Below are 70,423 nucleotides of genomic sequence, written 5' to 3' on the forward strand. Positions count from 1 at the left end.
GGCGGAACACGATTAGCCCCCCGGCCTCCAAACCTGAAGGCCAGCATGTTCCCTTCCTGCTTCTGTCTCTCTTCAGGAAACGGGGGGCCTCAAGGGGCTCATCTGCCACCCCCAGCCTCGGGCCGGACTGCCCCCCCTTTCTGCTTCTGCCCCCCCACACCCCCCCCGCCCCTCTGCTTTCTCTTTCCTGGGTGCAGGGGTGCACAGCAGGGGTGTGGTGAGGACCAGCCCCCCAGGAGGGGAGACAGGCTGGCTTGCAGGGCAGGGGGCGGGGAGGGGGGTGCCCTGCCCTCAGGACTGTGGCCACCGAGTCCGGGAAGCGTTGAGTGTCCCCGGGTCCCCAAAGTACACGCCAGCCCTTCCTCAGCCCCGCTGCTAAGCAGCTGCACACACAGGGGCCCTCAGACACGGTGCCCCTTGCTGGACGCGCGCGCACACACACACACATACACATACACACACGCGCGCGCACACGCAGCCCTCCACGCTGGCAGCCTGTTGCCAGGGGTCCCCTCCCCCCCGCCTGCGTCAGCAGCCTCTGGTCAGACCCTCTGCGTCAAGTCCTCTGCGGCAGCAGCCCCCGCGTCCCTGCCACACCCCGCCCCCCTGCCACACCCCGCCCCCAGCCGGGAGCCCGCGGGGTCCCTCCGCAGCCACAGCCCCCCAGGCCCGGCCCCGTACCTGCCTCCCAGGGCCTCGGCCAGTTCTCGCCTCAGGGGTGTCGCGTCAGACCCCTACGCCTCCGGGTGCTGCGGGGCGTCGAGGTTCCGGTCCAGTCCCTGCAGAGAACAGGGGGGCAAGGATGCAGTGGTCCCCCCTTCCGCAAGGCTGCCCCCCCACCCCCCACAGCGCACCTCCTCTGTACGTGACACCTGGCAGAACCTCAGGCCATCTCGGCTGCGACAAGCAGGGGCTGCTGCTGGCAGCTAGAGGGTCGGCGGAGACGGGGGGGGGAGGGGGGGAAGGGGGGGAGGGTGCGGCCTGCACCCCCCAGGGCGAAAAGATCCCGGTGGCGCTAGAACTAGGCTGAGACCCCAGTTTGGGTTGGACCCGGTGACAATGCTAATTCCTGCGGGCGCCGCCCCCCCACCCCGCACCACGAGCCGCCCCCCGTCCCCGTGGGGGTCTGTCTGACGCAGATTTCTATCCCCATGGAGTGTGGGTATCACTTGGAATTCGGGGTCCCTCCGTTTCTAGTCTTTGGTCCCCTCCACCACGAGGCTGTAAAAATCTCGGCCGCGGGCCTGGCCCACCTTCCCCACCGCGGGGCTCTCTGCGGCCCCAGCTCCCTCCGCACTGAGGGCGCCCCTCCCCCTCCCCGGGGCCGGGACCCCTGCCCCCACCCAGGCCCCGGCTTCCTGTCCCCTGGCGTCGGCGCGGGCCTCTGCGGTTGTGCGCGCCCCCACTGTCCCCAGGCGGGCGCCAGCCCTCGCCTGCAGGAACTGCAAGCAAACAACGTCTGGTCCTTCTCGGACCGGGAGGCCCCGGCCCTGCCCTGTCCGCCGACCCCCAGGGCGCGGGGAGGGGGCTTGTCCCCCTGCCCGTGCCCCGCGAGGCCTGCAGGGCCACGTGTCCGCGCCACGGCCACCCTGGGCCCGGCGTGGACGGGAAACGGGCCTCGGCCGCGCGGGCTGAGCTCACGGTGGGGGCGCGCGGGCCGCCCTGGGGGTCCGCACCCCTCCGGCCACTGACCTTCCACCCGGAGCGCTCCCTGCGACCCCGGCCACGCCACGGGGCGACGGGCCGGGCGCCCTCGGGCGCCGGAAATCCTCTTCCTCGTCGCGCGGGCCCCAGGCCTCGGCCTCGGCCTCGTGGGCAGCCGGGCCTGGCGGCCACGCGGCCACGCGGCCACGCACCCCGCCCGGGCACAATCCCTTCGCCGGTTCCAACGCGGCGCCCCCTGTCGGACCTCCCACCCGCATCCGGTTTCCGGCCGGACGCCCCCCGCTCATTCGCCCGGCGGCCTTGATTGGCGTGACCCCGACCCAATGGCTGACCCAGCGCCGGGGTCGGAGGGGACCGAGTGGTGTGGGGACCCCCGTTGGGGGTCCCCGCGTGGCAGCCCCCCGTGGCCGGGCCGTGCGCCGCGCCGGGAGGTGGGCAGTTGGAGTGCGCATGGCGCGGTGGCCTCTGGAAACGTGTGGCCCGACCCCCAGGGCCGAGATGAGAGTCTGGGGAAGGCCCAGGCGGGACCCCGAGTGTGACCTTGCCCGCCGGCCTGGGCGCGCGCGGCCCGTGGACGGTGCATGCGGGACGGGGACGCGCCGTGGCCGGCTCCGTGTCCCGGGAGGGCATTGTTCGACCTGGCCGGCCCCGACCCTGCTGTGCGCAGGGCTCCCCCGCACAGAACCGGGCGGCGCGCCCCGCTTCAGCGGCCCACCCGGGCCACGCGCGCGCCTCTCCCCTCGCCCGCGCCCTCTGCCCACAAATAAAGGGGGCTGGCAGGCCCGTGTCGCCCGCACGGGAGACCGGCCCGGCGCCCCGTGCGGGGACCCATGTGGCCCGCAAAGCAGCTCCCAGCCCTCCCTGGGTCTCCCACCCCGCTCCCGACCCCCGCTCCGAGCCGTGCGCGTGCCTGCGCCGAGCCCACCCGGCGCTGCAGGTGGATTTCGCCGCCAGCTCCGAGCCCACCGCGCGCCACAGCCACCGGAGCGCAGCCGGGCGACCGCCGGGGCCGGGGCGCCGCCTCCGCGGCTCGGAGACGGGGAAAGTGAGCGGCCGCCCCGGGAGACCCGCGCCGAGGGGCAGCGGCGCGGCGGCCAGGGGGCTGCGGCGCGGCGGGAGGGGCCGGCCGAGCCGCCCCGCTGCAGGCGGCCGCGGCAAAGAGCTCGCCGCCGCCGCGGCCACCGCCGCGCTGCCCGCTCGGCGCGGCAGGTCCGGGTTCAGCGTGCACAGGGCTGCCGAGTCGCCGAGACCACCCCGAAATGGTCACACGTCCCCACCGAAATGCCCCGTCCCCCTCTCCCCAGGAGCGAAGGAGCCCCGTAACTGCGGGGTCTGCACGCCCGGCCGCCCGCGCGCAACCCGCACCCGGCGTTCCGCGCCGCGGCGGCGAGCGCCGCGAGCACCGGTGTGATCCAGCCCCAGAGACCCTGCTGTTCCCTGCATCGCCGGCCGCGGACGTGCGCGAGCGCCGCGCCCGCGCCGCCCCCTACCGCCGCGGAGACCCCCGGAGGGCGGTGGGCACAGGGGCTGAGGGAGTGCTTTCTGCAAACCGGCCGCGGTCGAGCGGGCAAATCCAAGCCGCCGAAGCCGCGGGAAGTACCCCGAGGCGTTTTCAGAATCGAGGGGCTGCGCCGTGCCGGGGGTGGGGGCGGGGGGCTCACGACCACCTGTCGCATGCCCCGCGCGCGCGCCCGCACCCCCGACCCCGCCGCTCGAAGCCTCGTGCCCCGGATTCGTGGCGCAAAACGGGAGGCCGTGGGGTTCAGGGGTGTCCTGGGGTGATGAAACCCTCCTGCAGTCCCCCCGCCCCCGCGAAGAGCGTCAGTTGGGGCTGGGAGGGAGGGTGCCGGCTCCGGGCCCACGTCTTGCGTCACGTGTCCCACCGCGCAGAAGCGCTCTCGCTCTGGCCGGGGGAGAGGAGAGGAGAAAGACGCCAAATCAGTCGGGGAGAGGAGAGGACGGAGCCGAGCCGTCCCTGCGAGGCCTGCGCGCACCAGCCCCCTTACCCAAAGTCCGGGGCGGCGGGCACCCGCAGCCGCCTCCCGGAGCCGCCTCGGCCCCGGGGCCGGCGTCCCCTGGTGGCCGCGAGGACGCACTGCGAGCGACTTTCGGACCGAATCGGCACGCTCCGCAGGTCCCGGCAGGCGGGGCAGGCCTGGAGCACTGAGATAGGAGGGGGAGAGGGAGGGAGGGGGGAGGGGAGTGTGAAAGAGGAGGGACGAGGGCGGGGGGGGGGGTGGCCAAGGGGGCAGCGTGAGGGGATAAAAGTGGCCGCCCGGAGCCCAGGCTTCACTCGCAGCGACAGCCTTGCTTCTGCCACCAACAGGGCTTGGCCTTGAACTACCAGCTCTCGTCAGACCTGAGAACTTTGTTGCTGGGACTTAGAAAATTTTTTGCGGGTTTTCTTTTTCTGACCCTAGTTCGGTTGGGTGCCTCCGCCTAACGAGGCCCCCAGTTTATTTTTTAAGGCCGCCACCGTGTTATGGGCGTGCGCAACTGCCTCCACGGCAATAATATGTCAGGACAACGCGATCTCCCCCCTGAGCAGGGGCAGCAGCCCCAGGAGCCAGCCCTGGAGGCCCCGGGGGCAGCTGCCGCCGGTGCTGGGGCTGGCGCAGCCGAAGAAGTGGCGGCCCCACCGCTTCCCGGGGAGCCCGTCCCCGGCGAGGGCGCAGACGAGGCCCAGGGGGCTGCAGGAGTCTCCGGCCCCGAGCCGCAGGGCCAGCCGCAGCAGGCCTTCGAGGAAGCAGGAGCCGGGGGAGACGCGGCAGTCCCGCCCGTGGAGGTCCAGCAGCCCGGCGGGCCTGTCCCTGGGGTCCCGGCGCCCGAGGAGCCCGGAGCTGATGACACCCTTCCCGGCCTGGGAGGCCCCGGCCCGCAGCCCGAAGACGCTGTGCCCGGGCAGCCGGAGCAGCAGCCTGCCCCGGGGGACGGTGACCGACCTCCTCTGCGGGCCTCTGACCTCGCTCCAGGCAGCCCCGGGGCGGGGGTCTTCCGAGCCGTTCCCCCGGAGCCCGCAGATGCAGCCGAGGTGCCTGAGGGGGACGACAGCCCACCCCCCGGGCTCCCCCGCACTCTGCCGGGCTGCGGCGGCGAGTCCGTGGCTGCCGCGGTCGAGCAGCCCCCCCGCCGGAGCCCCCGCGCCCGGGGCCGCCCACCCAGACGGGCTGACAGCCCCCCTTTCCGATTCGCGGGCGCCGGCCCCCCTGTGGAGATCTCCGGACCCTCGCTCGAGATTGGCAGCGCCCCCGCTGGGGTCGACGACGCTCCCGTCAACATGGACAGCCCCCCAATCGCTGCCGACGACCCGCCCACCGTGGGCTCCCGAGCTGCAGTTAAGAGCGAGCGAGCAGAGGGAGAGAGACCCCCAGTCGAGGGAGAAGCCGCGGAGATGGAAGGAGGCACTCCCGCTGCCTCTGACGGCGGGGGAGACCAAGTCCCCCCAGCCCCTGACAGAGCCGCTGCCGCCGCCGCAGTCCTTGACGCCCCCGATGCCGGCGCCCCCGATGCCGGCGCCCCCGATGCCGGCGCCCCCGATGCCGGAACTCCCGATGCCAGAGCCCCCGGAACCCAACCGGCCGCCGCCACTGGGGCAGAGCCCCCAGTCCTCACCAAGCCGGACACCGGCGCCGCCAGTGCCAAGCCCGGTGCCCGCGAAGACCCCCAGAGCCGAGCTGAGCCCGATGCCGGGGCAGATCCCTCTAGTGCAGTCAAGCCTGATGCCGGAGAAGAGCGCGGAAGCACAGGTGAGCCTGGCGCTGGAGAAGACCCCCCCAAGCCCACTCATGCCGATGCCGGGGCAGCCCGAGCCGATCCTGACACAGGAGAAGATACCAAAATCTCAGACGCTCCAGACCGCGGGGCCGACCCTAAGACCCCAGCCAAGTCAAAAGATGCTGCTGGGAGAGACCCTAAGACCCCAGCCAAGCCAAAAGATGCTGCCGGGAGAGATCCCAAAAGCACAGGCAAGCCAAGAGATGGTGCTGGGAAAGACCCTAAAAGCACAGCCAAGCCAAAAGATGTTAGCGGGGCAGACCCCAAGAGCGCAGTCAAGCCAAAAGATGTTAGCGGGGCAGACCCCAAAAGTGCAGCCAAGCCAAAAGATGGGGCCAAGAGAGACCACAAAAGCACAGGGAAGCCAAAAGATGGTGCTGGGAGAGACGCCAAAGTCTCAGGCAAGTCAAAAGATAGTGCCGGTGCAGACACCAAAAGTGCAGGCAAGCCAAAAGATGCAGGTGCAGACTCCAAAAACGGAGGGAAGCCAAAAGATGGTGCCGGGGCAGACCCCCAAAATGGCAGTAAGCCAAAAGATGGTGCCGGGGCAGACCCCAAAAACGGAGGCAAGCCAAAAGATGCAGGTGCAGACTCCAAAAACGGAGGCAAGCCAAAAGATGGTGCCGGGGCAGACCCCAAAAACGGCGGTAAGCCAAAAGATGGTGCCGGGGCAGACCCCAAAAACGGAGGCAAGCCAAAAGATGGTGCTGGGGCAGACCCCAAAAACGGAGGCAAGCCAAAAGATGCAGGTGCAGACTCCAAAAACGGAGGCAAGCCAAAAGATGCAGGTGCAGACTCCAAAAATGGAGGCAAGCCAAAAGATGGTGCCGGGGCAGACCCCAAAAACGGCGGCAAGCCAAAAGATGGTGCTGGGGCAGAACCCAAAAATGGAGGCAAGTCAAAAGATGGAAGAGACCCCCAAAACGGAGGCAAGCCAAAAGATGGTGCCGGGAGAGACCCCCAAAGTGCAGCCAAGTCAAAAGATGTCGCGGGGGCATCTCCCAAAGTCGCAGTCAAGTCAAAAAATGGAAGAGGCCATAAAGGCGCAGGCAAGCCAAAAGACGGCTCCGGAGCAAAGCCCAAGAGCGCAGCCGAGTCAAAAGATGCCGCTGGGGCAGACCCCCAAAGCGCAGCCAAGCCAGAAGATGCCGCGGGAGCAGCCCGAGCCGATTCCGCCAGCGGCGAAGACCCCCAAGACGCAGGCGCTCCTGACGCCGGGGAAAACCCCCCAGTCGGAGCAGATCTCGGCGCCGCCGCCGCCGCCCCGGCCACTCCTGCCGCGGGGGCCGCCCCCAAAGGCGCAGCCGGCGGCGCTGGGGCCGCCCCCAAAGGCGCAGCCGCTCGCGCCGGGGCCGCCCCCCGAGGTGCCGCCGCCGCCGCCCCTGCTGCCCGGCCAGCCCCTGCCGCCGCCGCCTCCGCCGCCACCCGCGGAGGCCGGCCCCGGAGCCGCTTCCTGCGCCCCCCCCAGCCCCGAGATCCAGGTTGCCGACCCGCCTACTCCGCAGCCTGCTCGGGCGCACGCCTGGCGGGACAGGCCCGAGCGCGGGCGCAGCGGCCGCCGCCGGGACGACGACGAGGCCTCGCTCAGCAGCGACAGCAGCGGCGACTCCGAGTCGGCCACCGAGGGCAGCGGCGGCGGGTGCCGACGCTGGCTCGTGCGCCGAACCCGCCGGCGCCGCAAGCAGCCCCGACGCAACTTGCTCCGCAACTTCCTCATGCAGGCCTTCGGGGGCTGCCTCGGCCTGCGGGGCCGCAGCGACAGCCCCCAGCCCGCGGGCGCGGCTGCGGGCGGCGGCCGAGGCGCTGGCGGCGGCCGCGCCAAGGCCAAGAAGGTGCCCCTGGCGGAGAAGCGGCGGCAGCAGCGCCAGGAGGCCCTGGAGCAGCGGGCCAAGAAGCGCGCGGAGAAGAAGCGCAGCCGGCGCATCGACCGGCAGCTGCAGAGCGAGAAGATGGGCTACATGTGCACGCACCGTCTGCTGCTTCTAGGTAACGGGCGCGGGCCGTGGGCGGGGGTCCCGGGCGCGGGGGCGGGGGGGCGCGGGCGGGGGCGGCGGGCGCAACTTGGGCGCGCGGGGGGCGAGGTGTGTGCCCTCTAGGGACCGAAGTGGCAGCGGCCAGCGGAGGCCGGACGCCCCCGAGTCGCGGGGGTGGGGCTCGGCCAGCCAGGCGGGGGCTTCAGGTGAGCCCCCCTGACCGCGGCGGAGGGCCCCCCGGGGTCGGGGCCCGGCGGCGTGCCCCCCGTGCTCGCTCTGTGTGTGTCGGTGTCGTGGTGTGTCGCCTGCGCATGATCCGCTCCGCGCGCCCCTCTCCCAGCCCCCCCGGGCCCGGCTCGACCCGCCGATCGTGTTCTGGTTGTGTGTGGGGGGGTGGGCGTGGGCGTGGGCGTGGGGGGGCCGGGGCTGTCTCGTGTTTCGTGCCAACTTCGGGGGTCCGCGGCGCGTGCGGCGTGGGGGGAGGGGGCGCTCCGCCGCCCGTAACCTGTTTTCTGTCTGTCTTTCTCTCCCCCCCCCCCCCCCCCCCCCCGTGCGCTAAGCGTTTCCTCACTTCTCATTCGCTCGCCAAACCCTCCCGCCTTTTCGGTTGAAAAAAACCAGACACTCAGGTATCGGGGTGCGCGGCGGGGGGGGGGGGGCTCGCTCGCTCGGCGCTCGAGCTCAGCCCGGCTGGTGGGGGCCGGGGCGGGGGCGCACCTGCGGGCCGCTCTGAGCAGGGGGTGGGCGTGGCCTTGTTGGAAAAAAGATGACGTGATGTTCCCCCCCACTCTTGCCCCCCACCCCCGCGGAGCGTCCAGGTAAGCCGATCACTTCCACCTTTCAAAAGATTGCACAGTAGGAGGGGCTGGATGATAAAAAAAAAAAAAGGGAGGGTGCCGTCTTCGCGTTGCAATGCAATGAAAATAAAAACTAATTTTTCAAAGTGTTTCCAGTGTATTTTAAGCGTGTGGACAAGATGTGGTAACACTGAACATGATCTGTGAAATGTGTAAATGTTTGTGTATGAATTTTTTTCCAACAGCTGGGGGCAAGGAAGCTCAAAGGTAAGACCTTCTGCAAAATAAAAAAACAAAAAACATAAAAGCAAAATTCAAACAGCAAATCAATGAAAGCCCTGTGCTGATAATCCTGTGGAAAGGGTCGTTTGGAGCCGCCAGAACCCCCCACTCCCCACCCCCCAGACTCCTGTGTCCTGTCTGTGCAGATCTGCTGTTCCCCCACTCCTGGGCCACTGCTAATCAGGGCAGCAATTAGTGGACATCTGAACTGAAGAGGGGCTCTGTGCGGGCCTCCCGGGCGCCTGCCCTCTCCTTCTCTCTCCTCCCCCTCCCCCCTCTGCCCGCGGAGACCTGCAGGGATCTAAGGTACCTGCATGTGTGTCGTGACTGTCACGCCGTAGCCTTGTGCACTGGCTCTGTGGCCATCACTGTCTGCCATTGTGATGTGTGCCTGTCGCAGAACATGCGTGTGCATTTGACGGTCATTTTCTTTATGCCTCCCCCCCTCGTGATGACGTCATCCTTCCCCCAAGTGCTCTCAGAGGGGAGCAGCGGCCATTTCAGACTCCTGCTGCCCCCAGCCCCAGAGCCCCGGGGCCTGCCTGTGCCCTGCTGCTGGCCTTGGCCTTCACTGACTTGTGGGCTGTGAGAGGCCCTTGGGGCAGCACTGGGCGGACAGACAGGGAAGTGTCCTCCATGCCCTGGCCTGCTAGGGCCTTGATGACTCTTGCTGGCGGGGCCCCGTGGCTCTGTGTGTGGCCTCTGTGCAGGGCAGTGTTGGGGCACAGGCCACTCGAGGCAGGGCCGAGGCAGGGCCAGGGCTGACCCCAGGGGAGTCTCCAGGAAATCTGACTTTTTTTTTTTTGACGTGGTGGGCCTGGTGAGGCTTTGGGGTCCCCGGGTGGTGGCCCTGGCCCTCCCTCAGCCGCTGAGTGGCCTCCATTTTGCCAAAGTGACGAGAGAGCACCCCCCGGCCCCGTCCGGGCCTGATTTATGGGAGCAGAGGACAAGAATGTCCCCTCGCTGCGACAAAATGGCCGTGCCTTGCTGCCCTGCAGTGCGGGCCTTCATCTGCTGCTTGAACGCGTTTGCGTGTTTTTGTGTGCGCCTCCTGTTCCCGTGGCCCGTGTCGCTTAGCCATATTGCAGAGTTCTGAGGAAAAAAAAAAAAAGGAGGAAGAAAGGAAGAATCAAGAGCCAGACTAGAAATTCTAGATATTCTAAAGAATTGAAACTTCTTAGTCACATGGCCGCTCCCAAGGCTGCCTGCCCCCTGAGCCTTCCGAATAAATCTGCCAAATTATACTTGTATTTCAAAACCTGATTTGGGTTCAAGCCCCCTTTTAAAAAAAAAATTGAAGGAACTTGTAGATTAGAATTTCTTCATATCTGCCACATTTACTGAGCTAGCACATAAATGCTGTATAAGATGGCCGTACTGTTCTCACACAGTATTTACCCACACGGTCACAGTTAATAGGATGCTAATTTATTAAAGGCACCTGTGCACTGCACCCCTTCTTTAGGGGCGCCTCCCCCACCCCAATCAGCTAGTTTTTCATTTTCAAATTCTGCATGCAATGCCCCACTCAGCCGTTTGGTGCAGTGGGAAGGGCCTGGAGTATCCCAACTCAGGATTTTCAGAATTAAGAAACATTTTTATTATTTTTCCTCCTGCCTCCCAATAGTATTTCAAGATTCTCAAAGGCCTCTATTCTCCCCTTGCTTTTAAAAAAAAATCTAATTTCCTATGGATTTCCCTCCAAAGATTTTTTTTTCCCTTCTGTGCAGGTTGGCACATTTTTACAATGTGCCAGTCTTCAGAGAGGGGAGTGGGGTCCTCCCTGCGTGGGGCCTTCTGCCAGCAGGTCTGTCCTCGGTAACAGTCATAGCATGAGGACGCCCGTTTGGGATGGATTTTCAAAATCCATCTAGTCACTTTTGTCCTTTCAAGTAGCCTTGGGCAGTGAAAACACGCAAGGGCCTCAGCTTAGCCGCGACCCGGCAGGGCTTTCTTTGATCCAGAGCTTGCAAGGTAAGTGAAGGGCCCGACGTTTCACTCGGCCCCTGCTTCCTCCACGCCGGGGAGCCGAGCACAAGTGTGTGTCAAGTGGACTCTGCGCTTTAAATCCCTTGCAGAGGACAGGTGCCTCGTGGCCCTTTGCGGAAGGATGGAGTCACCGGTGTCTGGGTGTGGCGAGCAGAGAGCATCTCTCAGGAGAGATCTCTCGCCTCCAGGCCGGCTTTGTCTGTCCAGCTTAAGGTTTTTTTTTTTTTTGCCAGATCTAAAGGTTTCCTCCTATGTCTTAGGCCCAACAAAGAACTTGAACTGGGACGTGCACTTGCTTCTCTGTGCAGTGCCCTTGCTTTTTTTTTCCTTTTAGGATAGTGTCCTAGACTGCTGGGAATTCCGGCCCAGATCCAGGGCACATTAGAATAACTCTTGCCCAATATTTTTCGTAGTGATTGTTTTTAAGGAGTCTTCCTCACTCTGTGCACCAGTCTGTGCACCAGCGTAGAAGCTGCTGTCGGCTCTGTGAAAAGATTGGTATTAGGCCAGAAATAGACACAAGTGCTAATTCCTGGTAGCCAGGGGTGTCTAGAGACCAGGTGGAGCCGGCTGCAAGGCCTTGCCTTCTCAGTCAGCTTCTCTCGAAAGGCCCCCAGCGCCCGGCCGCCTTGAGGGAGGGGGGAGACGGGTCTCCCTGACTCTGGCACCTCGTCCTGCCCACAGGCTGGTCCCAGGGCCTGGGGGCACTGACCTGCTACCTGCCATTTAAAAATCCGATTTCTCGGCAAGAGCAGCAGACCTCAGTGCCGGGAGGCCCCAGTGGTGCGGGGCTGGGGGCCGTCAGGGCCCGGTCTCCTGTCAGGAGACGGGACAGCAAGGGTCGTGGTCACCTTATCAGACTCTGAGCCTGGCCTGTGGTCACCTTGGGCCCCAGATCAGACTCTGGCCTGGGCACTGGGCCCAACTCTGGCCTTGGCAAAAGTGAGGGGCAGGGGAGGCCCTTCCGGGAAACTCTGAAGGCCAGACAGGCTTTGATTCCTCGGGAAGGAGGGCACACAGGACGGGTCATCTCCGAAAATGTGAGGCCCCCCCCTCGGCGCTCCTCCCTCCACCCCCCTGCTGTCGCTGGCCACCTTCCTCCTGTGGCCGTGCTGGCCTGGCTCTGCTGCTCTTCTCTTTACCCAGTTCAGGCGCTCCTGACCCCTGAGACGGCACTTTAGGGGTGCGTGAGGCGCATTTAGGGCGCTGGGTCTTGGCATCCCCTGCCCCCCCACCCCCCCATCCTGCTCCTCCGTCTGAGTCCCAGGGCCTGTGAGTGCGGCTTTGGGCGATCACAAGCACCAAGCACAAATCCTGTCCAGTTTCCCTCCCGACAGCCAGATGGCGACACCAGCGGCCGGACAGTGGGGACAGAAGATGAGAAGGCGTCCGCGGACCAGGTAGGGACCACACAGACACCCCTCGATGGCCTTTGAATCCGGGTCGGTCACTCACGCTTGGGCAAGAGGGCTGCTCCCCCCAGGGTAGGGAGATGGGGGGCCCGGGGCCTCTGTGGATGTGTGGGGCGGGGGGTCGCTCATGTGCACCCACCCAGCAGAGACCCAAAGCGCACGGCCAGACACTTGGCAAAGCCCCGGGTGGAGGAGGTGCCCGCCCAAGCGTGAGCCCGATCTGGCTGTGTCCTGCTGTGATGCAGGGGCGAGGACAGGGGTGCAATGGTGTCTCAGCCCCAGTTTCGGGGGCTGCGCCCACCGGGGTGTGGGGGTTGGGGAAAGCCGTGCGGCCACGCCAGCTTCTGCTCGGGCACGAGGCCTGCCCTCTCTCCTCGCCCCGGGGCTGTGTTTACTGTTGTTTATTTCACAGGGAACCTGCCAGGTAGGTCTGTGGGGAGCAGGGGTGCAGGGGTGTGTCTGGACAGGACAAGAAGGGTTCTGGTGCCCGAGGGGGGGTGCGGTGGGACCCCCGGGCCCCTGCCCACCCCCTCTGCTGGGGGCTGAGTGGCATTGGGGAAGCAGATAGGTAAATAGGTGCCCCCCCCCATGGGTAGCACCAGGCTGCCTGGTGCCCACGGCCCGTGTGGTAGAGGCCCCTCAATGACTTGTGGCTGTGTGGTCACTCCCGAGTGCCCAGACGCCTCCCTGGGAGCCCGGGTGCCCCCTCCATGGAACCCGGCCCGGTTCCTCGCCAGCCTCTGGGGGCTGCAGGGCCAGGGCAGTGCCCGTCTCAGGCCCGAGGGCGTCTCAGTGGGTCTGGTACACCCAGCGCAGCTAACTCGCTGGGGGGCGCCTTCCCCCCCCCCCCCGCCCCCGGCCCCCTGAGTGTGCTTCTCTCCATGCGGGACCGAGGCCCAGTCGGGAAGGTGAGCTGATATTCCAGGTGGCCACTAGATGGTGGGGTGGCACAAGCAGAGACAGCAGCCAGCAGCCGGCCCGCCCACAGGCTCCCGGGAGCTTCACTGACACTCAGGCCCACCGTAGGCCAGGACACACACGCGACACACATGCACGCACACACAGGTGTACAGACACACACAGATTACACACATGGACACAAACATAAAGACAGGAATTCACACAGGAACACAAACCACATACACACTAACAGATACACATGCAGCAGCAGACACACACACCAGTGCATTAACACAGCATGGGCCAGCATACACTTACACCAACATAAAAACACACTAACACAGCATGGGCCAGCATACACTACACACACACACACATACACACACACACCAGTACACTAATACAGCATGGGCCAGCATACACTTAAACTAACATAGAAGCACACTATCATAGCATGGGCAGACACTTACACACACACACACACACACACACACACCAGTACACTAACACAGCATGGGCCAGCATACACTTACACACACCAACATAAAAACACACTAACACAGCATGGGCCAGCATACATTCCACACACACACACATACACACACACCAGTACACTAACACAGCATGGGCCTGCATACACTTACACACACACACACACACACCAGTACACTAACACAGCATGGGCCAGCATACACTTACACACACCAACATAAAAACACACTAACACAGCATGGGCCAGCATACACTCCACACACACACATACATACACACACACACCAGTACACTAACACAGCATGGGCCAGCATACACTTACACACATCAACATAAAAACACACTAACACAGCATGGGCCAGCATACACTACACACACACACATACACACACACACCAGTACACTAACACAGCATGGGCCAGCATACACTTACACACACCAACATAAAAACACACTAACACAGCATGGGCCTGCATACACTTACACACACACACACACACACACCAGTATACTAACACAGCATGGGCCAGCATACACTTACACACACCAACATAAAAATACACTAACACAGCATGGGCCAGCATACACTCCACACACACACATACATACACACACACCAGTACACTAACACAGCATGGGCCAGCATACACTTACACACACCAACATAAAAACACACTAACACAGCATGGGCCAGCATACACTTACACACACCAACATAAAAACACACTAACACAGCATGGGCCAGCATACACTTACACACACACACACACACACACACACCAGTACACTAACACAGCATGGGCCAGCGTACACTTACACACACCAACATAAAAACACACTAACACAGCATGGGCCAGCATACACTTCCATACACACATACACATACACACACACACCAGTACACTTAACACAGTATGGGCCAGCATACACTTACACACACCAACATAAAAACACACTAACACAGCATGGGCCAGCATACACATCCACACACACACACACACTAGTACACTAACACAGCATGGGCCAGCATACACTTCCACACACCAACATAGAAACACTAACACAGCATGGGCCTGCATACACTTACACACACTAACACAGAAACACACTAACATGGCAAGGGCCAGCAAACACTTACACACACCAACATAAAAACACACTAACACAGCATGGGGCATCATACACTTCCATACACACATACACATACACACACACACCAGTACACTAATACAGTGTGGGCCAGCATACACTTACACACACCAACATAAAAACACACTAACACAGCATGGGCCAGCATACACATCCACACACACACACACACACACCAGTACACTAACACAGCATGGGCCAGCATACACTTATACACACCAACATAAAAATACACTAACACAGCATGGGCCAGCATACACATCCACACACACACACACACCAGTACACTAACACAGCATGGGCCAGCATACACTTACACACACCAACATAAAAACACACTAACACAGCATGGGCCAGCATACACTTACACACACACACACATACACACACACGCCAGTACACTAACACAGTATGGGCCAGCATACACTTACACACACCAACATAGAAACACACTAACACAGCATGAGCTAGCATACACTTCCACACACCAACATAGAACACTAACACAGCATGGGCCTGCATACACTTACACACACTAACACAGAAACACACTAACATGACAAGGGCCAGCAAACACTTACACACACCAACATAGAAACTTGGCAGTGTACACTTACACACACTAACACAGAAATAAACTAACATGGCAAGGGCCAGCAAACACTTACACACACCAACATAGAAACACACTAACACAGCAAAGGCCAGCACATACTTATACACACCAACATAGAAACACACTAACACGGCAAGGGCCAGCATACATTACAAACACTAACATAGAAACACACTAACACATCATGGGCCCGCACACACTTACACACACCAGCATAGAAATACACTAGCACAGCATGGGCCAGCATTCACTTAAACACACTAACATAGTAGCACACTAACTCAGCATGGGTCAGCATACACTTATATACACAAACATAGAAACTCAATAATACTTCATGGCCAACATACACTTATACACCCTTACATAGTAACACACTAGCATGGCATGTGCCAGCATACACTTAAACACACTAGCATAGAAACACTAGCACAGCATGTGCCAACATTCACTTACACTAACATAGAAACACACTAACACGGCATGGGCCAGCATATACTTACATACACCAACATAGAAACTCAATAACACTTCATAACCAGCATACACTTATACACACTTACATAGAAACACACTAAGCATGGGCCAGCATATATTTACACGCACTAACATAGAAACTCACTAACTTGGCATGACCCAGTATACACTTACACACACCAACATAGAAACACACTAACACAGCATGGGCCAGCATACATTTATACATAGCTACCTGAAAACACACTAACTCACCATGGGCCAGCATACATGTACACACACTAACATGGAAACACACTCACTCAGCATGAGCCAACATACACTTACATACACTATCATAGAAACACTTTAACATAGCTTGGGCCCTCATACACCTACACACACTAACACAGAAGCATAATAACTCATAACGGGCCAGCATATAGTTATACACACCAACATAGAGATACACTAACATGGCATAGGCCAGCATACACTTACACACACCAACACAGAAACACACTAACATGGCATGGGCCAGCATACACTTACACACACCAACATAGAAACACACTAACACCACATGGGCCCTCATACACTTATACACACCACCATAGAAACACACTAACATGGCTTGGGCCCACATACACTTCCACACACTTACATAGAATCACACTAATTCAGCATGACCCAGTATACACTCACACACAGCAACATAGAAACATACTAACACGGCTTAGGCCCTCATACACTTCCACACACTTACATAGAATCACACTAACTCAGCATGGCCCAGTATACACTCACACACAGCAACATAGAAACACACTAACACAGCATGGGCCCGCATACACTTACACACACTAACATAGAATCACACTAACTCGGCATGGCCCAGTATACACTTACACACAGCTACATAGAAACACACTAAAATGGTATGGGCCTGCATATACTTACACATACCAACACAGAAACATACTAACACGGCATGGGCCAACATTCATGTACACTCACTAACTAGAAACAGTAACTCAGCATGGGCCAGCATACATTTACACGCACTAACATAGAAACATGCACACACCAACAAACACACTAACACGGGATAGGCCCGCATACACTTACACACACTTACACACACCAACATAGAAACATGCTAATATGGCATGGCCTAGTATACACTCACACACACCAACATAGAAACACACTATCACAGCATGGGCCCGCATAAATTTATACACAGCTACATAGAAACACACTAGCTCAGCATGGGCCAAATTACACTTACACACACTAAAATAGAAACACACTAACACAGCATGGGCCAACATACACTTACACACACTAAGATAGAAACACACTAACACAGCATGGGCCAGTATACATTTACACACACACCAATATATACACTAACACAGTATATACACTAACATACGTTCACGCACATTGATTTATAAATATACTAACACAGATACACATGTAAGCACACAAGTATACAGATCAACAGATTATGAAAAAAATGAAATTGACACAAAATATACATAAACTAACACAAATACACACACAAAGACATACTACCATGCAGGTATATACATATTAACATACATGTACAAATAAATTTATACACTAACTCAAATATGAAACTAACATGCAAATTTATATTCAAACACAGATATACAGACAGTAACATAATCATATACACATGGTGACACAAGTATATGTGTATGAACAAATACATAAACACATAAGTATATACACACTAACAAGAAGTATATACTAATCCACAAGGAAGTGTATAGTAACAAATCTACACATGCAAACACAAGTGCATTACACACCAGTATACACACACTAGTGTTACAGACACACAAGCATATGTGCACTGACACAGAGATGTACAAGCAAGATACTCACCTACAAGTATATACACACTCACATAGTCCACACTTGCACATGCATTTGTGCGATAACAGAAATACACAAATCTACACATACTAACACAAGTCCATTTGCTCTGACACACATCAACACAGAAATACTGAGTTTCTAACATAGGCTTGTACACACCAGCACATGGAAACAAACACACTAGTACAGGAATAGCCACTCCTGCATAGCACACATACAAGTACACGGTCAGAAACACACACGTCTACACGTACTGACACAAACACTACTATAAGAATAGTCACACAATACACACATGAAAATTCATATATACATAGTAACACAAGTACATGTACACTAATACAACAACACACACAGACGGGGAGTATAGAGGTATTCACACAGGTATATGCACATTATCACATATTTATACACACACACTAATACAAGGACGTACACACTCACAATACACACAAGTATATTATACTATCAGAAACGTATCTAACACATACTAACACAAGTATATTTACACTAAGACCTCAATACACACAAACACATAGATGGTAACAAGCAAATGTATGCTATCACAGTTATATGTAAACACAATAACTACACAAATATATATACGCTTTCACACAGTATACACCAGTATATGTGTACTAATAAAATACAATTATACACACATTAACACAGACATACTAGTATAAGAATATATACACTCACAATACATGCATAATTGTATGTATCTTAACAGAAACACACAAATCTATACATAGTAACAGAAGTATATTTACACTAACACACACAGTGCACAGAGACACAGTGGCACTGACACAGCCATATGTGCATTAACATAGACACACAAACATGTACATCGATGCAGGGGTAAACACACACGAGTATACGTGTGCTCACAGAAGTACACACAAATCTATATATACAGACACACTAGTATAAGAATACACACACAATATACAGGCACAAATGTATCCTAATAGAAACATACAAATCCACGCAGACTAAGTACATTTAAACTAACATGCAGAGACACAGAAATACAGAGGTACTCATACAAGTACATGTAATCATCACACATACATACACAAACATACTGAAACAATGGTATACACACTCGCACAATAAAGACACATTAACCCACACGTACGAATTTATGTACCCTAAGACACCAATACACCGGAACACATAGAGATACTAACAAACATATGTACACTAACACAGTTACAGGTAATTACACAACCACACAGTTAAATATATAAACTTGCACATAGTACACACAAGTATAAGTGTACTAACAGAAATGTACAAATTTTCACATACTAGCACAAGTATATGTGCACTAACCTAGCAAAACAGACACATACATCTACAGACAAACATGCATGTTAACATACAGATACACACATATTTCTGTGGTAACATACAAGCACATGTAGAAACACAGGCAAAGACAAAGCGTATATATGCTAACATACAAACAGACATTCATACATACACACACTAGCGTAAGTGTACACAGACACAAATGTACACATGCCAATACGTATGTGTGACCTTTGAATTAAAGTCACCATCTAAGGCCCTTTTTTCTGCATGCAGCTCTAGCTCTGGCACCACATGTGATCCCCCAAACAAGGGTGGGGTCAGCTGGGTCGCACTCCTGAACCACTGGGTGTGACCCCTCCAGCCGCCCCAAATTTAAAAACTGAAATAAAGCTGCACTCTAAGAGAGAAGACAAAAATGAAAACACTAGAAAACAAAGTCAAAACTGAGCCAAACTCTGCACAGCCAGAAACCTATGACAAATAGATGCTGGGACGATGGCTTTGGGATGCGGGTGACATGGCCAGCTGGCAGGGTGGACATGTCCGTGAGACCCCCAACTCAGCTCAGCACAGTGGCCCCCAGACCCTTTCCTGGGCGCCGACTTGAGCATCTGCCCAAGGAAATGTCTCCCGGGCTCCAGACCACCACACGGCGGGGAAGAGGTAGTGGCCGGAAGCTGTCCTCAGAGCTGCCCCCGGGCGTGTCCAGGGCAGGGGGTGGCTCTGGGGGGTGGCGGGGGTGGTTGGCAGGGGCGATCTCTGGGGTTGGTGCCTGGTTCTGATGGGGGAGAGACCGAGGCGTGGAGAGAGCACTGTGGGGGGGGTGGTGAGGGTCCCTTCCTGGAGGCTCAGCAGCCCCCACCCCCAGATTCCGTGCCTTTGCCAAGTGACCCTGACGACAGGCCACCCCTGTTTGGTGGCCAGCCATGTGGACAAGGCTCCATTTTGTGGTGACTCTGAGTAGCCTGAGGGGGCCGGGGGCGAGGCCCTTAGGTGTGGGGGTGCCGAGGGGCGGCGGAGGGCTGGGGAGGGCAGACCCCTGCAGCCAGGCCAGCTCTGATCCCCAGAACCCGCCTTCTTCTGGTCTGCTCCCGAGTCTGCCTGCCGGGAGGTGACTCCATGTGTTCAGACCCTGGGTGGGGGGGGCAGCAGGGGCCCCCCGGCCTGACCCTCGGGCACAGCCCCGAGCAGGGGGGCAGAAGCGGGCTTCCTGGGGTCCCCCTTCTGCTTCCTTTCCCTCTGTCTCTCTCTCGAGGCCCCACCGCAGCGAGGCGGCCTTTGGTGGCAATTTGGGAGCTGGTGGGAGCCCGGCTGCTGAAGGCAGGAGGGACCCCCGGCCAGCGCTGGGCAGTGGCTGGGCTGCTCCCAGCTGGCGGGCAGGTGGCGCTCGGCCCTCACAGTTGAGAGCTGGCATGCTGGCCCCGCCCACCAGGGTCCGCCTCCCCCAGGCCCACAGGGACAGGGAGGCCCAGTCCTGACCCTTTGAACTCTGCAGGCTGAGGGGGGTGGGGCCCTGCCTCTCCCGCCAGCTAGAGACCTTGGGTACCTTATCTCGGGGGGGGGGGGGGGTGCAGGGGGCTTGTCCTCGGGGCCTTCCCCTGGAGACACCCTGGCCAGGCGGGCTGCCCCCCCCCCCAGCTCAGGACAGAGGCCCCTTGTCCTTCTGTCTGTCCCTTTAAGCCGAAGACGATTCCCAGCTGAAGGGGTCCCTGAGGTCCCGGGACGGGACGGGGACGGCCTGGTCTGTGCTCACTTGCCCTTCCTGGGGTCCTGAGCCCCCCAGACCAGCCCCTCCCTCCGCACGCACCCCAAAGGTAGTGTGCCCGGTGGGGAGGGTCCCGGGCTCCGTCCCCTGCCCGGCACGGGACTTGGGGTCACTTTCTTTGGCTTCTGGCTGAAGGGGAGCTGGAGCTTAGGGGGCCTCATGGACCCCCAAAGAACAGGTCCTGAGGCCTCGTGCTGACGGAGGGCCCCTTACCCCCATACTGCAACCCCCCCACCCCCCCGCTTTAAACTTGCCCAGACAGGCCACCAGGTAAACACCATCATCGAAGGGCCGCTGGCCCTGTGGCTCTACCCCCTCGCAGGGCCCAAGGTCCAACTCGCTTCCCTGGCCGTGTGTCCCCCCCTCAGCTCCCAACCGTCCCCCTCAGCCTTGGTCCAGGCCCGGCAGCTAGGTGGGGGCTTTGGCGGGGCCACTAGGGCTTCTGGCCACCAGGGGTCAGCAGAGAGACCGGCCCAGCTGCACTGTCTGCAGGGGCTCAGGTGGGCCTCGCACCCTGTGCTTTCAGCCCTGCCCTGCCTTTCTGGGTCTCGGGTGCAGGGACTATGGTCTGCTCATGAATAGGACTCAGGCACACACGCGTGCACACACGCAGACACATAGACGCAGACACGCACAGACACAGACACACACACAGAAACAGACACACAGACACACACAGAAACAGACACAGACAGAGATACATGCAGACACAGACAGACACAGATACACACAGACAAACACAGACACACACAGACACAGACAGACACAGACAGACACAGACACACACAGACAGACACAGATATACAGACACACAGACAGACAGACATACACAGACAGGCACAGACAGAGATACATGCAGACACACACAGACACAGACACACAAACACACACAGACAGACAGAGATACATGCAGACACACACATATACACACAAACACACAGATACACACAGACAGACACAGTTATACACAGACACAGACAGACACAGATGCACACAGACATACACACAGACACACAGAGACACAGACAGACACAGATGCACACAGACAACACAGACACATACACAGACACACATACTGATGCACACAGACACACAGATGCAGATACACACACAGACACACAGACACACACGCCATGTCTTGTCCTTCTAGGGACCACACAACTGAGGGCTGTGTCCCCTCCATGGGGCCACACTGCCCCTTTCTGTGCCCAGGGGCTGAGACTCACACCCCAATCTGGCCGCGTCTGTTCCAGAGACGCAGTGTTCAGACGACACCGGGACATCACGAGACCCCCCCCCCCGGCGTCATCCTGCTGTAGTTTCCTTCTTGCCTCCTGCTCTCCCAGGTGGAGCATATAAACCAGTGTGCAGACCGCACAAGGACAAACCAAACACTCACACACACACACACACACACACACACACACACACACATGCACGCACACACGCACACACACGCAGACACGTGGGCGCACACAGGCATCCTTCAGTGCGTTTCTGCTGTCTCTCCCTGGAAAGAGGACTCCACGTTCCTCCCCTCTCTTTTGCTCTCTTTCGGGGTCCCTGGGAAGGGCCCCGAGTTTCAGACCCGCCCCAGCCTCCGTCTCCGCACTCTGAACGGGCGGGAGAGCAGGAGCCAGGCCGGGCCCCTGAGAGAACGAGGGGGGACGAGTCCCCCGAGAGCTGGGCCCCGGGCTCGGGGTCTGCAGAGGGCTCAGGGGTCCCCAGCCCAGCAGCCGGACGGCTGAGGCCCGGCTGGCCTCGAGGGAGTCGAGAAGGGTCTGAGCAGAAGGCCAGGCCTGGGTGGCTGCTCTGCCACCAGACAGGGGCCCCGGCCCGCACCCCTGCCCACCACGGCCACACCAGCCAGAGCCTCCCCCTGTCTCCCCCTTCGTCTCTGTCTCTGTCTCTCTGACTCTCTCCCCCCCACCCCCAGGGCCTTTGCACACACACCCCCCCACCGGCGGGCAGCATGTTCTGTGGGGAGGAATCTGGCACGCTGGCCCTCTCCGTCCTGAAAAATGTCCCATCTCCTGCGCCCTTTGATTCAGTAATTACTCAACACAAAGCCGCCCCGACCTGCAGCTCCGGGCCGGCCCCTGGCCGTCTGGGCTCAGCCGAGGGGGCCTTGGCGCTTTGCCGCGCGTCCTGGGCCCGCCCAGTATGCCCATTGTTCCCTCGTGTTTTCCTTCCTTCCTCCCTTCCTTCCTTTCTTCCTTCCCCCACTTCTGAAAAACAAGTTTTATTCTCCTGGGTATGTTCATTAGCGAGGGGAGACCGTTCTCTCTGCTAGGAAGGGCAGGGGCGCGGGGAGGGGGGCAGGCCAGGCGGTGGGACAGGGCTGACGGCCTGGCGCTGGGGGGGGGGCGCGAGGGGCCACCCGGGCAGAGACGCTCAGGGCTGCAAACTTCAACCACGCGGCCGCGGGCTGCAGGCTCGGGCCTTCCCGCCGCCCCCTGAAGGCCCCTGCAGCCGCCCGACCTGGGCTCAGTTCTTGAGCTCAGGTGGAAACTGAGTCCCAGGCAGGCCAGGGCCGTGAGGGGTGGGACCCTGTGCCCCCACATTAGTGCTCCCGGGACACAGGGTCCAGACTGTGAGCTGGGACTCCTCTCCCCGTCACAAACTTGCCCCTCATTGATTCGAGCTACATCTGTGTCACTTGGAGATTTGGCAAAATGGCTGCTAGGGGCCAGGGCCAGGGGGCCAGCGTCAGGGGCCCAGGCTGTCCCTCACGCCCCAGGAATGGGCGCGCCATTAGCACGAGGACAGGATGAGCCTCTGGGCTGTGAGGGTGGTCGGGGCTGTTGGGAAGGAGAGAAGATGCTACGAGGGCTCTCACCACAAAGTGTTGTGCCTGTCGCAGAAAACGTCACACTCGGGTGAAAACCGTGGTTGCGAGTCAATGTCCCGGTGGTTTGACTGCTGGCAGGCCTGGGGTTCACCCCGGGCGTCGAGGGCGTCCAGCTTGGCAAAGAGCACGGGACAGGGCCCCTTCCCGCGCGTGCACCCCCCCACGGCCCCCTTGCCGAGGGAACCGTGCGGGGACGAACCGTTTCCTTTTGCCTCCGTTAGCGTCTCTGGGCGCAGTGGCTGCCGTCTCGGGCCTCGGGAGGAGGAGACTTGAGGGTCCCGGTCGGTGAGTTTGTCCCATGTGGGCCTTTTCGTTTACAAATTCATTCATTCATTCATTCATTCATTCATTCAGTATTTGTGTCCTGAGCACTGGGTCTGGGCCCAGGCCCTGGGGACACCGAGGTCGCGGTGCCCGGGGACACTGCTGAGGGGGACAGGCCACGCGGCTGGCCTGGCTGGAGCGACGGCAGGGAAATGGCTGCGTCTGACGGTCAGGCAGGGGACGCAGGACGGTCTGACAGGGCCTCGCACGGCCTGCCCCGCTGCCCAGGGGGACCCTTTCCCTCCCAGGGTCGTGCCTCACTTGTACCTGTGGGGAGGAGCGTGTGTGGCACGTGCCGAGACCGGACTTCAGACCCGGGCCGGGTGGCAGCGAGTCCCTCGGGGAGTGGGTCCTGTGGGTGTCTCTCCTCTTCCCGCCACACCCCGTCCCCCGTGGCTCGCCCAGGGCCTTCCTGCCAGGGAACGTGCCTCCTCGCCCCCCTTCCAGGGGCCCCAAGGCAGGGCCCTCCAGCCCCTCGGAGGGACGCGGGTGCCCCTCAAGCTGCAGGTGGTGTTCAGTGCAGTTAATCCCCGGGGCTGCCCGCGGGGACATTTGCAGTTTAATTAAGGCTCTGTGAGGTGGGGAGGCTGCTCTTGGAACAGGGGGTCCTTGGTCGGCGTCCCAGGTGCAGCCCCCCCAGCTGGGGTGTCGGGAGGTGCCCAGTGCCCCGTGGTGGCCCTAGGGGAGCAGCTTCTCGTTCCCTTCTAGAGCCCCCCAGCTTGTGGCGCAGGGTCCGGAGGGCCTTTGTGTGTTTGCTCGAGCTGTTGCCCCGGCATCGCCCCTCCTCCCCCCTGCAGGGGCCCTGCAGTGCGGACAATGGGTGATGTTCCGGGGTCCTTATCCCCCACCCGACACACACACACTAATTGTCCGCTGCTGCAGCCCCTCTAATGCTGCTCTGACAGCAGGCAGCGGGTAATGGAAGGCGGGCCGCGTGCTCGGTGAATTATGGACATTTACCAGGAAAAACGCTGCTCTCTCCTTTTTTTTTTTTTTTTTTGCCTTTGCCCTTAACAAGAGGATTAACAAGCAAAATGCAGCATCTGCAGAATGTTCTGGGAGGGGAGCGTGAGGCTTGTGCGGGAAGCAGGGAAGGGGCCCAGCTAGCCTCTGTGACCCCCATTAGGGGGGCACCAGGAAAACGCCCCAGCCGCCCCCCCGCCCTGCGCCACTGAGAAAACAAGACAGCAGCTGGCCGCCGCCAGCCGGGAAGGGGGCCTTGGCCCCGGGCCGAGCGAGGGCTGAGTGGGAGGGGGCAGCAGGCTGCAGCTAATTCCCCCCTCCCCCCGGGGTCGTGCCTTCTACAGGGCAGGGTAAGCCAGGGTGGGGGGTCTCCCGCTTAGAGTTAAGGTCGCCCTTTGGAGAAGGGGGATATTGGTGCCCGGCCCCCGAGGCCAGGGTCCTCCCTGCGGGAGTCAGGCGGGAGCAGGCGCCCCTCCCCCACCCCAGAGCCCAGGACAGAGCCAGGCCCGTGCCACAGCTGGGACTCGGGTTCCATTGCTCGTGGTGGCCAAGCCCCTCTCCTCGGGCGGGCTCGTCCTTCTGACACAACAGGGGCCCTCCTGAGGGGGCTGCGGGCGCCCCGCGCCTGACAGACAGTGCCGGCTGCCCTGATACACGATCCAGGTGCGAGCCCAGGGCTTAGAGGACCCCCAGCCACCTGTCCGCAGCTGTCTCCCGGCGCCAGGGACCCCAGGGTGGGGGACAGGACACGGCCCTGACCCTGATCACCGTCTCTCGGCTGCCGCCCGCCCCTGCTTGTCCTCTCAGCTCAGAGACACGAGTCCCCCGGCATCAGCCGTCTCTCCCAGCCCCTCTGGCCAGGCTGGGCCTGAGGCCCAGTGCCTGTGAGGGCCCCGACCCCACCCATAAGCACCTCAAAGAATGTCTCTCAGAGGGGCAGGCCAGGGTGTTGGGACCGAGTGTCCCGAGCGTCGCCCAGTCAGAGGAGCCATTTCCGCCTGTGCTCCTGGGGTGTTGTTCGCTTGTTTGGTTTTTGCTTCCCACACTTTAGAAAGTTGTCTATTTTTCTCTCAAAATCTCTCCTGCCTTTGACACTCGTTTTCAGGAATTCAGCTGTGCTGCCTCTGTTTCTCCTTCCCTGCTTTACAGCTTCCCCTCTTTGTGTGTGCATCCTCAATAAATCCAGCGGCAGTGCACTTAGGCCAGGCTGAGGAAGTCGCGTTTGGGACTGTGTGAGGTAAAGGAAGTGGAGGGTATTTCACAGTGGGGACGAGGCAGCCCTCGGTCCATGGTGTCCCCCTCCCTGGCCTGTGAGTAGCTCACGGCCGCTGCAGGAAGGTGCGTCCAGAGAGGTTGCAGTGTACGGGGAAACTGGTGAGGCAGCGTGCTGTGCAGGCCGAGGGCCTGTTTGGCTTCCTGTCATGGGGCAGCCCCGGGGGCGTGAGCTGCTCCTGTGGCATGAGTCTGTGGTCAGTTGAGTTTCCCAGTCTGGTCAGCTCGGGGCCAGGAGCCCAGGGCGGCAGTCTCACCCGCAGACTCGCATCTGGGATCTGAACTCAGTCCCAGAGGAACTGCTTGTCCAAGGTTCTTTCCCACCTGGGCCTTTGGGAGCCACTGAAGGGTCCTCGGAGCCCAGGTGTCGGGGAGGGAGAGACGCCCCTGTGGTGAGAGGTGGCACCTCCTGACAGGGATGCTGCTCCAACCCCGAGATGCTCTTCTCTCTGTCAGTTTGTTGGTGCCATCTTGCAGGAAGATAGGGACCCTGTGGGCGGGGCCACATGGGGACCACACGGCCCAGCCTTCCCCCAGGGGCAGCCAGGAGACCTTCTGCTAGTCTGGGATACCCCCACCCCCTCAGCTCACCGCAGGGTCCCGAGTCGTGGCAGTCACTGGCTGTCAGTCCAGGCTGAACCCAGGGCCCCCCACAGTTTAGGCTCTGTGTCCCCACCACTGCCATCAAGGAGACGGGCTTGTTTTCCAGGGTGTTTGTTTCTTGGTGTTAGGCCACTACAACCCTGGACTGAAAATGGGTATAATCAGTATGTTACAGATTAGCTCCGTGCCACTTCCTCTGAGAGTGCTGATGGTGGGGACACGTTTCCTCGAACCCCATCTGGCTTGGCCCGTTGACTCCTCCCAAGAGCCCCTCCAGGGGCTGCCCTGCTTGCTCCCGCCTAAGAGGGGCTTGGTCCCACCTGCATTTGGCTCCTCTCCGGCCCTGCCGTGGCCGCCCCCGTTCCCTTGTGCATGTCCAGAGACCAGGACTTCATCCTCCCTGGGCAGCGGCTTGGTGTGGGGCTGAGCACAGGTGGCCCTCCTGGGTCTGGCCAAAGGGCCCCTGTCCCCTGAGCCGGCGTCCAGAACTCAGCCTGGGGGTCACCGCCGTCGCAGTGTGTCCTCCAGAGCTGTTGGGACTTACTGTCCCTTAGGTAAGAGAACCAGCCCAAGCTGTGACTCCTCACCTCCTGGCCCTGGGGTCCCGAGAGGTGGGGGCAGGGCGCATTAAGGTATCCCAAGTGCGTAGGCTGGCACCCGCCCCCCCCAGAGTCTGGCTTGGAGCAAGGGCCCCGGGAGGCATGGGCAGAGGCCGGACAGACCCGAACCCCTCGGCCCCCCGCCTCCAGCCCGTGCTGGGGGGCCTCCCTGTATACTCCAGGGCTAGGAACAGATGTGTCCCATGTCAGATCTTCTCGTTTTCCGTAAATCCCACCGTCCCAGACACCCCCGTTTGGACTCCTGCTCTCTCAGGCCAGGTCCGGGCAGGTGAGGGCTGCCCGCCTCTAATCCCGGGGCTGCACGCAGTGGGGCAGGAGGTGGCCTGTCTGCGTTTTGGGGGAAATTGGCCACTTTAGGGGCGCTCCGGGGGCATCTGCAGTGCCGGGGGTCAAGCCCTGGGTGGGCCGCACGCGGGGCACGCTGCCCCCGTCTCTGGTGTTCAGGGCAAGCCTGCTCTGTGCTCTTTGTAAAGTCAGGGACGTTTCCCCCATTTTTTGTCCTTTTCTGTGTAATCAGCAGAACAGGAGCCGTCTCTGAGTGGGAGGTGGAGGCCACGGAGAGCCAGGAGCGTTCGAGAGATGGGGCAGAGGCCAGAGCCCGGGGGTTGGAGAGTACAAACTCGACCCCTAGGCTGGGGGAGGTCAACAGAGGCAGGGAGCCATGGCCCCCACCACCCCCCGCCCCGGGGTGATGCCACAGGCCCCTCAAGGCCAGAGAGGAGGGCAGAGGTGGCCTAACCCATAGCGGTTTGCACACCTTGACCTTTGAGCGGAATTGAACGGGGAATCGGGGGGCCGGGGGTCGTGCCCCTGTGCAGAGGAAGCAGCCATCTTTGTCACTTGGGGGGCTCCTCCTCAGATGGAGCCCCGGGGGACTTAGATCGCACGTCCCCCCCTTTCAACTGAGATGTGTGGGCAAACAGAGATGAACAGGCACCCACGCTTCCAGATGAATTAAACTTGTGACTAATTATGTCGCGTTAATTGCTTAATGCAGCATTTACCAACATCGGAGGGGAGGGGGCAGGAGAGAGGCCTGTGACGGGCCTTGTCAGAACCCCCCCGGCCCCGGTGGGGTTGGTGACCCCTAGAGAAACCCTCGCCCACACACGGTGGGTCGATAAACCAAGTTGAGCCTCAGAGGGGAAAGTTTTCTGTAGCCTTGAGTTTTGTTTGTGTATGTACACACACAGCTATATTTTAACTAAAAGAATGTGCTACCTGCAGGGTTCGGAGGGGTCGCTCCCCCCGTCCGGGATGTCTGGGCCTGAACCGGAGGAGTTAGATTCAATTCAGAACAAAAAGGGAGGTGTGACACGAGGGCCAGGGCCAGGCCCGCCGCTGGCCCTGGGGGTCCCTGGGCCAACTTGGTCTTTTGTTTTATTTTTTTCCCTTCCTGATGCTCTTTGTTTGGTGTGGGGTTGGGTCCAGATAGCACGGATACCAGGCAAGCGGGAAGTCAAGGCAGCCAGCCCAGACTCGTGTCTCGGCATCCCCTGTTACTTTGCCGTTCAGAGTTGTCCTCTTCTACAAGGCCAGGTTCTGGGGGGTCCCCGTAACCTTTGCCCCCTGCCCACCCAACGGGACGTGAAGACTAGTTTAGGAAAATGGGCTTCCCAGCTAGCACATGTCCCCGGCCTACCGGCTTTCTGGCCCAGCTAAGCGCTCTAGCTCGCACTCTAGCTGGGGGTCCACGCCTTGCTGTGCCCGTCTGTACTCTTCTGCATCTAGAATGTTCAGGCTCACCGGGCACAGGGTCGTGTAGGAGGAGAGGCGTCGTCTTTCTCAGTGATGCCCCCCGTGCAGAGTGGGTGGTGAGCTTGGTCCAGGCCTGCCCCCTCTGGAATCTGGGGAAGCTTGTGGGCAGGACCCCCTGGCCAGGGGGCACCTCTCACTGAGGGGCCTGCCAGTCGGAGTCAAGGAAAATCAACAGATGTGACTTAAGTCCGGAGAGCCCCCTCGGTGTGACAGGCCTTGAGGGACGTACTGAAGCCACCCGCTTTGAGCCATCACTGGTCATGACACGGTGGCCAGTGGGCCCCCCGTTCTGTTTGTACTAGAGTCTGATCTGTCTTTCAGACAGATTAGAAAACGGTCAAGGACAGAAATGAAAGAGGGACGTTTCAAACGGCCTTGGAGCCAGTCCCTGACTCCCGAGTTCTCTGGACTGGGGTCTCGCTCACTCCCGCACCAGGCCTACTGTGGAGAGCATTTGGAGGGGATGTGGTGGCTCAGGCCACTGACTCGGGAATGCCCCAGGGGGTCACTTTTTAGCATGTTTAAGAATGTGGGGGTCCCAGCTCATAGAACCTTCTTCTAATCGCGGGTGAATTTGGGGGCAGAAAGGAAAAGGCATTCTCACCTCGTGCTTCGTGCGTGCGAGGTCCCTGCCTCCAGGGGCCCCACTGGCCGTGGCGGGGCCTGTCCCCCGGTCTCTGACGGTGTCTGAGGGCCGGAGACACGGCCCTGGAGCAGCACTCACAGACTATTATTAAAACTGCAGCTGAGGTTTCTATTTTTGTGGAAACCTCTTTATTTTTTCCTAGGCTATTAAAATAATACCATAATTATGTTTTCCCTGGACTCTTACAATAACCTCGACTAATGAAAGGCCAAAAACATGCTTGGCCCCAAACTGAATTACATCACCAAGTGTGACAATATTTTCAAGACTCGAAGCTGTCAGCGAGCCTCCTGCGAGGCGAGGCAGGCAGACAGGCCCCACGCGAGGAAGCCGAGACCAGAGCAAGGCTGGCCTCACCCCTTCCTGACTGGGAAACGTGGGAGACCCTGGGTTCCCCCCCTGTCGTGGGTGCTCACGACTGTCGAGGGTGCAGCAGGGGCTGGGAGCCTCGTGGGGTGTCTGTCAGCCTTCCCGAACCCTAGCATTGGTTGAGCCCATGCCTGAGGTGAAGGGTCTTAGCAGCCCAGGTGCTGGCCTTGGGCGTCTCCAAGGCTGCGTCTCGGAGTCGGACGAGAGGTTCCTTTCGTGGGAAAACTCTTGTCTGGACCCTCCAGAGAGTCCCGCTGACGGTTGCTCAACCGTCCAGCCATAGACCAGGTGCTGGGATGAACGTGGGTCTCTCCCTCGGACAGGAAGTGCAGGCACCCCCATGTGGACTCCATGTAGACCAACTTTTTATTTTTATTTATTTGTTTTTAAATACTCTGCAAGGCCCAGGGAGTCAGGGCACCTAGGCCAAAGCTCAGCTTTCACTTTGTGCAGGGTGGAAAGGGAAAGCAGATGGGGCGTGAGGGAGGCCTCGAGCCTTCCCCGGGGCCCTCGCTCCCCTGCTGCCTCTCGCCGGCAAACCAGATGCTTGCTGTGGCCATAGGAGAGAGCCAGGGTGGAAAGACGGGGAAACGGGCAGTAGGACAGCACGGGACCAGGCCAGCCCAGCTAGGCTGGCCTGCGTGATGGGGAGCAGGCGTGACCTGAGCCTTGGATTCCGCTTCTACGACCGTGGCTCACCCGAGTCAGGGCCCCACTGCTTCCCGCGTTCAGGTGTGCCCGGTCACCAGACAGGGCCCTACAGAAGGACACTTGGTCAGGGCAGTGATGTGTGGCCGGCGGCCTGTAAGTCTCGAGGCTGTGAGTTACTGTTTACCTCGTACCTTAAATACAAAGTGTTTGTGCATCGCTTGGGAACAAATGGAGCGTGACCCAGAGTTCTGGCCTAGTCCTCCTCCTGACCCGGCCTGGACGTTGAAAAATGACAGTGGAGGGATCTAGTTCAACCAAGACGTCTTTATTGAAGGTGTGGAACTAGGAGACGCAGGCCTTGCCTGGGTAGGGTCTCTGGCATCTGTGGCAGTCGGAGGCCCCTGGCTTCACTGTTTTTCTCAGCTTCTGTGGTGCTGGAAGGTGTCAACCTACAACAGTGCTTAGTCCCCCGAGCATTTCCCCAAAGGAGATGTAGTTTTCTGCGGAAGAGAGGCCCTGTGCTAAAATGAAACCAAGACCAGGCTTGGTCCGCGGCGGAGAGGGAACTCGGCGGGAGCGGGCGAGGGCTTTGGCAGTCCGCGCGCCCGGCAGCTGTCAGTTTTGGGGTGGGGGCCCCCGCTTTCGCGGCCCCTTGGTAATTCCCCGAGTCTCTTGCTGACTCGGAGTCACTCCTTATCCCCTGCACTGCATTAAACAAAAGAATCTTACTGCAGGAGCGGGCAGGGGGCCGGGGGCCGGGGCACTAGGCAACTTCTCCGTTGTAGGGAGGTAGTTGGGGGTGCAGGATACCGCGGGAACCAGAACTTTCCGCGGCGACGAGCTTCGAGTTTCTGGGGCGACCTAGGGGCCCACAGGTGCCGTCCCCCCTTTGTTTGCCCTTCCGCACAGAACATGTTTTACTGTTTGGAAGTTTAAGAAAGTTTTTCAAGCAACTTTGTCCGGCCGAGGCCCCGCAGTCTCCGTCAGCCCGGAGGCCGCTGGCCCGCCTGACCTCGTCCCCCCCAGGCCCCCGGGACCCCCGACCTCTACTGAATGAATGAATGAATGAATGAACGCACTGGCTCCCAGTGGACACTCGGCCAAACCCCGTGCTCTCTCCACGGCACCCCCCGCGGTGCGCGCTCGAGTCTTCCAACCCCCCTCCGACAAACCCGCGTGTCCTAAACTACTTCTCCTTTGCTTGCAGAGCCCACCGCGACGCCCCGGACGCCCGGGACCCCGCCGCGCCAGGACACCGCGCCGCCGCCGCCGCCGCGCCCGGGCCCCGCATGCGCCCACACCTCGCCCCCCGCGCCCGGGGCCCGCGTTGGCCGGGGGCGCGCGCCGGGGAGGGCGGGCGGCGGCGCGGCGCCGCGCGGGCCGGGGAGCGGGAGGTAAGAGGCGCGCACGGGCGCCGCCGCCGCCAACGTCGCACACTTTGCACGCCGCCCAGGGCTACACCACTCGCTGGAAATCGGGAGGCAGGTCTGGGAGGCGGGGTCGAGCGCCCCCCTGGCGAGGGCGCCCCACCGCCCCCCGCCGCCGGGCCCCCCGCGCCCCCGACCCACCCGGGCGCCGCCCCCGACGTGCCCGCCACGCCGCAGGGGGGCGCGGCGGCCCCTGAAGGTGCGTGCGCGCCGGCCCGACTTTTCGGCTTCCCCTTCGCTTTATAGGGGCAACCGCGGTGGGTCCGTCCTCTGAAGAGGCTGGGGCGTCATCGGCGGCTTAGGAGCGCCCGACTCCGGCGGGGACACTCAGTCGCGTCGGCACCGCGGAGCGGGCTGCGGCAGGTGGCTGGCCCGGCGCTGGCTCGCGGCTCCCGGCTCGGGGTTGCCGAGCGGCCGCCCGGCCCGCGCCCGTGAGTGCCGCTCGCTCCCGTGTAAGTGCCGCCGCGGGACCCCCGCCGGCTGCGGACCCCGCGGCGCTGGGCGGCCGGGCACCCCCCGATCCTCGCGCTTTTTCTCTCGTCTCCTCCCGTCTGCGGCGCGTACCGGCGCCGCAGCCCCGGAGCGGCCGGAGGGGGACCCCGCGCGCTGCCGGCCCCGGGCACCGTCCCTCGCGGAGTCGGGTCCCCTTTCGCCGTGCTTTTTGGGCTACTCGTGCTCGCCGGGTGCTCTCGGGGTGTGTGCTCGCCCCCCGCTCGTCGGCTCGTCCCGTTTTGGCGCTAACTGCTTGGCCGCCGGCCGCGCGCACCCCGCGGCCCCGCCACGGCACCACCGACCGTGGCCCCGACACGGGGCGCGCCGGGGCTGGCCACCCCGAGGCCGGGGACCGGCGGGGCGCCCCGCGGGGCCGGAGCCACCATGCTGAAGATGGCCCTGAAGATCCGCGCCCGAGCGGCGGCCGAGAGCGAGCGGAAGGCGGCAGCCGCGGCGGCCGGGGTGGCGGCCGAGGCGGCCGCGGCACTGGCCGAACCGAGCGCGGAGCCCGAGCGGACCCCCGAGCCGCCGGCGCGGGCAGCGCCCCCCGAGCCGTTCCTGACCCACAAGGAGCGCAGGAAGATGGAGAAGAAGCTGCTGGAGCAGCGCCGCAAGGAGGAGAAGAGGCGCGAGAAGGAGAGGAAGAAGTTGGAGAAGGCGCAGAGGAAGGCGAGGCGGGCGCGCGCGGCCCCCGGGCCCGAGGGCCCCGAAGCCGACCCCGATCCCCGCGACGCCGACGCGGGCACCGCGGGCACCACCGGCACCACCGGCGCGGAGGGCGCCGCCGGGGGCGGCGAGGGCGCCAGCGCCGGGGGCACGAGTAGGGCCTGGGCCGAGTGGGACACGGACTCGGGCGACGAGGACGACGCCTACTACAACGCGCCGCGCGTGGGGGGCGTCGTGTGGCGGCCCGGGCCACGGAAGGCCGGCGCGCTCAGCGCCCACCTGCCCCTCGTGGTGTTCCTGGTGTTCTCGGTGCGCAGCCCCTCGTGGGTGCTCAACTTCCTGCTACAGAAGCGCACGGAGCAGGGCCGCGGCTGCGGCTTCGTCTGCGGGGCGACCTGCTGCTTCCGAATGTTCCTGGGCTGCGCCTTCTTCTCCTACTTGGGCGGCCGCGCCCGGCGCCGGGGCCGCGCGCGCCCCGGCCCGGCCGCCGCCGCCGCCGGCTCGGGCTCCGGCTCGGGCTCCGGCCCCGGCTCGGGCGGCCGGCGCCGGGCGCGCGACGAGCGGCTCATCTGACGCCGCCCCCCCCACGCCCCGTCCCCACCACCGCCACCAAACACCACCACCACCATCGCCGTGTCGTGTGGATTCGCATTGAGTGTGTGTGCGTGTTCGTGTTTGGACACATTTTTCCGTTTTCGGTTGCTCTGTCCTTTGGTTCCTGCCCGCCTCGCTTTTTTCCACGCTCGCGCGGCTGGCTCGCTCGCTCACTCCTTTTCGAAAATTTTCCTAAGTCCGGGCTCGGCCTGGGCCTCGCGCTCCCTCCCCTTCCGCCCACCCTGGCCCCTCGGCGGCGCCCGCGGGAGGAGGTGGGGGGCGGGGGGGACGGCCCGCGGCCTCGGGGGCCGCTGGGCGACGCGGCCCGGGGGGTGGAGCGTTGGCGTCGTGCGAGGGGTCGTCACTGGCTCGGAGACGCCCCCTGTCCCCCCTCCGCGGCCCGGCCCGAGCGGCTCCCCGCCGCTGGGGTGTAGGGGCGCGGGGCGGGGGGCCGGGGGCGGCTCCCCGCCGAGGCCCGGGCGGCGCGGGGCCGGGCGCGGCCCGAGGGTCCCCCTTGGCCCGAGGCCCCCGGAGGCGCCCCCCGCGCCCGCGCCCGCGCCGCCCTCCCAGCGCCGCGGCCGCCGCGGCTCCTCATCCCTCCTCCTCCTCCTCCTCCTCCTCCTTCCACCCCCCTCGCCGCCGCCGCCTCCTCCTCCCCCCGCCTCCCCCCGCCCGCCGCGGCGCTTTTGGGTCGGGGCGGCGGCGGGGCCCGGGCCGAGGCAATAAGAGCGGCGGCGGCGGCGGCGGCGGCAGCAGCTCCCGCAGCTCCTGCTCTCGTCCGCCTCTCCCGGCGGCGCTAGCGGCCCCCTCGGCTCCGGCTCGAGGGGCGGGGAGCCGCGCGCTCCCCTCGGTCCGAGCGCACCGCCCGCCCCGCGCGCCCCGCGGCCCGCGCCCCGCAGTCGGCCCCGCGCGCTCCTCCCCGAGCCGCCGAGCCCGCGCCCGGCCCGCCCGCCCGCTCCGGCCCGCCCGGCCCGCCGCCCGCCGCCCGGCCGCGCCCCGCCGCCGCCATGGGCTGCCTGGGGAACAGCAAGACCGAGGACCAGCGCAACGAGGAGAAGGCGCAGCGCGAGGCCAACAAGAAGATCGAGAAGCAGCTGCAGAAGGACAAGCAGGTCTACCGCGCCACGCACCGCCTGCTGCTGCTGGGTAAGGCCGGGCGGGGGGCGCCGGCCCGCGGCGCCGAGCCCGCCCGCCGCCCGCGCCGGCCCGGCCCGGGGGGCGAGGCCGGAAGGGGGGCCCCGCGCGCCGCGCCCCCCGCCCCGGCGCCCCGCGACGCCCGCGCCCGTCCCCGCCGCTCCGCGAGGCCTAACGCGCCGCCGGGGGGTGGGGGGGGCCGGGCGCGCGTCGGGGAGGGGGAGGGGGAGTCCCCCGGAGCCGGGGAGACTGCGACAAAAAGAGGGTTTCGGGGACAGGAAACGGGGCGGCGGGCCGCGGGAGGGGGACCCGCCTCCGTGGGGGGGGGCGCGCGCGGGGCGCGGCGCGGGGGAGGGGCGCGGGCGGCGCCGGGCGCGACGCGGGGCCTTTGGGGCAGGAGCCGCCGCCGGAGCGCGCGGCGCAGACGTGTCCCGGGCCAGGCCGGGCCGCGCCAGCCCGACGGGGCACGGAGCGAAGGGGCGAAACGAAAATGGAGCGAGCGCCGAGTGCCCGGGGAGGCCGAGTGACACGTCATTTTTGCAGGGTGACCTTAAGCTCCCCTTGCAGACGTGCGAGGGGAGAATTCCGCGGGCCCCCCACCCTCCCGGACCCCGGCACACACGCACGCCGGGCCCTGGGGGCCGCCACCTTGGGCCCTGGGCGAGGGAAGGGGAGGTCCACACGGTCGGCCAGGGCTGCAGAGTGACATTTGTCTGGAAATGGCTTCTTGGTCTGGAAATGGCGTGGGGGTTTTGTTTTTTGTCCTTTAAAGTGGGGGAGGGGGCCCTCGCGCTCCGTGGGGGGCGGGGGGGCGACTTTCTTTCCAGGTGAAGGCGGTGGGAAGAAGCTCATTAGTTGTTTGTCAAAGTGACATTTGCTTGTTTGGGGTTTTCTCTTGATTGCTGTCTTTTCCTCTCTGGCGCCCCCCCCCCCGAAAAAATTTAAGGCGGGGTTTGGGGGGGTGTTAATTCTAAGGAGATGGCCTTTCCTCCTATTTTCCCCTTTAAGGTATTGCTGGGGGGGGGCGTGGGGGGGAGGGGAAATTTAACAAAAAGCATTTAAAAAATGGTTGAAATGGCCAGAAGAATTACACAAGCATTAATTAGCATGGAAGTTTTCCACTTCCTGAGTAATTTGGCCATCTGAGCTAATTTCTGAATTTGCTAGGTTCAGACCTGGTTCATGGTACAGGCTAAACATGCAAAGAGCTGATTTTCCTGGGAGGTGCTGCTTGCTTTGCTGCATTTTTTTTTTTTTTGGATGGGTCAAGTCTTTGTTCTCCTTAGTCCAGATTTACATAAAGCAGAAAATTAAGTGCAAACGAGTCTCTTTGGTGGTCATGCATTTGCAGTTTCAATAAACAGTACATCTGTTGAGGCCTTGTCTGAAACGTCTAAATGCAGAATTATGCTATATGAATATTAATATGCATATAATTTGATTTCAAAGTATCAACCTGGAAAAGTCTAGAAGCTTTCCCAGGAAAGCTACCTTACTATCTGAAGACTAATTTGAAACAAGTGTGATGCTAATACACCTTAAATTTCTAACACCTTTTATGCAGTGATTAAGAAGTCCCCCTTAATTGGAGTATGTCGCTCAGCATGCCTTCGGTCAGCAGGGGCCTGGTGGCATTCATCACCCTTTCTCCAAGGCCGGGCCACACGGGTTCCTGTTGCAGAGGGCCCGCATTTCAAAGTGGTCATCCCTGCCAAATGATGCCCCCCCTCAATAAAAAAAAAGAGAGAAACTTGATACTCCAACTCCTGCTCCTTTAATCCACCATATTTTAAGGACATAAAAATTGTGGCTTCTGTGTCACAGTCCGCCTCCCATTATGTTTCCAGTCAGTTCAAAATGAGGAAACTGAGGCACGGATCTGTGAGTGCCCTTAAGTGCGAGGTGTTATATATTCTGACACTACTGAAATAAGAGCAGTGGAGATTCTGACGAATCTGAAATATTCTCTACGTGGAATCTCTGATATTTTCATTTATGAGTGGGGCTCATTAAGATAGTATGTGCTTTGAAATCAATGTTTCTGTGAGAACTAATTTTCACTTTTACAGGTACCCATCACGGAGTCCTGAGAAGGCCAGGGAAGGAGGGATGCTTTGCTATCTGGGCAGTAAAGCAAAAACAGTGACATTAAGGGTGGGGGGGAAAGGTGGGGGAGAGGGCCAGGTAAAAACTAACAAACAAACAAAAAAACCAAGCTGGTTTGTAGGTTTGTGTGGGAGGGGGCAAAACTTCACAAGGCTTAATTGTGGGGAGAATACGTGCCCTTCCACCCAAAAGGGGGGGAAAAATCAAGTGGGGGGGAAAAAAAGCAAATAGCAATCCTCCTCTCTGTGGAAGTCCTTTTCTCATGAAATGTTTTCACAAGCAAAAGGTGATTTAAAATGGAGGCACATGTGGCCTGTCGTGGTTTTTTTTTTCTTTCTTTCTTTCTTTTCTTTTTTTTTTTTTTTTGTTAAGAGGAAGGCATGTAATCTTTGAAAATTTCGTGGTTTCCAGGAATATATTTCCATCTGATGAAAGTCTCGCCCTGTTAATGCTTTTTACAGTAGTTGTTGCATGTTAAGAGGCTGTTCTAAGGGCGGTTTGAGATTTCAAATATGTGTGTGTGAAGAAGAGAATCCAGGGCTCCCGCGCTGCTGCAGAGAATGTATCTCCCAGAGATACTGTGTTGGGGCGCTGGCTACAGTGTAACTCGCGGTTCTGGGCTTTGCGTTTTCAGTAGCCCCAGGGGAGGGAAAGCTGTCCCGAACGGCAGTGCGGTGTGGGCCGGGGCTTGGTGTCAACCCTGGGTATTTTAACCATGAAACCTCTGACAAACAATGAATTATGTGGCTGTGGACATTGATGCGCATTTTGCCAGTGGACACTGGCATTGAAGAATTCAGATATACGGTCTCAATCTCGATTCATTCCCCCGTCCGCCCCACCCCCCCATGACAAAATTGCGTCATTCCTTTCTTGCCCCTTTGCATCCCCACCTGCGGATTTTAAAACACTCCCCCCCTCCAAAAAAAAAAAGGGTGGGAGGGGGGAAATTCCAAACAGCAAAACCTTTAATTCTTGTTTGTTGCTCTGGTGGTGAAATACTGCAGGTTGATGGACATTTATTCCATTTTTTCTTGCGCCGAAATGTCTATTGTGTGTGCCGTGCCAACATGTCTATTGTGTGTGCCGATGTTCTGTTGTTTTGCGTTTGTTTCAGTGGAAAAGAAACAGCTGGCCTGCCCCTGCCCAGTGTGTGAAGTGCCTCCTTCATAACCTGAGACTTACTTTCATTTTCTAGGTGCCGGAGAATCTGGTAAAAGCACCATTGTGAAGCAGATGAGGATCCTGCATGTTAATGGGTTTAATGGAGAGTAAGTGTCAAATGTGAGCCGGGCAGTGCGCGCTTACGCTGACCTGCAGGGAGAGTAGGCAGCGCCGGGAGACCATTTCCCCTTCATCCTCCACCCTACATATTAGAAAGCCCTTGGGAAGAGTTCTTGAGGGATTCCCACCCCCTCCTTCCACTCCTGGTGCAGAAACTAGTCACAGCCGCCAGAGTCACACATGGGGCGTCTGCGGCAGGTTTTGGCGCAGTGTCTGCGACATGGCTGATGGGCTGGCGGCCCCTTTGTCAGCCGCGCTGACCACTGCAGAGGTCCCCCCGCCCCTTTGGCGCAGCGCACCAGTGCAGGGTGTTTTAGACAATTGACGACACCTTTGTTCCCGCACCAGTCTCCCCCCAAACAAACTTAGAAAAGGCACCGGTGGCAACAAAGTCCTAAATTTCCACCCCTTTGGAATGAACATTTTGGGCCAATCGTTTTTTTTTTTTTTCAAAAATCAGTCGTCTTGCCCCCAAAGAAAGGAACTGTGTCCGTGATGCAAAGACGGGGAGCCGGTTCTTCTGGCGCATCCAGAGGCGATTTTTGCCTTTGAAAAGTCCTTCTAGGCATCTTGATGTACCGCAGAGAAGAGAGAGGAAAGGTGGACGCACAGGCAGGGGGAGGTGTGGGGGTCGTTCTTTCCATGAGGAATGCACATTCAAGTAGGGGGCTTGCTCTCTCCCCCAGACCCCAATTCTCCCGTCCCAAAACCCTTGGAACAAAGCAAAATAGACCCACTGGCAAGACTGCAGAGACCCAGCCGCCATGACTAGCTGGTGGCAGCCCCGGTCCCTTCTGTTAACTGGGTCCCATGAGAAATTTATCCTTCCTCCGCCATTCCTTCCCAAGGTGGGGACGGCGTCCGGGCGGCACGGCTTTAATTTAGTTATGCACCCCAGAAAAAATGGCGCCGGCCCCTTCGAAGCACCAGGGAGGACACTGTTCCTTCACCCCGGGCGAGGGGTATACTGCAGAGGCGGCTCTTTATGGAAAATTCTAGAATTCCTGGATTCATGGGTGGGGGATTAAGAGAAGGATGACATCACCGTGCAAATGGGCATTTTAGTTTCGAATGCCCTCTTGTGCTTTCACCTTGAATTCAAGACTTTATCATTTTAAATTCAAAAAGTTTATCAATTTTTATTAATCTATCCGGTGAGGCTATCAAATATGCATATCTATATATGCTGTTAATTAAATAAGTCACCTTCATTTGGCAGGAGCCCAATTCTGAAACTCTTCATTCCTGACACCCGTCTCTGTAAAGATCCGTCATAGATCATGTTGATTAAACATGCCCCCCCATCAAGAAAATGAAATGAACTTCTGACTATTGCAATTAAAACAAAAATTTTTTCCCATATTTTTCCCTCTGCAATTTTCCAGGGAGATAATAATAATAATAATAGTAATAATAATAATAATATCATTTGATCATGTACCCGCCAGATAAACACTTCATTTAAAACTGGGCATAGCTGACAGCGCTGAATGAACAGCACAGCTGGTAGCCCAAGCCACCGAGTTCAATGTAAGATAAAATGTCCTTGAAGTCCTCCATAGATTCCCTAATTCTCTTAACTTTTTAGAGCGAGGAGTCTTCCCTGTAAGCCATCGAGCCCCTGCCTGTTTTGCAGACGAGGCGTTTTTGTCTCTCCTGTTTTTAAAAAGAGGAAGACACATTCCCAGTGTGCTTTGAAGAGGGGACCATAGGTAGTCGGCTCCGGGCTGTTAAATTTAGCCTGTGAAAGTGGCATGCAGGGGAATTCTTCGCGTGAGTGTAGAAGCCTTATTTTTATCTCATCCAACAGAGCCTCCTATTTTTCTTTTTCCTCACTGCGGTATTGCAACAAAAGTGGTTTCCTTCTTAACTGGGAATTCCCTAAAATGGTGACGTCCATCTACCCGACCCCGGGGGGCTCAGTGCCTGCTGAGCCTTTTCCTCCCACCCTCCCCCCGCAGAGGGCCGCTTTGTTGGGGCAAGGCTGTGCTGTGAAATTTGCATTAACACCCAAAAACTGCGCTGGTGACAATTTTAGAGTGATATTCATCTGACCTTCAGAACAATCTGAGGTCAATGCCGATTTTCTTAGTACAGCACTAATAACCCTTCCTTACCAGCAGAGCCGGAGCAGCTAAGAGGTTGGTCACTTAGCTAATCAATGACAGATCAATTACCAAATCAATTACCAAGGTTTAGCTCCCCGTCGCCCTTCCTGCCTCCTTGTGGGAGTCCCCGGCCAAGAGGCTGGGGCTGGGGGGTCCGGGGTAGTGGGATTTGTTTTTTTGCCCCTCCAGGTTCAGACACAGTTTGAAATCGATAATTCGTGGGGAACAATGATTTATGAAATTGCTAAGTAGCTTCATGCCCAGTAAGAAGGGGGACATGAATAATCGCACCTGGACACCAGGAGCCCGAGTCACGGGCCGCCTCGGGGTCGGCCGTGACGGTGCGGAGATGGGAGCTTGGCGGGAATCAGGAGCCGGTGTGCAGTCTCCAAGGAGCTGAGAGAGGAATCACCGCCCGAGCTCCCCGGTGCATGTACATTTAGCGAAAGCACAAGAAAATAATTATCGGTCCCTCCCGTGCCCCGGCACGGTCTCCGGAGACGGTGCTAGCGCGGCAGCGAAGGTGTGGGACCTTCCCTCCACGGCCGCCGCGGTCCCAGCGGGCTGCCAGCCCGGCGGGAGGACGGCGGCCGTGGCTAGGCATGTGGAGAGGCTGCGGGCCGCTCGCGTGCAGACTAGGTGAGCTTTCCATCTCTCTTTAAAAGGGGCGGCGGAGACGACGCGCAGGCTGCAAGGAGCAACAGCGATGGGTAGGCACACGCAGAGCCAGAGAAACTGTTGAACAAGCAGACAAACATGAAGATCAGACTGGGAGACTGAGGGCAGCGTCCCGGGAAGAACACAGATCACTTAAGGGCCACCAGCCATCCTAGTCCTCTTGCAACCGACACAAAGGGTCTCACCCTGAGGCAGCTCCAGTGCTGTTGGAGTGTCTCTCTCTCTCTCTCCTCTCTCTTCTTCCCCTCTCTCTCTCCCTCTCCCTCTCTGTCTCTGTCTCTCTCTCTCTCTCACACACACACACACTCACACTCTCACACACACACACGCATTCACATGCACTCACACACACTTCCCCCACCCCCATTCTTAAAGCTTGGTTCCGTCCACCTGGGGCAAGGCTGCAGCTCATTGGAGCAGTGGTGCGTGGTCCTAAGACCCCTGTGTCCCCCCCCATGGTTTCTGCTCGCCCCCAGTTCTCCATTTGAATCGGCCACTTGGTTTTAAAACTCTTTGCTAAATTTCATCTACCCAGGGGTCATCTGATTTTAAAAATTTGGACTTCTAAAATTTTTTTGGTCTTCCAATTGCTTTTTTTTTTTTAAATGAACAGTGCTGGACCACCCTTAAGTTTGGGGTGGGGGAAAATTAAAAGCCTCAACACCGTGGTCATCGTTAAGAATGATCTCAAAGACCTGCCGGTCTGTAAACATGCTCATGTGAGCTTTAATCCAGGGCATTTTATGATAGCTGACAGGCGGTGACTTTGCTCCCCACTTGTCATCGGATGATTTTTTTCCAGGCCCTTCACCCCCACTCAGACATGCACACATGTGCACACACAGACCCACAGACTTGTGTGCACAGGCACGCCAACATGGAGACACGCGTGCACACATGTGTGCATATGCAGACACGCATGCTGCAGGTGTAGCCCATTCCAGCTCCGCTCGCCTGTCCAGCGCCCTTAGCGAAGGGGAGGGCTGGGCCTGGGCCGCTCCTGGGGCATCTTCGAGGAAGCTCAGCGGAGGCCGGGAGGGCGGGGCCAAGGGCTCCGGGCGAAGTGACTGACACATGTTTGTTCATCTGTTTTTTTTAGAACTTATTACCCCTAGATGGTGACTCCAATCTCTCATCTTCCCGGCTCTGTCCTATCCCACTTTGCATGCTGGAATTTCCTGACTTAGGAACTTCTAATAAGAATACTGTTCTGTTATGGGGGGGGGATGGGCCTGTCTCCTCACTGCTGGTGATAACTGAAAAAAACAACCCCCTCCTCAAAAAAAAAAAAAACTACAACAAAAAAAATTCTTAATGTAAGAAAAATCCCTAATTGGCAACAGTGTCATGTTATATCCCTGATTGGCAACAAAGAGTCCAAGCGCCCCCCCAGAGGCATCTATGTGAGGGTGATTGACTGTCCTACTGTACCAAAAGTTGGCATTTGAGACACTTGACAAGCCCTTAAGAACCACCTGATTCCTAGACCCTGTGCTTCACCCCCGAACCCCACTAATTCCTCGCCTGCATCTGTCTGACTCTGCTCTGCCAGCGCGATAAGGAGTAACTAATACGTGACAAATAAAAATTCTCTGCATGTCTCAGCAACCCCTGTATCCAGCGTCTGTCTCCTGGTCTTCTGTCTTCCTTCTTTTGTCTGTCTTTCCCCACAAAAGCACTGAACTGACCTCACCCGCGCCCTTCCTCGACACTTGCCTGGGCTGGGGGGTGGGGCCGACACTCACCCGCCTGAGGGGGGGACCCACCCCACCCCAGCCACTTCCAGCCTGAAAGTTTTTGTCAGAATTCGAGCAATTAATTATGTTTTGGCTTTAAGTGCTTTTGAGACATCTGAGGAGTTAGGAGGGAGTTAGGAGTTTTCTCGGAGTTTCACAATCAGCGCTGAGCTCATTAAGTGGTAGTACAAACGGTGATAGGCCATCCCCGGGAGAATCCTCCATCGACATAGTAATCGCTTCAATGGAAGGATTTTATGTTTTAGTATTACACGCCCGAATTAGATTTTAGACTTCTATTTTAGCTGTTTCATACTTGATCTACTCCCACACCTATTCACATACGTAGATGAATACTGAGCAAGTTCTCAAAATATTCCTATCTGAGCCTGGAAGTTTTCCAATTACCATACTACCACTTAGACGGAAATTTCAAACTGAATGAAAGCGCCTGGCTCCGGGAGCCCCTGTCTCCCAGCACACGGGCTGGGGGACACCCCCCTCCCACACACACAGGACTTTCACCCCCAGCCGCTCTGCGCATCTCCATGACAGAGGAGCCTGGGGCCTTTTGTTTTGCTGTAAGGACTGGGCGTGGGCCGCCCGCAGGCTGTTAGGGAAGCTGCATCCGGAGCCGATTCACACTCGGGCAGTGCTCCTGGGGTCTGAATAAGGACCCTCGCACACACCCCGCCCCGGGCCAGGCTGGAAGTGGTTCTAGATTTCAGTCGCAGCTCAGACTCTGCGCCCCCCACTAGCCACCCTGCCCAGGCCCTCTGGGCTGTGGGGCCCTTGTGGATTCTGCCCCTGGCGCCCCCCACGGGCGGGAGCTGGCTCCTCGGCCCCCACCTCAGCCGCTTGGGGTGAAGGGAGTGAGTCTGGAGAAACTTACCTTCAGGGTCCAGGTAGGGTGACAGGCAGGCGCGTGCATGCCCCCACCCCAGCGGGTCCCCGGCCCCCACCTTACTAACTGCCTCCCACTCCGCGGCTGCTCTTAACCTCCCCATTTCCTGAACTCTTAACTCTGTCCCCGACTCGGGCTCTCCCTCCGCCTCTGCCTCTGCACGTCAGGGACCCCGTGGAAACGTTAAGGAACCTCAAAGGTGGCTTTTCAGCAACACAGAGACTATCAGCTCCCCCCGCCCCACCCCCCAGGGCTCAGGCCCTACCACACTGCCTCAGTTTCCACATCTGAGGGGGCCCTAATCTGTCCTGGTGAGCCAGGAGCCCGACGCAGCATTGCAGGGGGACTCTCCACGGGCGGCCAAGTGGGGTTTGTACCCCCCAGCACACCTCCCAGAAGCCTGCCTGCCTGCCCCTTAAGCAGGGCGTCCCCGAAACAGTTCTTGCTGGCTGGAGTCATACATGCACCCGTTGGGGTCCCCAGACACCAAAGCGTGTCACTCGTGCCGCGTAGCCCCCGGCTACAAACAATGTTCCTGGGCCCAGAGGCACAAGATGGAACTAGGCGGCAAACCGAGAGCCCCTCCCCCCCACAGGCTTGCCCCCTCAGAGCCAGGGACCCGGGGCCAGCTTCATGGCACTCACAGCCCTTGTCCTGCCTGGACTGTTGTCATAAAGGAACCATAATAATAATAATAATAATCATGGCCATCGAGCCCTGTGTTTGCCGTGGAAACGAGCAACCACCTGTGGGCGCGGTCCCTCCCCCAACCTGGGTACTGCCCGGGACACCCGTGCCTGCCCCACCCCCCAGGTCCAGGAGAGCCTTGAGGACACCCTGCAGGGCGTGTGGGCGTGCAGCCCCGCCACCTGGTACAGTAGCCACCTCAATCACGCCAACTCGCCTCGATGCCAGCTTGCTAATTGGCCCGCACCGGGCGTGTCCCTGGGACACATCTGGGCAGTTGGGATTTGAAGCCTTTGGTCCAGGGCTCGGGTCCGCGCCACCTGCCCCCACCACGCCTGCGAGGACAGAGTACTGTGCTTGGAGCCGGGCTGCCTTGACGAGGTGCCATATGATGTCTCTCTTTTCAATCCCACTGTAGTGAGAAGGCCACCAAAGTGCAGGACATCAAAAACAACCTGAAAGAGGCCATTGAAGTAGGTGCCCAGCCCCCCTCCCGCCCCGCCGGCCCCTCCCGCAGGCCCCGGCCTGACCGCTCTCCCCCTTGCAGACCATCGTGGCCGCCATGAGCAGTCTGGTGCCGCCCGTGGAGCTGGCCAACCCCGAGAACCAGTTCCGCGTGGACTACATCCTGAGCGTGATGAACGTGCCTGACTTTGACTTCCCTCCCGTAAGCTCGGCCCCCTCGCGTCACCCCGGCAGCACAGGGGCCGTCCCCTGGGGGGCTGGGGACCCCTGTGACCTCAGGGGCTGTGCCACGGGGGTCTGCCCTGCGGCCCTCCACTCCCCCGGGGGGCCCCCTTGACTAAGACAGCCCTTACGAGGGGAAGGTCCCGAGTCGTGGCCACTGTCACCGTGCCCTCAGACACAACCATGACAAGCACAAAGCCGTGGAGTGTGGCACACAGTGCTGATTGTCCAGCTCGCCCATGGCGAGGGTCCGGAGACAGCGAGGAGGCCAGCTCTGGCTTCTGTAAAGGGACACTTGGGACGTGAAGCAGTTTCTCATTTAATCTTGAGTTCCCTGCGCTTTGGGGCAGATGCACTCTTTCTCACCACACACACACACACACACACACATTCACACTCACACACACTCTTTCACCTAAATTGTGCCTCCACCAGCTGGCAAGGTGCTGCCTCAAGAAGTGTCTAGGGACTCAGACACCCCCTGCCTGGGGGGAGGCCGCCAGGAAGGGAAGGGTTTGTGTGCAGGTCAAACAATGAGTTATTGTTGCCTTTTGTCAGGCGTTGTGGGACTGTGTGTGTGAGCTTGGAATGGGCTTGGCCACAGCCTTCCTCGGGAGCTCAGGTGGAGAGGGAGTTGAGATGCGGGTGTGAGGGTAACTCTGGCAGTGAACACAGCCCGTCCCGTCCTCCTTTCCAGTGGGAAGAAGCCAGTCCTGACCAGGGGGCTTTAGGGAAAAGCCCATTTGCCCCCCAGACCTGAGCTTCACACTCCCACCGACCTTTGATTCTCCTCCTCAAGGATTCCTATGGGAGGGAGGGGCGGGGAACGCCACGCCCCATCATAATGTTATTTTGTAAAATTCAAATTTTCCTGGAAGATTTAGTCCCAGCACATTTGACAAATGAAAGTCCTTGTTTCCCCAACACTGAATCACTCACTGGCAGAGCCCTGAGCGCAGATGAGCTGGTCCCTGCGCGAGCATCCACCAGCTCCCTGGCTCCTTCCCGCAGTGGGGGGCATTCCCCGAGACCCCCCCTTCCCGGTGAGCCCAGGGCAGGGATTCACCCCTCGGAGGCACCCAGCACCTGAGCATGACTCGACGGGGCGAGCGAGGGGGTCTCGCCCCTGCCCCCAGGTCACGGAGGTGCCCGGTGTCCTCTGCCACGCCCTCCTGCCTCACTGTCCCCCCTTCTGCTCACTTCCAGGAATTCTACGAGCACGCCAAGGCTCTGTGGGAGGATGAGGGCGTGCGCGCCTGCTACGAGCGCTCCAATGAGTACCAGCTGATCGACTGTGCTCAGTAGTAAGTGCTCCTTCCAGCCTGCAGCGCGCAGCTGCCCCCGGCTACGCCAAAGGCCTAGCGTGTCCCGTGGTGGGAGGGCGCCCGGAGGTGCACATTTTAGTGCAGTGACGGGGTTTCCTAGGAACAGTTAGTGCCGGTTGGAGAAAAGCAATAATTACTTGCTGCTCGTAATTAATGAGCTTGAATAACTAATTGCATTGACCTCTGAGCACTTGCAGGCAGACAGGGCACTTCTCACACTTGGTAAGAGTAATCGGAGGAGCACTGGAGATAGAGCTTTGCCTCCTCGGCCCTGGGGAGCCAGTATTTGCCGTGTCTGCCGGAGGTGGGAGTCCGGGGGACACCCACACCGGAGACACTGTGAGGGCATTTCAGCCAGCCCCCCGGGCCGGAGAGCAGACCCCAAATCCCCGCCACCGCAGGGGCTCAGCCCTTTCAGGTGTCGCCCAGTGGCCGCTCCGTGGCTCACTGGCCCAGCAGAGGCGGCGGCTGTCTCAAGGAGCAGGAAAAGCGCCTCCCGCCCAGCCCCCAGCCCTGCCCCAAGGAGCTCCCAGATTTTCTCCAAAGTTCGAACTAAAAGCTGGAAGTGCTAATTATAGTCCCGCAAAACAAATGGAAATCCTGGAATTGTTTCGGTTGGTGTTTTGGATGCGAGTCAGGAGCGCAGGTAGAGCAGGAGCGGCCGGGGCAGCCGGCTGCAAGGCGCCCTGGCCCGGTTCCCCGCCTGCAGCCCTCCAGGAAAACGCTGCTGGAGCAACGTGGAGCCCCTCCCGTAACTCCCTGGACATGGCCACCTTCGCGGGGTTCTGGACAGCCTTCCGACGCTTGGGGCGGGGGCGGGGGGGGGGAGGAGGAGGAGCACCCGACTCAGAACTTTTCAGCCGTCCTCCCTGCCGTGGTGGGCGTGGCCGCCGGGGCGCGTCCTGCCCTGCGCCTTCCGTGCGGAGACTGGTCCCCTGCCCGTTCCTTAAGCTCCTATTTTTATTTGTTGAGCTGGGGTTTGGCTGGCCCTACTCCAGATGTCTCGCTCACAAGATTTGGTGCCGAGGATCTATTTATAGAGCTGCGGTTCTGTTGCCATGGTAACGTGCCGGCGGCCCGGCGGCTGGGGCGCTATTTCTGGCCTGGCGCTGTAATGTGAGCCTGATTGGGCAAGTTTGTGTGGCCTCCGCGCGCCGGACCGACTCGAAACTGGCGAGAAGGAAGGGGGTGGGGGCGGGGGGCCTTATAGAATCTCTTTAAATAGACTTTCCTTCCTCCCTTGGGCCTCCGCCAAGAGCCGTCCCCCTAAAACTGTAAAAATCTCAGCCCGCCCCGCCCCCCCTCCTCAGGAGAAACTGGCTTTTACGTGGATTTCCCATGTGGCATGTGCCCAGGCTTTCCCAGAAAGGGCCTTTCCCCGCGCGCCAGCCCAGCCCAGGGAGCTGAGACCCCCGCCCGCCGCCCCGGGGGTGGGGGGGGCCCTGAGCCTCAGAGGGCTACGGGGTTTGATCGACTGGTTGATTCTTTTTAACTAAAACATTTGCTTGTGGAGTGTTCTTCTTCCATGGAGTAACTAGAACGGAAGGGAACGTTGTGCTTGCTTCCTGCTCGGGGTGGCTGGGGCTCGAGGGGCCTCCCTGGGGCCACCTCCTTTGTCCCCTCGGTAAGGGAGACTCTTAAAGGCGCGCAGCCCGGGGTCTCCAGGGGCGGGCCGGGGTCCCGGCGCTGCTTTTACGTGAGAAAACGGAAGGAGGAAGCAGCTCAGCAGTTTGGCTCCTGGAACTTTTTTAGTCAATTCTAAAATGTCTCACTGGGAAGCACACACAGAACCGCGCAGGCCCCAGGCCCAGTCCGTGCAGAGCCCCCCCACCTCACCCCCGGGCCTCCTCGCCCGGCCCATCCCGCTGACCACTGTGTGCCTCTGCCCCTCCCAGCTTCCTGGACAAGATCGATGTGATCAAGCAGGCCGACTACGTGCCCAGCGACCAGGTGAGCCCGGGCGGCCACTGTCGGGCCCCCCCCGCCCCCAAGGGGGCTCCGTGGGTGCCGGAGGGTGGGCACGGGGAGCCCCCACTGAGCCACGCTCTGTTCCAGGACCTGCTGCGCTGCCGCGTCCTGACCTCTGGAATCTTCGAGACCAAGTTCCAGGTGGACAAAGTGAACTTCCAGTAAGTGGAGGCTCTTTTCCCCGGGAAAGGCCTCTCGCCCGCCTGGGGCCCGGGGGCGGGACGGGCGGTGACGGACACTGTCTCTCTGCCCGCAGCATGTTCGATGTGGGCGGCCAGCGCGATGAGCGCCGCAAGTGGATCCAGTGCTTCAATGGTCAGTCCTGGGCCTGCGGGGCTGGGCGGCGGGGCTGGGGGCTGGGGGCTGGGCCAGGCCTCTAACGTGTCTCGCTCTCTCTGTGCTGAAGATGTGACTGCCATCATCTTCGTGGTGGCCAGCAGCAGCTACAACATGGTCATCCGGGAGGACAACCAGACCAACCGGCTGCAGGAGGCACTGAACCTCTTCAAGAGCATCTGGAACAACAGGTTTGGGGGGTCCCGGGGCTGCAGGGTGGGTGCAGGCGGGCGGGCGGGCGGCCCCTGCTGACTCCCGGTCCCCGCAGATGGCTGCGCACCATCTCCGTGATTCTCTTCCTCAACAAGCAAGACCTGCTTGCTGAGAAGGTCCTCGCTGGAAAGTCGAAGATCGAGGACTACTTTCCCGAGTTCGCTCGCTACACTACTCCTGAGGATGGTGAGTGCCGCGCACGGCCCCGGCTGGGGGCCAGCCCGCCCCACCCAGCCACTCCCCCCGACTAACTCGAGCTCTGTACCCTTTGCAGCTACTCCTGAGCCCGGCGAGGATCCACGCGTGACCCGGGCCAAGTACTTCATCCGCGACGAATTCCTGGTGAGTCGAGACTGGCCTTCCTCCGCCTTGCCCCGCCTGGGACTGACCTGGGGTGGCCCGGGGGCGAGTCCCCCTGTGTCCCCTGAGCATCCCCCTGTGTCCCCTGAGCATTCCCCCGTGTCCCGAGCGTTCCCCCATGTCCCCTGAGCATCCTTCTCGGGGCGAGTCCCCCTGGGTGTCCCCTGGGTGTCCACCTCTCTTGGGCGAGTCCCCCTGTGTCCCCTGGTGGGTGCCCGTGTCCCGGGGTCTGACGGGGCCCGTGCCCGTGCCGCAGAGAATCAGCACTGCCAGCGGAGACGGGCGCCACTACTGCTACCCGCACTTCACCTGCGCTGTGGACACCGAGAACATCCGCCGCGTGTTCAACGACTGCCGCGACATCATCCAGCGCATGCACCTGCGCCAGTACGAGCTGCTGTAAGAGGGGAACCCCAAATTTAAAGAAGCCTTAAGCACAATTAAGAGTGAAACGTACACGCAGTCGACCACCCACCATAGGGCATGGTTGACAACGCCAACCTTTCCGTCCCCCGAAGTGATTTTGCGAAAACCCCCTCCTTCCCTCTCGCTTGCTTGAATATTCCAAATTTAGTAAGCTTAAGGCGGCCTACAGAAAAAGAAAAAGAAAAAGAAAAAGGCCACAAATGTTCCCTCTCTCTTTGAGTAAAAATTTAAATAAAAGCAGCAAACAGAAATAAAAGAAATAAAAGAAATGAAGCAAATGAAATAAATGAAACAAATGAAATGAATATTGTCTTGTGAAGCATTAAAAAATCAAATAAAAATTAAACGTGAGCAAAGAGTCCGAGTCTGGAGAGTTATTCACGCTTCCCGTGGCTCCCGGCTCACGCGCCCTCACGGTGGGCGGGAGACAGGCAGCATGAGACGCTAGTCGAGGTGACAGTTCCCGGGACCTAAGTGGATGCAGAAGTTCACCATGTGTGATCCGGGTTTCTGGAAAACACCAGGGCAGCCCAGAGGGTCCCACCCCGCCCTCCGGAACCTGTGCAGTCACCCACAAGGTCCCCTCAGAGAATGCCATGCTTGAGCTCCCTGTTGTCTCACCGAGTCCATCCCTCGTTCCTGCTAAAAGCACCACATGCCCTCGTGCCCGTTGGCCCAGAACAGGCGTTAGGTTCCAGGGCTCAGCATGAAGCTACAGAAATGTGGTCGTGTGGGAGGAATTCAGAGCTTCAGATCAGTTAAAGGGAAGTGACGTGATGGCACAAGAAATGATAGTATATGCACATGCCAAATCATCCTAGGCACCGAGTGACTTACAAAGTTGGGGGAAATAATCCGACCCATCGAGGGGAAAAGTAAAGATTGTATTAGGGGGGTGAGGCGTTTTTTGAAAAGTAGAACTTCAATCCCTACCTCATTCCATATACCTGGATGAAAAATTAATGGAGACCAGCCACGTGGGTTTAAGTTCTCCAAGAGATGCTTTCAGAGTGACTAGTTTTGTCGTCACTTCAACAGACAGCACGTGTCTGTTCAGCACGAGCTGAGGCCCAAGTTACGTGAAAGGGGTGTGGGAGGCGCAGAAAAACGAGTCACAAAACCGTGTGTCTGGGGGTGGAGACGGGGTGAAGAATCCCTGGTGGGCTTCTCAGAGCGGGGGGCTCCCGAGAAGCCCAGACACCACACAGCAAAGGCAGAGTCCTTGGTAATGAAACTTAGTTTAAAACAAAAATGAACAGAAAATGGTAGAACCCCACCTAAATGTGACAAGGACAGACTTCTCCTGGGGAGAGGGTGGCCACCGGCATTCTCGGGTCCTCACTCCACAAGGCTGGGCTGGGTTGAGCTTGAACCCGGTGTCCACTCGGGCTCTGGAATAACTTCACCCGAAGCTGATCCCCTTGGGGCTTGGTCCGCCCAGTGTGTCCTCCACTCAGACTGACCCAATGTCACAAATCAAGTTGGTCCTGTAACTTGGGACTTCTAAAGTCCACTTCCTGTTCTACTTCCCGGCTGAGAACCCCCCATCTGGCAGAGGTCACCAGATGTAAGCCACACCAGGCTCGGGTGGGCCGAGCAAGCCGGGAGACCCGTTCTCTGTCAGGCATCTCAAAACTCCTAACAGTGCGTGTTTCAGACAGTGATTGCGGCCCGAGAGATGGTACAGCGGTGAGCAGAGCACTTGGCTGGCACCCCTGCCTGGGTTCGATCCCTGGCACCCCTCACGAACCCCCGAGTCTCACCAGGAGAGATCCCTGAGCACAGAGCTAGGAGAGATCCCTGAGCACCCACCAGGTGTGGCCCCAAACTTAATACAGTGAGAACAGTGACCTTGGTGTGCATGCTTACACCCCGACCTAGCAGATGGGTTGGGGCTTCTGTGCAAAGAGGCCCGGGCACGAATAAGGTGACGAGTGCCTGGCACCACTGACGGGAGGGCAGGGCCAGCCCGCCGCACAGAGCCCACCAGATAAAGCCATCGCGAGCGGCTGCCTGAGGCCCCGCTCTACAAAGCTCTGGCACCTTCTCTGAGTCGTCTCTGTGGTGACGACTTCTCTGCCCCCTTGGAGCCTCCTAATAACCAGGTCCAGAGGACCCCTGTGAGCCCCTCCCGTCTCCGTGGTAACAGTGATCTTTCTCTGGCCCCTGCAAAACGGCCCCCTGGATGCTCTTCCCTCCAATGCAGAAATTCCAGAACTTTCTCTAAAGGACCCTTCCGAAATGGCTGCTTCTAGGTCCCCCGGCTCCAGCCTGGCACTTGGGAGCTTTCTCTGGTGCTTCCAAAATGCCTGACGGCATGACACGTCCTCTCACAGAGTCATTCTGGAATCTTCTCTGGATACTCTCTTCCAAAATGGCTTTCTATATGCCCGTCTCTCCAACGTAGTAATTCCAGAACTTTCCCTAAATAATTCCCCCAAAATGGCTGCCTGTAGGTCCTTCCCTCTGATATAATTCTATTTCTAGAACTTTCTAGATAGGCTTCTAAAATGGCTGCCAGCAAACCCTCCCCATCCTCCAGAGTGATTACGGACTCTTTCCTGAACGTTCTTCCAGACTGGCTGCCGAGTGCCCTCCCTCCAGCCTAACAATTCCAGCTTCCTCTCCCCGCGTGGCTGCCCACAGGCCTCTTCTTCCCACATAGTAGTTCTGGAATCTTCTGCATATTCATTTCCAAAAACAATTTCTACATTCTTCAACATGGTAAGAGCGGAACCATCTCTAAATCATTCCTTCCAAGATGGCCACCTGCATTCTGATTTGCCCATCATAGTATTAGGGGATCATCCCTGAGAAAGTTCTTCCAAGATGGTCACCTGTATGTCCTTCTAGAACCTTCCCTGAGTAGTCTCTCCAAAAAAGGCTCAATAACCTCTACTGAGATGGCACCTGCTTCACTCTAGGACCACCCCTGAGGAATCTCTTCTAAGATGGCCACTTACACGCCCCTCCTATGTAAAAATTCTAAAAACTCCTCTGAATAATTTCTTCCAAGGTGATATTCCGCATTACCCCTCTCTCGCAGGTAGTAATTCTGGAACCATCTCTGAAAAAATCTTTACCAAGATGGCTGCCCCTATGTCCCTTCCTCCTTAATAGCAATTCTGGAGCCTCTGACGAAGGGATGTTTGTATCCTATTGTTCTACAGCAATAATGGAACCTCAAATGGGCCACTGCGTGCCCCTCACCTGCATAATTGATTCGGTTTCTCAGTCTCTTCCCACATACCTGCCAGTGTGTCCGTCCACCAGGATAGTCATACTGGAAGTTTTCTGTGAATAACGCCTTCCCAAACGGCCAATTCTATGTCCTTCTCTCCCATACAGGAATTCTGGAACCATCTCGAAGGAATCTCTGCCAAAATGGCTGCCTCTATGCCCTCCTCTCTACAGAGATTCTAAAATCTTGTCTGATGATCAGTGGCATTCCAGTTGCTCATACAGTATTCTGAAACTTTCTCTTAATAATCTCTTCTGAAATGGTGGCCTGATGCCTCTCTGGAACTGCCTCTGAATAAAATAATTACTCCCAAGATAGCAACCCCTTTCTCTCCAGGGTAATTCTGGAATAATTTTCTATAAATAACCTCTTTCAAGATGGTAGCTGCATTCTCCAGTCATTTTACCAATGAACGAAGGCAGCCCTGGAAAGGCCAAAGCCACTTGTTCCAAGCAACATGGCAGGGAAAACTGGGATTCAAATTCAGGAAGCCAAAGCTTGTGGCTTCACTACGACTGCCCTGGTCTTTTGGGCCTCCTGACAAAGGGGAGGGTCTGATGCTCTCTCAGGAATGCCCTTTGTCAGGAGGCCGGGACATGTGGCCCCCAAAAGAAATTCCCCACAGCCTTGCCGGATTTCCTGTCTGGTAGAAAATGGAGTAGTTTCCTATTTGGGGATATGTATGGTCTGTATCCGTGAGGAATGTACTCAGAACCAAGGATGCGGTTCAAGTAGCGGAGCAAGCACCTTGCAGGAGCAAGACCCTGCTTGATGTCCCAGCACCTTTGGGTGCTGACCCTGAACCCTCGGCACTGTTGCGTGTGGCCTGACTCAACAACAACAAAAGAAGGACTGTTCAGTCACAAATGCAGAGTCCTGAAGAGTTTCGAACAGAAACTTTGATCTCACACACCACATGGAGGTAGGTTGTCCTGGCAACACGTGGGTGACTCGTGGAAAGCAGGACCCGCATTCGGTGGATCTCTTGGTGTGTCTCTCATGGTGGCAGGGTGGAATCATGCCTTGGCCCAGGGTAGAGGAGCACAGGCCAGGCCAGTGAATTCCAGCCCCTTCATAAACACATAAACATATAGGGCAAGATCATTGCTCAGACCACCAGATAGAAACTGTGTCCAATTACATATCGTGCATGTGCACTCACACACACACACACACACACACACACACACACACACACACGAGGTTACAAGTCCCTGTTGGATAACTTTTGAGAGAACATCTACAAGGACATATTCAGTGTCTACAGTGTTTAAGGATTACTGGGTTAAAGGTTAAAGAAGATAACGGATTAGAAAGAATGTACTTCACATCATAATACCAGTTTGCATACGTTTAGCTAAATAGGTTTGAAAGCCTAAATAAAGTGGGTAATTGGAAAAAACAAACAAAAAAGTGAATAAACCTAGATTATTGAAATAACAGCCCAGTGGAGGTGAAAACTAAAATTAAAGAATTCTTCAGCAAACCAGTTGCCATAGAAAAATACAATATGGAGCTAGAGAATGCTGTGACAGAAGGCTTGAACTTGTAGGAGGGGAAGAAAGTGTTGGGGTGCCACTGAATATCTGTTTCTTGATGACAATATATTTCATTTGAGAAGACTCACTGGAATGTACACCGATATCTGTGCAGTCTTTAATGCCTTCACACTTTCAAAAAAATTTTTTTTTTTTTTGCTTTTTGGGTCACACCCAGCAATGCTCAGGGGTTACTCCTGGCTTTGCACTCAGGAATTACTCCTGGCAGTGCTTGGGGGACCATATGGGATGCCGGGGATCGAACCCGGGTCGGCCGCGTGCAAGGCAAACGCCCTACCCACTGTGCTATCGCTCCGGCCCCATCAAAAATTTTTAATAAAAAAAAAAAGAGGGTGGGGGCCGGAGCCATAGCACAGCGGGTAGGGCATTTGCCTTGCATGTGGCCAACCTGGGTTTGATCCCTGGTATCCCATATGGTCCCCAGGGGTGATTCCTGAGGGCAGAGCCAGGAGTAACCCCTGAGCATTGCTGGGTGTGACCCAAAAAGCAAAAAAAAAAAAAAAAAAAAAGAGGGTTAATGGCACAAGGCCCTGGTAGTTTTCCAAGTGATTTCTACCCTTAAAGACCAAACCATCCCACTATTACTATACTTGTTTCCGAAAACAGCAGGTCTTTTTATAAAATTGTTTAACATTCTTCGATTATAGTAGGAATGAGGAAAGGACAATGGTAGCCCGTGTCAAAGATTATTGAGGATACGCTTTCATTCTGTATCATCTCACTTAAAGCACGTCTCTAAGAACCTTCTAATGTTGAGGACTTACCAAATAACTAAAGGGAAATATGAAAGTATTTTTATGGGGACTGGGGCAACAATACAGCAGGTAGGGTGTCTGCCTTGCATGCAGATGGCCTCCGTTTGATCCCTGGCACCCAGTGTGGTGCCCCCAGCCTTGGCAGGGATCCCTGAGCACAGAGCCACAAGCAAGCCTGAACCCCCACCAAGTGTGGTCCCAAAGCAAAAGCAAACAAACAAAAAAGTATCTTTATGAAGCTAGTACACATTGATTCTTTGCACCCACACACTTAACTGTATATAAATTTCACTTAAAATGAAAATCTTAAAATATAAAAAACAGAATCCACTATGATATTTAAAAGTACTTTGTGCCTTGGAGATAATTATTCTATAAACTCAAGGTTGATTCAACATTAGAAAGGCAATAGACTTTGTCAAAACGTAGTGCCCACTACATTGTATGTATCCCACAAAGTCAGCGAATGAATGAGGGGGCAGAGCAAGAGTGCAGCAGGTAGGACACTGACCCGGCTCGGCCAACCCAGCTTCCGTCCACGGCACCTCGTACGGTCCCCTAAGCATGCCAGGAGTAAGTCCTGAGCTTGGAGCCAGGAGCAGCCCTGAGCAAGCCGGGTGTTGCCCCCAAACAAACAAAAATAAGTTAATGAGCATTTTCTTATTCTAATTACTACATATACCGTCTCTGTGCAGGTCACAGCCACAGCTTTATCTACCCTACAACACAGCAGTTAACGTAATGAGGAACTTCTAAGCATTTTCCACAAATGCCAGGAATGAGACATGACACCTTATGTCCCCATACTACTTATTACTACACTGAACATGTAACCCAAGTTCAATAGGTAAAGGAAAATCAGAAATGAAAGAAGTAAAGCCATTGTTGACTCCAGATTAGATAATATCATAACTCCAAAAAAAATCTACAGGAAAAATTACTAAAAATTGGGTAATTTAGTAAAGAATAGATTTGTAAAATCCACATGCAAAAACCAATCATTTTTTTAATAATGGGCCACAGCGACAGAAAATAAGTTAATGTAAATATTACTGACCAAATGGACCTAACAAGTATATCACTGTCACTGTAATCTTGTTGCTCATCGATTTGTTTGAGCGGGCACCAGTAAACGTCTCTCATTGTGAGATTTATTGTTACTGTTTTTGGCATATCCAGTATGCCATGGGTAGCTTGCCAGGCTCTGCCCTGCGGGGGAGATACTCTCGGTAGCTTGCCGGGCTCTCTGAGAGGGGCAGAGGAATTGAACATGGGTCGGCCGCGTGAAAGGCGAACGCCCTACCGTTGTGCTATCACTCCAGCCAAACAAATATATACATATGTGTGTGTGTATACATACACAGAGCTTTCTGTTCAACAGAAGAATGGACTTTAATATTCAGCATACAGGAAACATTCTCCTGAATGGACAAGCGAGGTCATAACAGAAGTCTTTAAGATAAAAATCATTTCAAGTGTCTTTTCCTTCCAAAATAGAATAAAAATCACTAACAGTAAGAAAATAACACAATTTATAAATATGTTGAACACTCTTGAATAACCATTGGATTAAAGAAAAAATCACAAGAGAATTTTAAAAGTTTTGACACAAATAGAAATAAAAATATGATGTACAAAATTTATCACGGCAGAGCCTGGCACACTACCTGTGGTGTACTCGATATGCCAAAAACAATAACAATGACGGTCCTCATTCCCTTGACCCTGAAAGAACCCCCAATATGCCATCTGGCTATACTAGCACGCGACAGGGATGAATGGAGACGTTATTGGCACCCGCTTGAGCAAATCGATGAACAAAGGGATGACAGTGACAGTGACAAAATTTATAATTCTTTTCTTCTTGGGTCACATCCGGCGATGCACAGATCAGTTACTGTTACTCCTGTTTCTGCACTCAGGAATTACTCCTGGCAGTGCTCAGGGGACCACATGGGATGCTGGGAATTGAACCCGGGTTGGCCCCGTGCAAGACAAACGCCCTCCCTGCTGTGCTATTTCTCCAGCCCCGACAGTGAAAAAATTTATGGTGTGTAGCTCTAAAGATTTGTGTATGGTTGGGAGGGGGCAGGAGGGAGCAGAACTGAGAATGTTTGTGGTGATAAGTGCTGCCTAGGTATTAAAAAAGGAAAGATCTCAAAAATGGTAGCTAACTTTTCACCCGAAGGAAGCAAACAAAGAAAAAATATAATCCCACTGTTAGCAAAAGGAAGAAAATACTCAATATTAGTGTTGAAATAATGAAAAAAAATTTAAAAACAAAAATTAAGCTAAGAGGGTTTTTCTTTTCTTTTTTTTTGGGGGGGGACAGGGGAGAAATTGGGCCAAACTCAGTAGTACGAGAGTCATCCCCTGCTCTGTTCTCAGAGGTGGTGTGTGGGGGACCATATGCCTTGCAGCATTGGGGATTAAATTAGGGTCAGCTACGTGCAAGGCATGCATTTTATCTCTGTTAAATTTCTCCAGCCTAGTTTCATTTTTTTTTTTTTTTTTTTTTTTTTTTGCTTTTTGGGTCACACCTGGCGATGCACAGGGGTTACTCCTGGCTTTGCACTCAGGAATTACCCCTGGCTGTGCTCAGGGGACCATATGGGATGCTGGGATTTGAACCCGGGTCGGCCGCGTGCAAGGCAAACGCCCTACCCGCTGTGCTATCTCTCCAGCCCCCTAGTTTCATTTTTAATGATAAAAATGAACAATAATTTCCTAGCTAACTTATAAAAAGGCGAGGGAACAGTGAATTTTAAATAAATTTGAAAGGAGCTATTACAACAGATGACTCAATAATAAAACAGATCAGAAGAAATGGATGTGAACAACTACAAGCAATTAATCAGAACACCTAGAATAAATTCCAAGAAACCTACCTAAACTAAACTAAACCTACCTACCTAACCTAAACCAAGATGGAATAGAAATCCTGAGCAGACCAATAGCAGAAAAGGAATTTGTGTTAGTTATCAAAATTCTCCCAGTGAAGAAGTCCAGATGTGGAATTCATGATGAATTAATACCAATCCTTAAACTTTCTGAGATGATAGGGAATGTTAATAAGTCCATTGTATGAGGTTGGCATCACTGAGACAAAAGACAATGCCACAACAGAAAACCTATAGGCTGATATTCCTAAGGAACAAGGATTTTTTAATAAAATACTAATAAATTCAATTTATTGGCACTTTAAGAGGATCACACGGCATGACCCCTATGGGGTTGTTCTCTGGGATGCAGAGACAGTTCAACATATATAAATCAATAAGTGAGATGTAAAAATCACATGACCACCTCAACAGCCAGCAAGGGCATTGACAACACTCATTCATCACGAAAACTAGTAATAAAGTAGAAAGAGAAGAAATTTATCTCACCACAATAAAGGCCACATATAAAAAGCCTCAGCCAACACCATGCTCAATGGGGAAATGGAAAACGCTTCTGTAAGAGAAATTACATTAAAGGGCACAAAGTTAGAAGGAAAAAGTAAAATAATCTGGTTGCAGCAGATCCGATCATATATGGAGAAAACTAATAAAACTCAAAAACAACAAAACCCATCAAAACCAATCAAATGAATTCAGTGCAGATGCAGCTCCAAAACCAACAGGAAAAGTCAGTCAGTTTTGTACACAAACAACAAAGTATCCTAAGAAAGCTAGCGGTCCCATTACAGGGATAAGTAGGAAGAAATACTTATTAATTTAACTGGAGAGGTGAAACACTTGTGCACTGAACATTGTGCAAAAGTCAATATAGGAAATTCTGGGGCTGGAGTGATAGCACAGCGGGTAGGGTGTTTACCTTGCATGTGGCCGACCTGGGTTCGATTCCTAGCATCCCATAGGGTCCCCCGAGCACCGCCAGGAGTAATTCCTGAGTGCCGAGCCAGGAGTGACCCCTGTGCATCACCGGGTGTGACCCAAAAAGCAAAAAAAAAAAAAAAAAGTCAATGTAGAAAATTTTAAAAAGATATAGATTAATGTGGACGACCATGTTCATGGCTGGCAGAATCCAAATGGGTAAGATGTTGATAAAGGAGCCAGGGGCCTAGCTCGGAGGCTTGGAGAGGGCCAGGGCCATGGGATGGGGAGTAGGGTGCTTGCTGGCCTGAGGCCAACTCAGGGTTGATCCCACCAGGAGTGACTCGTTAGCACAGAGCCAGGAGTAAGCCTGGAGCACCAATGCGTGGGCCCACACCCCACACCCCTGGCAGACACAGAGCCTCAAATTCAACCTCTGCCACTTTCTGGCCTCCCCAGCACACTGGGCACAGCCCCAGCAGCCCAAAGACCACACAGGAGCCCCCCAGAAGCAAATAAAGCAGACAAAATGCTCACACCACTCAGGGTGCTGTGTAGACTCAACGAATCCATCAAAACACCAATGATTTCTTTATAGAAATGAAAATATAGTAAGATTCATCTGGAACCATAAAACCCCTGAGTTGCCAAAGCAGTCTTTTCTCATGGCCATTCCCTGTTTGGCGGGGCGGGGCGGGGGCGGTGACAAAGGGGTGACGCCTAGCTCATTGCTCAGGGCTCATTCCTGGAAGAACTCAGGGGCCCGTGAAATGCCAGGGGTGAACCAGGCATTTCCCGCACATACCCTCACCCACGGCTCCTTGCCTCCCCTCGCTATTTCCCTAGCCCAGGAAGAACGATCTAAAGCCAGAGTCAAACTGGAGGGACCGTGCCTCACGGTTCCAAATACATAAGCAAGCTACAGAGATAAAAACGGTATGATGCCCGCTTCACAAGGACACAGAGACCCATGGCGCAAGGTCCAGGCCCAGGGCTGCCTCCTGTGGGCTTAGGGCCGGGTGGTCTTCAGCAACAAGGCTGAGAAAATACACAGTGGGTAAAACGTGGCCCCCTCAGCCATAGACGCACTAGCCCGTGGGTGTCCAAGAGGATGAAGCTGGACCCTGTCTCACAGCTCACACCGGAATGTAGACCCCACACCGCGGGGCTGGGGGAAGGAAACGCAGGGAAACGGGGAAACGGTCTCTCGACGCTGGAGGAGTCTGGAGGAGTGTTTTGCTTTGTTTCACATATCACACTGGAAGCGCTGGTGACAAAGCAGGAGAAGATCAGTGGGGTTGTGTTCGGTTAAAAAGTCTTTGTACACCAGGGGCTGGAGTGATAGCGCAGTGGGGAGGGCGTTTGCCTTGCACACGGCTGACCCGGGTTTGATTCCCAGCATCCCATATGGTCCTCTGAGCACCACCAGGGGTAATTCCTGAGTGCAAAGCCAGGAGTAACCCCTGTGCATTGCCAGGTGTGACCCAAAAAGAAAAAGAAAAAAGTCTTTGTACACCAGCCGAACTCACAAACTCACCACAGAGTCAAAAGGCAGCCCATGGAATTAGAGAATTTATGTACAAGCCATGCCTCTGACAAGGAGTTGGTGCCCAGGGTATTTAAGGACTATGTCCAGCTCGATAGGAAAGTGACTCAAGGGTAAAACTAATGAGACCTCTGGTTTTAAAAGCCCATTGGGGGTGGGGGGCTGGAGTGATAGCACAGTGGGTAGGGCGGTTGCCTTGCATGAGGTCGATTCGCAGCATCCCATATGGTTCCCCGAGCACCGCCAGGAGTAATTCCTGAGCGCATGAGGCAGGAGTAACCTCTGTGCATCACTGGGTGTGACCCAAAACCAAAAAAAAAAATTAAAAACTTTTAGAAATAAAAAATAAAATAAAAAGACCACAGGGTCTGCAGGGACAATTCCAAGAAAAGGCGTGCAGATGTCCAGCAAATCCCTGAACTCGTGCTCGACGGGACCAGGAGAGAACTGCGTGCCCAAACTGCGAGGACCTGCCACCTCACGCCTGTGGGAGCGGCTGTCATCCAACAAGCGAACGAACTGGCTGGCAGGAAGGCACTGGGGAACCGGGTGGAAGGGCTAGAACACAGGGGTGAAGCTAGGGCTGGGAGCAGAGAGCAGTCAAGCCACAGCTGTCAGTCGGCAAATAGCGGGGGGACACGGGGAGGGAAGACTGACCAGAGGGGACATCGGGACGGGGGAGGGGCAGGGGTGCTCGGGGACAGGCTGCAGTGACTCTGCATCGATGTCACAGACGTGAACATTATTGCCAGCTTGATACCAAGGTGACAATCAAATGTTTTGTTTTTTGTCTGGGGGCCACACCAGCGGTGCTCAGGGCTTATTCCTGGCTCTGTGATCCCGGGGAGCTTGGGGGACCCTCTGGGGTGCCGAGGTCTGAACTCAGATTGGCCGCACGCAAGGCAAGTGCCCCGTTCACTGTCTGTTGCTGCAGCCCTGGCAATTAGATTCTTCCAAAGGGAGAAGGCTGTCGGGATGAGTGGACGGGCGAGTTCCTGAGCTGGGCGAGGGCAGCACCATGCCGCACGCAGGCGGAGACGCCAAGGTGGGGGCCACAGACACAGCTAATTCTTTTTTTTTGGCGGGGGGGGGGTTTGGGTCACACCCGGCGATGCACAGGGGTTACTCCTGGCTCATGCACTCAGGAATTACTCCTGGCGGTGCTCGGGGGACCATATGGGATGCTGGGAATTGAACCCGGGTTGGCAGCATGCAAGGCAAACGCCCTCCCTGCTCTGCTATTGCTCCAGCCCCGACACAGCTAATTCTTAATATCCGTTATACCTCAGCATGAGGTCGTGCTATGCAGGTGCTGGCTTGCAATGGTGCGTACCTCAAACTTTTTGTGTCATAAACAATGTTAATTCAATAAAACCTTTTCAAACATTTATATAGGCCGCTTACAACGTATCCGTTGTTAAGTTAAATACTTACATTTCCTACTTGAGGGTAATCCCAGGGTGGCTCCTGGCATCTCAGGGTGGTTCCTAAAGTCCAAGACTTTCTTCCGATGGGCCCAACCGTGGCACTGCTTAGGGACCACTCGTAGCTCTGAGTCGGGGCTCCTGGCAGCACCAGGGGTCAAACCCAGGCCGGCCGTGTGCAAGCAAACACCCTACCCACTGCACTATCTCTCTGGCCCCTGAAATTCAGGACTTTCAAAACCATTATGTAACTAGCACGCAAGGAAACATCATCGACTCCCACTGGTGGACAAAGGCGCCCTTTCCTTTTGCATATCTTCACAAACACGCATCGGAGGTTTCCCGATGAAGAAAACCTTTGTCAGCTGTCTAGACCTGTGGTGTGGCACCTTTAATACGCTGCAGGCCACGTTCTCCCAGAGAAGCAAGATCGCCGGGAGGGCCAGGGGGCCCAAGGGCTGCAGAGCGCCGTGCAGCTGGGGCTGCGGGTACACGTGATCCCCCCAAGCACCCGCTGGGAGGGGTCCTGAGCACTGAGCTGGGAGTAACCCTTGCACACCGCGGGGTGCGCCCCCGAACATTTAGCAAACAATAGGATATATAGGAGTGACTTGTATTAAAAAATGAGAGAGGGGCTGGAGCGATAGCACAGCAGGTAGGGCGTTTGCCTTGCACGTGGCCAACCCGGGTTCGATTCCCAGCATCCCATATGGTCCCCTGAGCACTGCCAGGGATGGTTCCTGAGTGCAGAGCCAGGAGTAACCCCTGTGCATCGCCAGGTGTGACCCAAAAAGCAAAAAAAAAAAAAAAAATGAGAGAAGAATACTTTTTTTTTTTTTACTTTTTGGACCACACCTGGCAATACTCAGGGGTCACTCCTGGCTCTGCACTCAGGAATCACTCTTGGCGGTGCTTGGGGGACCCTCTGGGATGCTGGGGATCGAAGCCGGGTTAGGAGTGTGCAAGGCAAATGCCCTCCCCACTCTACTATCGCTCCGGTCAAAGAAAAAAAAGAGTGAATTCTAACTGGAAATGCACATGCTGTTTCTCACCATTGACTGTTTCCGCTGGTCTGTACTAGTTCAGGACTGTGAAGCATGTCAGCACTCTGGGAGAGCTTTGGGCACTAGGCTAACTGACCAGGAGCACGTTCTAAAATATGTTTCCTGGGGTTTTATTTATAATCTGTCTTTAGCAAACAACTGAACCCCCTTTAAAAAAAAATCACACTGCGAGGCTGGAGCGATAGATAGATAGATAGCACAGTGAGTAGGGCATTTGCCTTGCACATGGCCGACCGGGTTTGATTCCCAGCATCCTGTAGGGTCCCCTGAGCACCGCCAGGAGTAATTCCTGAGTGCAGAGCCAGGAGTAACCCATGAACATCGCCGGGTGTGACCCAAAAAGCAATAAATGAATAAATAAATAAATAAATAAAATCACACTGCACTGGCTAAATCTGTACTTATTCCAGTGTTCATCCTCGAGAATGCTCGAAGACCCCCGCCCCCAGCTGTCAGGTGACCCTCAGCGCACTGTCCAAATGCAGTTTCTTCAATAACTCCCCAGGGCCCGAGGCCTTGAGCTCCTACCAAAGGTGGGAGAACCTTTTGGTGCCGTTTCCGTTGAGTACCTTGGTGTTACAATTTTTTTTTTTTGCTTTTTTTTTGGGGGTCAAACCCGGCGATGCACAGGGGTTACTCCTGGCTCTTCACTCAGGAATTACTACTGGCGGTGCTCAGGGGACCATATGGGATGCTGGGATTCGAACCCTGGTCGGCCACGTGCAGGGCCAACGCCCTCCCCGCTGTGCTATCGCTCCAGCCTGGATCTGTAAAACTATTTTACAGATTATAAATCAAAGAAGTAAATAGAGGCTCCCGATGCCTTAATGGGAAGAGGTGTGAGTTAGATGGTGGGACTGAAAGTTCAAAGGCAGCTTTCCAGACGTCCAAGGAAATACAGTCGCGCTGGAACAGCTACAGTGATTCTCACTTGCCTTTAGATGCAAGAGTCCTGAACAAAGCAAAACGAGTTTACCATAGAGAAGCGGCCTTTCCACGGTTGGTGGCTGAGAACCTCCAACTCGGCAGTGCTACAGGTTACATTAAAATGATCATCTGAAAGCACTCACCCTTGCTTGTAAAGCTACAGTTCCCTGTAAAACAGATTGAGAAACGACCCCATAAAGAGGCCTGGGGTGAAGGTCACCCACAGCGATAAATATTTCCATTATTTTCATATGAACTTGGAATATTCTTAGGCTAGTTCCAGAAATAGGTGAAAGTTTTAGTAGCAACTTCTCACTTGCCCCGAGACTTTCACTTTTATCAAGCAGCAAGGCGGGGAGGGGACAGGTGGAGGAATCGTGTGTGGACCGGGGGCGGGGCCCTGGGTGACACTGGCCCTCCGTGACTCTGGGTCAGTGGCGAGAGCCAAAGGTCAAGTCAGGCATCGCTTTCTCTTGTTCAGGACAGGGTGCTAGAGCAGCACTCTTCACTGGGCTTGCCCAGACCTCTACAGACCCTTACAGACCTTTCCAGACCTTTCCAGGCCTTTCCGTCTATAGCCTCAAAATAAGACATTTGGACCTGGGGCTGGAGGGATAGCACTGCAGGGAGGGTGTTTGCCTTGCACGCGGCCGACCTGGGTTCAATTCCCAGCATCCCATAGGGTCCCCCGAGCACCACCAGGAGTAAGTCCTGAGTGCAGAGCCAGGAGGAACCCCTGAGCATCGCCGGGTGTGACCCAAAAAGCTAAAAGAAGAAGAAGAAGAAGGAGAAGAAGAAGGAGAAGGAGAAGGAGAAGGAGAAGGAGAAGGAGAAGGAGAAGAAGGAGGAGGAGGAGGAGAAGAAGAAGAAGGAGGAGAAGAAGGAGAAGAAGAAGGAGAAGAAGAAGAAGAAGAAGAAGAAGAAGAAGAAGAAGAAGAAGAAGAAGAAGAAGAAGAAGAAGAAGAAGAAGAAGAAGAAGAAGAAGAAGAAGAAGAAGAAGAAGAAGAAGAAGAAGAAGAAGAAGAAGAAGAAGAAGAAGAAGAAGAAGAAGAAGAAGAAGAAGAAGAAGAAGAAGAAGAAGAAGAAGAAGAAGAAGAAGAAGAAGAAGAAGAAGAAGAAGAAGAAGAAGAAGAAGAAGAAGAAGAAGAAGAAGAAGAAGAAGAAGAAGAAGAAGAAGAAGAAGAAGAAGAAGAAGAAGAAGAAGAAGAAGAAGAAGAAGAAGAAGAAGAAGAAGAAGAAGAAGAAGAAGAAGAAGAAGAAGAAGAAGAAGAAGAAGAAGAAGAAGAAGAAGAAGAAGAAGAAGAAGAAGAAGAAGAAGAAGAAGAAGAAGAAGAAGAAGAAGAAGAAGAAGAAGAAGAAGACACAGAAAATAAATTTGGACCTAAGTTCTTGTGCATGTCATGGGGTCCTGGTGGTCAAGAGAGACTCAGTGACTTTTAGAAGAAATTCACGGTGCGCATGTCGTTTGCTCGGTTCTGCCTGTGTCGAGGTGGGTGCTAAGTCCCCTGGCACAGACTCTGCCATCCCTCCCTGTGGCGTAAGCTGGTGGGGCAGACAGCAAGAGGATGTACATGGTAAAGCGAAATATGCCGGCATAGCACAAATAGCTCAAAAGGGAAGACACGGAAGCTTTGTGGGGACAAAAAATAAAGCGTTTAAGAACAGCCGGTCCCTTCCTGGGTTATTTATGCCCATGGCAGAGCAGGGGCTACGGCTACTTCCTTAGGGCTACTGGCCCCTGCACCTGAGTGAGGGGACCCGGGAAGAGAATCATCTAGATTCTTGAAAGTCAGAAGCAAAACACAAACAGTATTAAATCTCATCACTTCTATTTGATTTTGCTGAGAGTTGCTATACTTCCACTACAACTAAAACAAACTACTCCTAACAAAAGTAATTTAAAAATAAGAAAAGTTTCAAATAAGCAATCTAACTTTATACCAGAAGGAACTAGGTGAGGGGGGTGGGGCCAAGCGGGACCAAAGTGAAGAAGAAGGAAAAGTTAAAATCAAAGTGGAAAAGGGAGAATGGAAAGCCAGGATTCTACAGGACATCCAGAAAACCAAAGGCTGATATTTTGAGTAAATCAATAATAATCAATGAGCTCCCGAAAGCTCACGAAGGAAAAGGCACCGAGGCAGAGTTAGTTACACACAGTATCGCTGAGAGGAAAGGACCACAGCATCTGTGAACACTAATGTGTGAGCCAATGAAACAGCTTCGAAGAAATGTGTGAAATTTTAACGTCCTGCTACCTTTTACCATCGAACCCAGAGTGACAGAGAGCTTGAAGATAAAATCAATCTACAGGGAAACTGAAACAGAAAGTAAAAGTCCTTCTAAAACAAAAGCTGAAAACCAGGTATCTTCACCAGTGAATTCAACAAAACCTTCAAAGAACACCCATTGTGCAGACTTTAAAAAAGAAAAACCTACAAATCAAAGAGGGGAGAAAACTCGCAGACAGACACTCTAGCTCTCTAATATGAGAAAGAGAAAAATGGCAGAACAGAAAATAAACTATTCGTGGATACTTCTGAAGAACAGATATGCAAAAATGTAAAAATTTTTGATAGATCAAGTGAACAGCATATCAAGAGAACACATCATAAAAAAAGTCAGACTCAATGAATATAATCCAGTACATCAACAGCAAAGAATACAATACCATCCATGGGTGTGAACAAAAGTATTTGAAGACGATGAAACACTCATTCATGGGGGAAAATACCCTCTGAACAAATAAGGAATGGGGAAAAAAAAGCATGTGTAAGTTAATACAAACCTTATGTGACAAACCCAGAACTGACACCATGGGTAAAGGAAAAGTGAAAGATATTCTCTTAAGATCAAGAAGAACACAAGAATGACCACTTTTGGTACATCAGTGGGCTAGAGTGTAAGAGGCCGGCCATGCTCTCCAGGACATCCTGTGTTGCTCTCTTCCGGGAGCTTTATTTCATAGTCTCTGGATCTTGGCCATTGGTGAGGTTATAAGGTGCCAGAGGCAGTTTGTGGGTGTGACTGCCAAGCTACCAGAAAACTAGGGAGCTGGGGGGAGGAGGCGTGAAATAGGTTTGATCCCACACATCCCACAACCCTGAGCACCACCAGAAGTAATTCCTGAGTGCAGAGCCAGGAGTAGGCCCCTGAGCAGCCTGGAGGCCCCCAGACAGAAACCAAAACAAAACAACAGAACCCAAGTAAAATAGATTCATGAAAAAAGCTTCAGTGAGCTTTTCAAAAGACAAATTTAAAATAATAACGACAAAATGTAATAGGCAGTGGTGGCTGACATCACACTCAAACACAGTCTTCCCCTGAGAGGTGTGACCAGATTCAGCACGTTTCACCCTCACCACAACTTGACCACATGGTCTATAAGCCTTAGCAGGAGCAATTAGGTGAGAGGAAAAAGAAGAAGAAGAATCCAAACTGAAGAGAATCAGGAAAACACTCACAGGTTGTGGAAGCCGAGACAACAGCACTGCAGGGCCAGGAGCTTCTCTTTTGTGTTTTCCAACGCTATTATCTTATCTTCGGAAATAGCTAAGCGGTTTAGTTAAGATGCAGGAAATGCAAAACAGAGCCAGGGAGATTACCCTGTCACAGCCTGACTGGTCTTAGCCCAAACACAGGTGCTTTCTGCTCCTCAGAGACCCTCGCAAGGTAGCAAGAGGCCACGCAGCAGGAGAACTGCCCCTCGCACTGAGTTAGTAGTGGGGATGGTCTGAAAGGGGGAGGGGCAATGGGGTCCCTGGGTGGGGGGGTGTAATGCTGAAATCATGTGCATGGGAAAGTGTCATTAACAGTAATTGTACATCACAGAACCTCAATCAATCTTCAAAAGATTTTTAAAAATCAGAAACCAAACACATGGACCCAGAAAACATCAAAAATGAGGAGTGAAAAATACCAGCTGTGGCGGGGGGGGGGGGGCGTGTGGTGCTGCCAGGGAGTCAGCCTGTACCTGTGGGGCGAGGGTGTCTGCAGCCTGAAGGCGTCTTCAGGCTTCCCGATCCCCCAAAATGGCCCCTGTGCCTCTGGCCAGACCCCAACAGTTTCCCACGAGATTATATGGCCAAAAGTGGGGGCTGGAGCGATAGCACAGCGGGTAGGGCGTTTGCCTTGCACGCGGCCGACCCGGGTTCGATCCCCGGCATCCCATATGGTCCCCTGAGCACCGCCAGGAGTAACTCCTGAGTGCAAAGTCAGGAGTAACCCCTGAGCATCGCTGGGTGTGACCCCAAAAGCAAATATATATATATATATATATATATACATATATATATATATGGCCAAAAGTTAGGTATGTGGGAGCCGCACCCACAAACTGCCATCAGCTCAGGTATACGAGCTCGTTTACTGGCCTTGCTTCAGAGACCCATAGATAAATCTCGAAAGAGATCAAACCCCGCAGTTCATCTAGGACCTGTGCAAGGCTGAACAGACCAGGGTAAATTGGGGGGAGGCGGGTCAGCCTGGTGCCCATCCAAGAAGAGCCCCTGGGAGCCTCTTGCCCCCACAATCCAAAATTACCGCCATGCCGCTGGGCCAGATGCCACCAAATCCGGATGGACCTCATCGAGATATAAGCAGCTGGTAATTTGGGTAGACAGGTTTAGCGACTGAAATCTCTGGGCATTCTCAGGGTTAGGATGGGCTACCTCCCCTCCCTTCCCAATTCTACAGGAAGCCTTCGCAGACACGGACACAGCCCAAAGCTGCCACCCAGTTTAAAAACCTACTCCAGCCCTACCTTCCCGATAAAGATTCTGAATGCCCTGAACATGCACGATGACCTCTTAGTACCTGTATTGCAAACAGTAATGCACAAAAGGAGAGAGAAGAAGAAAAAAAGTGCCTGCCATCGAGGCAGGTTGGGGCATAAAGTGAGTATTAGGGGATGGTGGGAGGGAGACAGGGGATATTAGTGGTGGGTACATGGTGGAGGATCATTGTATGACTGAAACCCAATCACGAACAGCTTTGTAATGGTCTATGTCATGGTGATTCAACACAAAATAGAAAGAAAGAAAGAAAGAAAGAAAGAAAGAAAGAAAGAAAGAAAGAAAGAAAGAAAGAAAGAAAGAAAGAAAGAAAGAAAGTAAGAAAGAAAGAAAGAAAGAAAGAAAGAAAGAAAGAAAGAAAGAAAGAAAGAAAGAAAGAAAGAAAGGAAGGAAGGAAGAAAAGAAAGAATGAAAGGAAGAAAGAAGAAAGGAGGAAGGAAGGAAGGAAGGAAGGAAGGAAGGAAGGAAGGAAGGAAGGAAGGAAGGAAGGAAGAAAGGAAGGAAGGAAGGATGGAAGGAAGGAAGAAGGAAAGAAAGACACAGTGGTTGACCTGCTGTGGATGGGATGGGTAGGGGAGAAGCCTCTATGCAAAGAGAAATAGATTTTTTTTTTGGCTTTTTGAGTCACACCCGGCGATGCACAGGGGTTACCCCGGCTCTGCATTCAGGAATTACTCCTGGCGCGCTCAGGGGACCCTATGGGATGCTGGGGGTTGAACCTGGGTTGGCCGCATGTAAGGCAAACGCCCTCCCCGCTTGTGCTATCGCTCCAGCCCCGAGAAATAGACTCTTTGTAGAACTAAAAATGGGAAATCTGTCTGATCAGTCACACAAAGCCTAGGCACTACCTGCCAGCACAAAGACATCCCAGAGGGGCACGAGCACCTTCCACCCAGACACCCAGGGCAGGGCCAAAACAAAACCGGCCTCAAGGAACCATCAACAGAGACTCAGCAGAGATGCTGAGGCGGGCATGCACTCAGCGAGCACAGCTCCTCCCTTGGAGAGATAAATGTGCTCCTGGGAGGAACAGAGGTGGGTGAGGGGGTTCAGGTGACACCTGAGGGAAACAAGTTAGGAAGCGCAAGAGAATCACCCAAACGTTTCAGCTTCATGTGGAAATAAAATACTATAGACCACGACTTGCAAGACACCCACCAAACTGACTCCAGTTTTGCCCGCTGCTCACCGTTAGGGAAGACGGGGAGGAGGAGGGACTGAGAAGGGGCCCCTGGAGCTGGGGGGGGGTGCGGCTGGGGCTCTGGAACAGGCCGTGGTGGCGATTGCCACGAGCAGAGAGCTGAGCTCAGTCTGACACGCAAGCAGGTGAACGGCCGGCAGAAGTCCTGGGAAGCTGGAAGGACATCAGGGCTTCCTGCTTCCTCGTCCTCATCTGCTGGTCCCCCCGAGGGCCATTGAGGCCACCCAAGCACGGCGACTGGCCAAGCACCTCAGCCAAAGAGACACGGGACGGGCGCTAGAGGCACTGAGGGGTTAGGCGGCCACCCCGTGGATTCATGAAAACCCAGTCACAAAAAACATCAAAAAGCAAAGTTGGACCTAGCAAGGGGCTGCACATGCCACCCCCTCCCCTCCCCCCGCTGTGC

At 56.3% G+C, this 70,423-nt stretch overlaps 2 protein-coding genes across 10 annotated transcripts in view; both read left to right on the forward strand.

The window, feature by feature from the left end:
• LOC101545183 (titin-like) overlaps positions 1-6,683 on the forward strand; it is a gene marked incomplete at its 3' end in the record, with an annotated part of 10,933 nt that extends 4,250 nt beyond the window's left edge. Inside the window, exons 5-8 of the mRNA XM_055139959.1 lie at positions 2,603-2,874; positions 2,970-3,179; positions 3,678-3,799; positions 4,214-6,683. Coding sequence (XP_054995934.1) covers positions 2,603-2,874; positions 2,970-3,179; positions 3,678-3,799; positions 4,214-6,683 — 3,074 coding nt within the window. The remainder of the gene's footprint in view (positions 1-2,602; positions 2,875-2,969; positions 3,180-3,677; positions 3,800-4,213) is intronic.
• A 25,603-nt stretch (positions 6,684-32,286) lies between these two features.
• Positions 32,287-50,050, forward strand: LOC101539470 (guanine nucleotide-binding protein G(s) subunit alpha). Of its 9 annotated transcripts, none has more exons than XM_055137402.1 (13): positions 32,287-32,440; positions 38,179-38,251; positions 41,038-41,082; positions 44,796-44,850; positions 44,925-45,044; positions 46,271-46,368; positions 48,285-48,339; positions 48,445-48,518; positions 48,614-48,672; positions 48,764-48,884; positions 48,962-49,092; positions 49,181-49,248; positions 49,523-50,050. In XM_055137402.1, exons 2-13 carry the CDS (start codon positions 38,217-38,219, stop codon positions 49,667-49,669), a joined length of 1,008 nt encoding a protein of 335 aa, XP_054993377.1. In that variant the 5' UTR covers positions 32,287-32,440; positions 38,179-38,216; the 3' UTR covers positions 49,670-50,050. The 9 variants fall into 9 exon arrangements, with proteins under 9 accessions (XP_054993377.1, XP_054993378.1, XP_054993380.1 ...); XM_055137399.1 differs by lacking the exon at positions 32,287-32,440 and adding an exon at positions 34,729-34,886; XM_055137407.1 differs by lacking the exon at positions 32,287-32,440 and adding an exon at positions 35,288-35,418.
• Positions 50,051-70,423: the final 20,373 nt, after the last annotated feature.

This window comes from Sorex araneus, chromosome 5 (assembly GCF_027595985.1).
Source record: "Sorex araneus isolate mSorAra2 chromosome 5, mSorAra2.pri, whole genome shotgun sequence".
Taxonomy (NCBI): domain Eukaryota; kingdom Metazoa; phylum Chordata; class Mammalia; order Eulipotyphla; family Soricidae; genus Sorex; species Sorex araneus.

Excerpts from the sequence above, each read along its gene's own strand:
- LOC101539470 (XM_055137399.1), top strand. The coding sequence starts at position 34,748 with ATGGGCTGCCTGGGGAACAGCAAGACCGAGGACCAGCGCAACGAGGAG. Across the intron at positions 41,083-44,795 it reads GCAAGGAGCAACAGCGATGG|TGAGAAGGCCACCAAAGTGC; the intron begins GTAGGCACACGC and ends ATCCCACTGTAG. Across the intron at positions 48,673-48,763 it reads GTGGATCCAGTGCTTCAATG|ATGTGACTGCCATCATCTTC; the intron begins GTCAGTCCTGGG and ends TCTGTGCTGAAG.